The following is a 72,089-nucleotide window of genomic DNA, read 5'->3' as shown; positions in this document are numbered from 1 at the left end:
AAGGGGTTAAAAAAAAACTATGAGGGGGCGGAGCTAGCGCTCAAAGAAGATGGCCGCATAAGCCGATAGCTCTGCTCACCGTCCGATTTATAAGCTTATTTCCTCTGCCTGACCCAGCCGATGGGGAAAACTAATCGTGCGGGGACTACCCCCAGATCCTCCGGGATGCGGGACAGAACGTCTAACCCTTCTGTCCGGTCGTTTTTCCACGGCCCAAACGACCAGGACTCCCGCGACTCAGAGCCCAAGATGGCGCCATCTCCAGCTAGTCAATCTAGCGAGTGCTCGGATGATGGCCTTCGCGACCAGGACTCGAGCTGCCCACCTTCGTTGGTTGCTGGCCCATCGTGGCAGGAGGCTTTAAAAGCACTCCCGACGAAGGCTGATTTGGTGGCCGTGATCGATGCATCGTTGGACCAGGCCCTCCAGGGGGTCCGGGCCGACCTTGTGGTCATCAAGCATGATCTCAGGCAGCTGGGAGACCGCGTGCTCACGCTCGAGGAAAACCACTCGGCCACCTGTGACCGCATTGATTCCCACTCATCCATTCTGCACACACACACAGAATCCATTCTTCAACTCCGACATCAGCTGGAGGACCTTGACAATCGGGGTAGGAGAAATAATCTTCGCATACGCGGCCTACCTGAGTCGGTTCCTCCTGAGATGCTTCGCCAGACGCTGCAGTCGGTGTTCAATGCGCTCCTTAAGCTGCCGGATGATGCGCCTATTCATTTCGACAGGGCTCACCGCGCTCTGCGACCGAGGGGCTCTCCATCTTCCCCTCCCAGGGATGTGGTGTGCTGCTTCCATGAATACACGGTCAAGGAGGCGGTGTTGAAGGCCTGTCGCACCACCGGCGCTGTGGAATATGAAGGGGACAAACTCTCCATCTATCAGGACCTCTCCCCGCTCACTCTTCAGAAGCGCAGGGCGCTGAGGCCCCTCACAGCAGCGCTCCGGGAAGCTGCCATCCCCTATCAGTGGGGGTTTCCATTTATGTTGATTGCCCGCCGGGACGGCAACACTTTCACCTTGCGGCACCCGGGCGAGTTGAAGCTCTTCTTGGAGGATCTCCACTTACCTGTTTTGGATGTCCCCGACTGGGAAGCTGCTCCTGCTATCCTTCCACCTCTGTCGGACCCGGCTGCCTCGTGGATCCAGCATTCCAACCGGAGGAAGAGGTCCCGTCGTGCCCCAGCAGCTCCAGTTGACACCGGCTGAGCGTCTTCTCCATCAGCGGTCTTTGGACGCTCTGTTCTTCACCATGAGACGTTCTCCGCTCTGACTTGTTTTGGACCTTTACCCGACTGAACTTCACCCGACTCCGGTCGTCGTTTATACTCACCTTTTCTGTTGCCCCGCTCGGGTTTTTCGTACTTTTTATTGTTTTCCGCCGGTTTTCGTTGCGTGTCGGCCTTTATGTTTCTTTTCAGTGTTTTCCCTTTTTTTTCCGCTAGTCGCCTATATTTTTTGTCTCCACTATTTGAGGCACCGCCATCTTGTCGGCCGTTTCTGCCCGATACTTACCTGCTCCTCGCTCGCACGACCTACGCGCATATGGGACGTTCGGCGGCCCTATGTGCCTTGTTCGGCTGTATTGGTCGAGCTCTCTGGTTAGCCCGGGTCCTTACTTTTGGGCTTTCTCTAATTATCCGTGCCCGGACATATCGCCCATTCCCCCTTCCTATCGCTCATTTTTCCTCTTGGCTCCCTGTCTTCTTCCCTTGTGTCTGGCTGGGGTTTTTTCTGTTTCTGCTCTCTCGGACGGTGTAGCAGCTGCCCTCTTCTCCTTTCTTGCTTTTCTTTTCTCTTTCCCTCCTCTTCGGTTAGCCTTTCTTTTCTACCGCTCTCGTGGGCCTTCCCCCCCCGAGCACCCCTGTCCTCCTTGGGACAGTGATTTGGGGACTCTTTGCAGTCCCTCGGCTCACCGTTATCGACACTCCGTGTCGCTACGATAGGTTATCTTGTGGCCTATCTACACCTCATGCACTACATTTCACATATGTGTTTATTTTCTTGTTGTATTTTTTTGTTTTCTGTTCTTGGTTTGTTTGACCTGTGGTGGCTTTTTCGCTTAATTTGGTACATTATCCGACCTCACTATGTCTTCTAATCACTTACAATTTGTGACACTTAATATAAGGGGCTTAAATAAACCGGAACAACGTTCCAAACTTTGCTCCTTTCTTCGCTCCTCTAAAGCTCACATAGCTTTTATTCAGGAGACTCACTTTAAGCAGGGCAATGAGCATAGGCTTTTGGATAGGAACTTTTCCCACTCCTTTTTCTCCAGCTCCGCTTCCTCGAGAACTAAGGGTGTGGCTCTCCTTATACACAAGGGGGTCCGTTTCCACCTCTTGGAGGACTGGAAGGATGACGAGGGGCGTTGTATATTTGTGAAAGGTTATATTGGCTCCCAGAAAGTTACTCTGGCTAATCTTTATGCCCCTAACAAGTCGCAGGGCCGTTATATAATTTCGATACTCAATAAATTGGCGGACTTCCAGGAGGGAGTTACTGTCCTGGGTGGGGACTTCAATATGGTGCTTGACCCCCTGGTGGATACTTCCTCTGGTCGGTCGCATCTTCCGTACTCTCTCATTCGTAGGGTCCTCAAGCACCTTAAATTCAACCAACTTATAGACGCTTGGAGGACCTTGCACCCTGGGGAGAGGGATTATACCCATTTTTCTGCCCCCCACGCTACGTACTCCAGGATCGATACCTTCTTCATTTCCCATTTCCACCTCTCCTTTCTGCGCTCTGCTGTGATTGGCCCTTCTACTATCAGCGATCATGCTCCGGTGTTTATGAGGCTCTCTCTGATTGCTCTCCCTAGACCTCGGTGGAGTTGGAGGCTTAATGAGTCGTTGTTGGATGACCCCCATAATGTGTCTGCTTTATCTTCTCACATAACTGATTATTTCTCCAAAAATTCCACTCCTGATGTTCCTGCGACGGTTGTTTGGGAGGCCCACAAAGCTGTTGTGAGGGGTTGCCTGATTGGTATGGGCGCTGCTGCTAAGCGCGCTCACTCAGATGCCATACTCTCTTTGATTAGACAAATAGCGCTCCTTGAATTGCGTCATAAAGCTACTCTTCTCCCGACCTTACAGCTTCAACTGACCACCCTTCGCGCTCGCCTGGCGTCTATGCTAGATACGCGCATCAAGCGTAATTTTCTGCTAACGCGACACTTATTCTATGAGTTTGGGGATAAGCCGGGCAAACTATTGGCGCGTGCCCTGCGGGCGAAAAGGGCTCAGACTTACCTGACTAGGATCCGGGATCGCCATGATAAGCTTCACTTTCATTCCCACGAAATTGCTGAATGTTTCCAACAATACTATTCGTCTCTTTATAACCTTCCTTCTGACCCGCACCCTGGTTTAGACGTTCACGCAGCCACCTCCGATTTTTTATCCGCGCACCTTAAAAGGACTCTCCAAGCGGAGGATAGGGCGGCCCTTGAGGACCCGATTACTTTGTCGGAAATTGAATTTGCGGTTAAAAACTCCCCCTCCGGTAAGAGCCCGGGACCAGACGGCTTCACTGCCATCTATTATAAAAAGTTTCTCCCACTCCTCGGCCCTCATTTGGTGACCCATTTTAACGCTATTGCCAGGGGTGAGCCCTTTGACCCCAGAGCGCTTGATGCCAGTATCGTAGTGATCCCTAAGCCTGACAAGAATTTAGACCTCTGTAGCAGCTACCGGCCGATTTCATTGATCAACGTCGATGTTAAGCTGTTTGCGAAGGTGCTCGCCAATCGTCTCCGGCCTCTTCTGCCTGGCCTGATTCACCCGGATCAGGTGGGGTTTGTGCCGGGGAGAGAGGCGCGGGACAATACGATTAAGGTTATTGATTTGTTGGCGCATGCCCACCACTCCGGAACCCCATTGGTATTGGCCTCGATGGACGCTGAAAAGGCGTTTGATCGGGTCTCTTGGCCTTTTTTATTCCGGGTCCTGGAGGGTCTTGGCCTGGGCTCTAGATTCCTGACGTGTGTGCGGGCCTTGTACTCCTCACCGGTTGCCCGGGTTACAGTTAATGGCATCCAGTCTGATCGGATTGCTCTCGCTAACGGCACGCGACAGGGGTGCCCTCTTTCCCCCATTCTCTTCCTCCTGGTGGTTGAGCCCCTTGCGGAGGCGGTCCGTGCTCACCCGGACGTCTCCGGTGTGGAGGTTGCTGGTCGCTCCCATGTGATCTCTCTGTTTGCTGATGATGTCCTGGTTACGCTGACTAATCCAGGTCGTTCCCTTCCTGCGCTGCTATCGGTCCTTGATCGCTTCCTTTTCATATCTAACTACAAGATTAATTTATCCAAGTCTGAGGTGATGGGGTTTCGCTTGACCCCGGAACTCTCCCACCATATCCGCACCACTTTGCCCTTTCGTTGGAAGGAAGACTTTATTAAATACTTGGGGGTCCTTATCCCAGCGGATTTGTCTCAGATTAAGGCTCTCAACTTTGATCCCCTCCTTGCTGACCTCCATAGGTGGGCTTTCCCTCATGTGTCCTGGTTTGGGAGGGTTAGTGTTTTGAAAATGAACATTCTCCCACGCTTCTTGCATCTTTTCCAAACGCTCCCTATCTTTCTTCCCCGTTCCTATTTCCGTAAATGTCATGGTGCCTTTCTCCGCTACATATGGAAGGGCAAACCGCCTCGACTTTCTTTCTCTTACTTGACGAGGCCCAAGACGCTGGGTGGGATGGGTCTCCCCAATTTGGAACTTTACTGGCGGGCGGCTCATCTCCGTCGCGTGGTTGAGTGGTCTGTTGGTGCGAGTCGCCTCTGGGTATCTGTGGAGGCAGCCGCTTTATCCTGCCCGATTGCGGTTCTTCCTTGGGTCCCCAACCCACAGCGTTGGGTCGCGCATGCTCCTCATCCCCTGATTGGCCCCACCTTGAAGGCCCTTGGCCATGTGGTGCGGGCGGGGGGTCTTACGTCGGTCCCTTCTCCCATGCTCCCCGTTTCGGGTAATCCCGACTTTGCCCCGGGACGTGTTGCCGCCCGCTTGGTGCCATTTTCGCCCGCGGACGTCTCCGTTCTTCGAGTCTGCCACGTGATGCGTGGCCCTGCTCTTAAACCCTTGGAGGAACTGACTGGGACTGCAACTAACTCTTTTCTGACTCTTTTCCTTTACCACCAACTGCAGCACTTTCTCTCCTCCACCGGGGTCTTAGCGGGCGGTGTCCGCCCTCCTACTGCCTTTGAGCAAATATGTCTCGAGCCAACGGAGCCTCCGCATTTGCTTTCTGCCATATACTCCCTCCTACTTGCGCCTGCGGTCATTACTAAGCCCTATTATTTCAGCCTATGGGAAAGTGATCTGGGGTTATCCTCCTCTTTGGAGGAGTGGGAACGGATGCTAATGATTGTTCATAAGGGAACGGTGTCCAGCAGAGTACAGGAAACTCTTTTCAAAATTGTTACCCGTTGGTATAAAGTTCCCCTTGATTTGCATAGATTCTTGCCCCAAGTTTCTCCGACTTGCTGGCGTTGTAACTCCCATCCTGGCTCCCTTTTCCACATCTGGTGGGAATGCCCTGCCATTAAGCCTTTTTGGCACAAGGTGGCTGCGGTTATTCGGGAGGTATCTGACCCTTCGTTCTCGGCCACCCCGGCTTCTATATTGTTACATTACACCACGGTCCCGTACCATGCTTATAGGGGTTCTATTACATTTCATTTGATTAATGCTGCGCTTACCACCCTTCCTAGATCCTGGAAGTCCGTCACCCCCCCCTCTATTTCTGCCTGGTTCAACAGGGTGGAATTCATTTACCAGATGGAGGTCCTTTCGGGTGCCTCTAGGGGGCAGGACCATACGGTGGAGCTTAAATGGTTCTACTGGCGCTCCTATGTTTCCTCCCTGGATGCTCGCCCAGATTCTCCTTTGATTTAAGTCTGTTTGTTGTTTCTTCCTTTCTCCTCAGGTCTATGCTCACGTACCATTTTGTTGTTTTCTTTTCTTATCCGTTTTGACTGCAGGCCACACAAGGTCTGGTTGGGTTTAATTCGTTCGGACCAGGTACCCCTTGTACCCGGGTCTCATGGCTGGGCTTTGTTACGGCCGGGTCTATGCCTTTTTTGTGATTTTCCGCTCTTTTTGGGTGCTATTCTTACTGTGGTCTCCGTTATTGGTTGCTTCATTCCTACAATGCGCTGTACTATGTACTTGACACATTTTTTAAGTGTTTTGGTCCGACCATTGTGATCCCGTGTCCTCTGGAACTCCGCTGTACCTATCTTCTGGGATTACATTTGTAAAGACGGCTGCTGTTCTTATAGTTGTGCCCTGTACCTATTTCCACTGTGCCTTCCATTATTGTGACATTGTGCAATGTTGTTTTACTTTCAATAAACGGAGAATTGAGAAAAAAAAAAAAAAAAAAATATGACATTTTTGCAATGTCAAGAAAACACAATTCAATCAAATTCAGATAACTTTACTTTTATAGTCAAACGGCGTACCAGATTTATAAGGCAGGTACATACCACACTAAGATGATGGGGTTTCTGTCTAAAGGATTTAGAAAGAATTTAGTATGCCATGGAACAGGGGGCAGGTAAAGCCAAGTGTCCCCATTGGCCCTTTGGCCCCCTAAGATACGAACTGGCACACATATTTACGCTAACACACTCATGTTAACACACACGTACTTACATGCATATTCACTAACACATACTCACACTAACACCCATACTTACACACTCATTGTAGCACACACATTTCCTCTAACACACACTTACACATTTATGCTAACACACATAAACATATACATACACATCCAACATACACACTACCTCCCTTACCTTCTCATTCAGACTCCTTCCCTTAGTGCCTTAAGCTGGAGTCATGTAACAATGCATTGTTACCTCACCTTGTTTTTGCCTCTGTGTTTGGGCAATTGCCTCCTTGTCCAGCCCACCCCTGGCATTGAAATACAGTTCAGCTAGGGTGCTAGATTAAGTATTTCATGTATTCTTGTGCTTTCGTAGCTTTTTCTATAATCAAGGGAGAGCTGGTACCTTCTGGCCCAGTAGGAAGGAAAGCTGTATCGTCCCAAGGCTCCTTGCCTCGTCATAATTAACGGCCTCTGCCTTTAATCTAAATTATATATTTAAGAATTACATTAATACAGCAATAATAGATCATTTTAATATGAATAAAAAGAGGGAAAACTCCCTGCACTCCCAAAAAGAGACTCTGGGTTTATATATAATAGTGGTGTTGTTACCATAGAAAGCAGTGGATTTTTTTCTTCTCGTTGGTCCATTCCATGAGTTTTCATAGTGCTAACTTTTGAAAGATCTCCATTGCGCACTGGAAGCATTATTGTATCATTTGTTAGGTATATGCCTAGGGTTCCTTAGGGATTTATTTGCTAAAAGGTCAGGCCAGTCCGAAAATAAATAACACACAAAGGAGTATCAGTACAAACGTGAACACCCACAAACATATATAAAAGGAGATACTTCTCAATAATATACAGCAGCAACACAAGAAAATAACCCTGAGATGATCTTCCTGTGACATTTCCTAACATGTTTTGAGGTCCCCCTTGTGCAGAGTGATTGGACATATCCTGGCTCTTCACAGAAGGTCGCTCAATGTTTTTGCCACCACACTTCATAGTGTAAATGAGCTGGTTACAATGGAGATCTCCCCAACTGGTCCACGAGACTCTGCCTTATCGAGGCATCTGATAATCTACCCCTTAGAGTCTGTCTAAAAACACTGCATAGGTTCCATAACATTGCATGACTAATTAAATGGGGTCCCCTACCCTAGGCTTCATAATGGCTTGTAGCCCCCCACATTGAAAAGGTAAGCACCATTTAATGCACTGCTGTCAATATACCTTTAAATTCATGCTTTTAACTCAGCCTTATTATTGTATCTGTTTGAACTTCATCTGACGACATATAAATGTGGTTTTCAGCATTTGTGTATTGTAAATAAAGACCTTAGATTAGAATAAAGTTACCGCCTCTCAGGTTATTTTGTGCTGTGTTTCAATCTATAAACAGAGGTGGCCGAGCGTGTTCTCTTGTGAGTAATACATTAGGAAGAGAATGATCAGGTTACACCTGTGGTTAGCTTCCCTTGGAGACGGCAGGGTTGCTTTGTTAACGCTCGCAGATCACGCTTATCATAGAAAGAAGGCAATAATATGAATTTTTCATGCTTCTAGCCCGTTGCTGCTATCATCTGCCGCATCTCTGGTATGTAATAACGTATTTTCTTATGCGTAATAAAATTATGTTAATTATGGTAGACATACAGGAATAAAGGCTCTGTGGTGTGTTTTAAGAGGGAAAAAAAGAGGTTCTAATCTGATATTTTTATATATTTTACATTTTAAGTACTGGATCTTGTTTATTATGTGACTGTAGGCTACTGCACATTAACAACGGGGTATATTTAACCATTTTTTATCAGCCCCAGACAAGGTATTACATTGTATTCTTTACCTACAAACACATTACCCAATATTGCATGAATCAAATGTTTGCAAATCAAACCAGTTGTTAACATAGATATATTTAATATAATGATTGTGTGTCTTCCACCCAAATGAAAGGTAAAGGGTTTGTGTAAATTTAAATTCATTATACATACATGGGGCTCTGGTATCCCTGGTAAAGTATATTAGGTATTTTTAATCATTCTTTTATTTATATGGTATATATGTTATATATGGTATATATGTTATATGATGTAATCATCACCTTAGTTACATTGGTTGCTTTTCATCAGTATTGGTATTGAAATGTTCCAGATGACATTAAAACGGACCTGTTGTCCATAACTCGGATGAGTAATCATGCATATCTATATCAAAGTGATTGCACCATATAAACTTTATACTTTAGCTAAACATAGGTTTTTAGGTTTACGTTTGCACTAGAAGCTGGGCTAATACAATCTGCAGGTCACTATTTGTTACTGTTGTGTTGTGTGCATTATAGTTTTGAAACTTAAATGTATTTTATAAAAAATATCACATCCACAGTATCATGTCTTCCTAAATAAACTTAAAAATAAAGGTAGTAGGAAAATAATTTTGATGCTGTCTGCAGCTTTTTGGATTTTTGCTTTTCTCACAGAAAATTAAACATGATTTTATAAACTGAATGTAATGAATATACTATCTTTAACCCCATGAGTGCCAGCAAACTATCAAATCATCACAGAATTATTCTGCATTTGCCTTGTGTTACTAGGGAGTTAATTGGATTGTTGTAAATAAATATAACACACGCAAAGCATACAGGTTTGAGAGAAGACCAGAGAATGGCCTGTACTACAGACTATAGGTAACTGATCACAAAGCAATTGGTTTGGGGAAGCACAACACCACACCCTGTGTGTCATGCGCCCGCACCATGCAAGTAACACCAATGTCCGTGCCCATATCTGGGGACTTTCTAAATGAGCTGGCTCTTGATAAATTAACCCTTTTACAGCCCATTGTGAAGATTCTATGTAGTGACTCACCTAACGTGTTAACCCAAAGGCTCTAATTCCAGTCCTCATGGAAACCTAGACGTGTCATTATTTAAAGATACACATAATTTAGTGACCTGTAATTGAAGCAGGGATATCACGCTAGTGTAGAATAGGAAGGAGTCAGATCCAGATTTCGTCCTGAGAGTTCCCAGGTATTCTCCATGCCAATTAAAGGGACAATCAATATTAGGACAGTATAACTACTGTGTGGCTGTTATATACCATAGTGCATTTAAGAGGGGGATCCTCAGCCACCCTAGGATCTACATTAAGCAAATGTCCCTTTTTGTGCACTGCATCTTCTGTGCTGGACACCAGAGAGCCCCATCAACCTATAGGGGGTTCCTTCCCTGGAAATGCAGCAAAAGGGGCTGCCAATCTAAGCCTACTCAGCGTAGGGCAGAATACATCACTGATAGCAAATATGTTGATTTATTCAACTTTCCATGATCAACTGAGTAGTTTGGTGAGATGAAACAGTTTACCTTACTGGCTTCACCATGCATTATGAAAAGGCAGCCTTTAATGTCTTTAGTGGACATGAAGGGCCAAGTTAACCCTGAATGCCGTACAGGTTATGTGGGTGCTACTTAAGTATGCATTTTACACCACCAGTTCAGCCCTCATCACACCAGTTGAAATGTTTTACTTCATACAAATTTAGTACAAACTCATAACTAGAGTAATAACATTCTATTGAGTTATATTGCTAACCCTGTTGAACCAAATAAATTAATATACATCCTTATTATCAGCCTGTATAGGATTGCTTCACATGGTCTCCAGTCTTCTGATGAATTACAGGTTACCCATAAAATTTTGTGTGAGGTTATGTTAATGATGTCATAGAGAGGGCTGAACTAAAAACTAATAAGCTTTATCTGATTAATACATTTTCAGTAAATTTCTATCTAAATTTTCTAGTGCCGTGCAGAATTCACTCATCATTCACAGCAACACGCATATTAGTAAACCCCAGAATACATTTGAATGGTGATGATTTAAAAAGATGTTTGTTTGCAATCATGCAAAGCCCATGTTTGCATACATTGATTGCGTATACAGAGAAGCAGGGCTACACATGCAAACACACATATCTATCACATTTGTGCACTCGGGTTAAAAAATACAAAAAATGTTGGGAATGCCTACTTGAAGAACTATCACCAAGGGGTCTATAGACTAAAAAGGAGTTTGTAAGCTAGTTAAACATTTCAACTCCTTGTTATGACTATGCACCACCAAGGGCAAGAACTGTGCTGAGCTAGCCCTTTATAATGCATAGTTAAATCCATGAGGGTTGCGTTATGTTGAGTAAACTCAAACCTTGCAGGAGAAGCTCACTAGAATTAGACCTTGATGAAATATACTGTATAGCCATATCAGGAAGCTAAACTGTTCAACTCTATTGCAACTCCCTCCTTAATGAGTTCTCATACAAGCCGTCCTATATGTATTTTATGAAAGATTAATTTAAGTGACTTTACAGGCAAAATGTTCACAGAAGCGTAAGATTAAGAAACAACTATGTGTACATATGTATCTAAAAGCTGTAGAACAGACACATAAATAAATAATAAACTTCAGATGTTATAATTTCTGGGGAGTGACATGATAGAGATCATGGCAAGAGACAAAGGAGACATTGTAGATGGCGTGCGGTGACCGACTTCAATGTGTGTTCAGAAGGGCCAGCCTCTGCAGATTTCTCCAATAAAAAAAACCCTTTGCTGCCACTGCGCATACGACAAAGAGTTGGTGAAATAAAATGTTTCAATGTGCCCACTGGATACATGTAGTCACGTTCTACATAGATGTGGTAGGTGGTTGCACACTAAAACACTGGGTGGCCATTCAGGGCCTGTGACTGACATTGAAAGTGGAGGGAGGCAGTATAGAATGGAGAGAGATCAACAGGAAAACATGGGCAGACTAGAATGGTTCTTCTCAAATTCTGTGTCGCTATGCTTCCCTATTAGAGATTTCGAAAAATGTTAACAGTTTTGATAAAAAGATATGTTTATAGCTTATTGTACAAGCAACATAGTATTTTGCATATAAATAACTCAGGTCACGTTTTAATCAGTGTGTACCTAAGATCTTCCACTTATTTATTGTTCAAAACAGTTACTGTGTTCAAAGAAAATAACAGAATTCTATATTTATAAATTATAAAGTTGTTTTTTTAGTGGCAGGAATGTGTTCTGCATTAACAACGCAGCAAACTGAAAAGGCACCTGTATTTACATATGGCTTCCCTAAACAGAAACCTACATAACTATCTCCAGAGGATAGGGCTTAAAGGGGCATTAAACCCTATGGCAATACAATTATTTTAAATGTAGTGCTGCCCTATATGTGCACTCAAACTGAAAATGTTCTGAAAATTAGCTCTGGACATTCCAGTATTCACCATTTTTATCACACCTGAACAATGTTCCTTTTACAAACAAAAGCTAAAAACTTTGTATAAAAAGTCAGTCTGATGCAATGTTTGAAAAGCATGCGCACACACACACACACACACACACGAGGGTCACTGAAAACATTTTTACGGACGAGCTGCTTATTCATGAGAACCTTTTTCAGTGACCGTTTGGCACCCCTCTACTCTCCCTCCGCCTCTCACCTCAAGTGTAAGAGTGTAGCATGCAAGCGGTATATCTGGCAGTGTCATGGCCGACTTTAATCACTTTATATGTGTCTATGCTGAATATAAATGCCCTAAAGAATTAATGTTTATTTTTGCAGACATTTTTCCCTCCAGTGAGATGAGTTGGTCATTTTTGCGAGACGTATTGAGTGGTGTCAATAAATACTCCACCGGCATTGGTAGGATATGGCTCTCGGTTGTATTCATCTTCCGTCTACTAGTATACGTGGTGGCAGCAGAAAACGTATGGAAAGATGAACAGAAAGAGTTTGAGTGCAACATCAGACAGCCAGGATGCGAGAATGTCTGCTTCGACCACTTCTTTCCGATATCACAAGTCAGGCTATGGGCCTTACAGCTAATTATGGTGTCCACCCCCTCGTTGCTTGTTGTGCTACATGTGGCATATCGAGAGAGCAGGGAGAAGAGGCATAACAAGAAACTGTATGAAAATCCTGGAAAAATGGACGGAGGACTGTGGTGCACATATGTCATTAGCCTGATCTTTAAAACAGTGTTTGAATTTGGCTTTCTTATGCTCTTTTACAAGTTATACGATGGTTTCAATGTTCCACGACTGGTGAAGTGTGATATGGACCCTTGCCCTAATCTAGTAGATTGCTATATCTCCAAGCCCACAGAGAAGAGGATCTTCCTATATTTTGTGGTGATCACTTCAGCACTTTGCATTCTGCTCAACCTCAGTGAGTTTATATATCTTATTTCCAAATATTTCTCCAGGTGCTGTCTTAAAAGGTATGTAAAAAGACTGAAGCCTGCAAAATGCGAATGCCAGAACAATCATCATATCAAACGCGAAACAGAGATTTCAACTCCCCTACAACAAGCTCCCAGCGACACTCCAGAATAAGAACCAGTGAACACTTATGCTAGTAGCTTATGTTAACATCTTATTCAATAATGACTTATTTAAGTGCTGTGTGAAGGTCAAGTTTTCAAATTATACAGTATATTTAACCATTTATACTTTAAAAGTATGTTTTATTTTTTAAAATGCAAAAAAAAAAACTGGCAGTGAAATACTTATTGTCATGCAGAAATTAAAAGGATTTGCCTAGATGTGCTTCGGCTTGCTTGCACAGCCCTGAAATATGATGTTTTTGTGTGTTTTATAATGCTTTATTCTGTGCTCTTTCTTGTATAACAGGGGTTCTTGTCAGTTGTCATGTTAAGTAAGCACTTACTTGGTCCTCATTTTAATTTTGATGACCAGAGTCAGGTTTTAAATGCCTATGTTCATGCATCTTTATATATGTAGTTACAGGCCGCTACGACCCCTGCAAACTCTTCTTCCTTCCTCCTCGTACTGGTTCAAAATTGTTTCTAAACTATTTTGAACCAGCACGAGAAACAGGAGAGTATCGGGGGCGTGGCAGAGGGTGTTCACACACGGAGCGCAAGCAGCCAGAGGGAAAGCTTCAGGAGCGGTGAGAGGTAAGCGAGGGCGGGAGGGAGGTAGGATGTATGGTGTGTGTATGTATTTTATATATATATATATATATATATATATATATATATATATATATATATATATATATATATATATGTAAGCATGAATGTGTATTTGTGTGTGAGAATGGATGTGTCATTTTGTTAGTGTGTGAGCATGGATGTGTAAGTAGCATTAGATAAAGTGTGTGTTAGTGAGTATGTGTAAGTGTATGTAATTTGTGTGTTTAAATATGTTTTATGTTGGAAGGAGGGGGGCAAGGGGCGAAGAAGGCACAGATTAGCTGTTTAAGTTCAGGGGCCCAGGGGGGAATTATCGCATCAGGGTCCTGGGGTTTCTAGTTACTCCCCTGCCCAGGGGTACTCAAACCCTAACTCAAGAAAATTATTAAACAAAACTAAAGGAACCCTATCGCTAAAACATACTTTTAATATACAAAAAAACCCCAAAACAGTAGAGTACAATTCAAAAGAAATCAAAATTCAGCATGTATTAAATGAAATAAGCAGTAAATGGGTCTCTGATTCCCTACATTCAGTATGAAAAAAGGCAGAGCTGTTGTTCATGCCTCCACCATGGACTCTGAGGGAGAGCAAACTAAATATTAATTCCCTGCCTAACCACCCTATTGTAAGTAGCTGAACCACTCCACACAAACTAATAAAATAATCTGCCCATCTGCATGGCCAAATATTTTCAAGGTTAAGGCAAGAACCTTTGGTTGGTGCTGAACTAAGACTCTCTATGGGGCCCCTAGGAGCAATTCAGCTATTCTTATATGGCCAGTGGTGACGTGGTGGCCATATTATCCATTATCCACCCCGCTTACCTGCAAACTCACAGTTTAGTAAATGCACCTCTCTGGTATAATGCTGTGCTATGTCCTTTTTTCAACAGTAACTCTTGTATAGTATGTATGCAATACTGCCAATATTTGTAATTTCCATATTTTCAGAAACTCCTAATGTGTCAGATTTTCACACATTTTAGAGGCAAACTTATGCTTGCTAGTAATTGTAGATGTATTCATGTCAATGAACATGTGAATACTATACTTTTGTGAATAAATGATTGTTCATTTAACCTTAGGAGTTGTAATTGCATATTTATTCTACGGGACTAGTAAGGTTTAAGAAAAAGCAGGATTTTGTGTAAAAAATCCATCTTTTATAAAATTTCAAATCTGTGGCTGTAAGGGTTTAAAGAACATTAACTTACCAAGCTGGCACTTCAGGACATTATAAGAATTCCCTAAGATGGAAAAACTAACATTTTCATGATACTGCCATCAGCAATACAGCCATGTAAAATTAGATAGGGCTCCCCAAAATTGGGGTACTTTGACGTAGTGGTGGGCTAAGCAATGTATAGTGTGAGAGAATCCCCAATATTTATGCTTTCCATAGTTGCTTTTTTGTTGTGTGTACATGTTGGTGATTTCAACACCCCAAAACCTGAATTTATATGCTTTTAGGGTGTGGATTCCTTTTGCTATGTTTTGCGTACATTCACAGAATCTGACTAAACATTAGGATTAAACACTCCACCTACCAGACTGGTGCCCTGTTAACTGTGTCCAGAGAGGGCTTTAAATTGCAGGAGCGTATCAGTGGGTTAAGAGACAGTGCAGGTCCACAGATTCAGCTCCATGACAAGCAATGGGCTGCATAAACATGGATTTCAAATATCAAAAATATGTAGTTTTTAGATAATGTAATTTACCTAATCTAACAATACGATACCATCATATTAACTTGACCAGTTCTACCAATGTGGCCATATTAGTACTTCAACAAGTTTGAGCATTTACTGGACAGTCTAACACTATGTCAGCATATAAACAAAATTTATCGGAGGGAGCGCAAAAAGCCCATTCCTACAACCTCCAAGAGAATGCGAAAGAACAGAATCCATTACGACAACAAAGGCCTTATCAGCAATGTTCTGCTGCCACCATGCTACCAACAGGAAAATTACACTAATTAGCCGAAAAAAATGGTGGCATAAACCCCCATCTAATTGATTTCAGAAAATGGAGGTGATAACACTGTGTACAGAAATAAGGCATATGATTCAAATCTGTAAAAAAACATGTCTATTTTAATCCCTCAGGATGAAGGCATTTTATACACTTGTGGACAACAGCATGTTCAACCTTTCAACTATGTCCTTGTTCAACCGTAGTTTCCCTTTTTATCATTTAGCGTATGCACACATTATATATATTTTTTTCTTGAGGATAAATAGAGCATTATTTTTGCGCTAAACTATTAATTTATATAACCCATCATTTAGTATGGAAAAACCCCTCATATAACTTGCATTCAACTAGTGGATACGCCTAACCTACCTAGGATTTTCATTTATTTTCGCACGTTTTCTTCCAAATTATAATATCAAGCTTGGCATTCTGAGGCTCTAATTTCAATAGCGCTCACCTGCAAACCGATACATAAAACTATATGTTTCCTGTAGGTGTCATACAAAATGCCCATATTTAAGGGTTAACAAGGCATCTTGCATGAGAGAAAATATAGTTTTTTCTTAGCCCACATCCTGCCATAAAGGTTATCTGGAATCATGGCCAGCCCCTACCATAAAATCAGTGGGACAAGAAAAGCAGCCAAGCAGGGTATCCTCAAGGTATACCAGGTGTCCTGTGCTGGGTGCCATAAAATTCTACAGGGCACCAGGCACTGGAGTCACACAAATGGGTCATCCAGCTATCAGGTCGTGATCACCCCAGCGCTATCACCATACAACCTACCATAACAACAAAATAAGATGTATTAAAATTTCCAACAGGTAGGAGTGTCATAAAGTGCCTGGGCTACAATCATCGCTCCCCACTTACAACAAATGGACTTCTCCCAGAGACAAACAAGAGAGATTCCTATAAGAATTCCAATAGATTACCGTATTTGCTCGATTATAAGATGACCCCCCAAATTTTTTAAATTTAGTAAAAAAAAAAAAGCCTGAATATAAGACTACCCTATAAGAAACAGTTTTACTAGTAAATATTAACTCGCATGTAAACAATTGTTTCATATTTAATAAAAACTATGACTGAGAAAAAAGCATTTTTTTTATTTCCTTTTAACCCCCTATATGCTACTCTGCCACCCTGATATTCATTTTAACACCCTCTACACCACTCTGCCTACAGAAAGCCCTTATAACAGCCCTATATGCCACTCTTACACTCCCCCGACTTACCAGTGCTTCCCTAGACTTCTCCCGTGCTTCAGATTCCTTGGTGTGTAGTGGTAGCAGCCAGTGAAGGTCTGCGTGATGCACGCAGACAACCTCCACTGCTGCCAGCACTTCTATGAATAAGCACCAGAAGCTCCTCCATAGATGCCCCTGCAGTGGAGGTTGTCTGTGCGCATTGCACAGGCCTCCACTGTCTGTCGGTGAGGAGGATCCAGGCCCCCTGCAGTGCTGCGGGGGATCTGGATCTTAGTCTTGTAGTCAGACCTCTGTTTGAGGTCTGATTAGAAGACGACCTCGAATATAAGACAATGGTTATTTTTCAGAGCATTTGCTCTGAATAAAACCTTGTCTTATAATGGAGCAAATAAGTTTTTTTTGCTTTTCTTAGAAGCATACATTTTCTGTGTTTTACTTGCTGAGTATGTATATGTTCTCTTTTACGATTATTTTTCTGAAGTACTGTGACTAATTTTGTCAAATTAAATATCAATTGATCAGTTCTGTCTATGTGCTCTAAATTTGAACTTTTGAAGATAGAGTTACCACGTCACCATTTTTCTAATTTGGGAAGTTATACTTTTTTATTTTACTAACTTGGACTTTTACAGAGGTTTACTGAAGCCTCCTTAGGTATCTTTTAACACCTTAAACAGAACTTGGTGGCGGCAGCGAACAAAGTTTAGGGGTTAGGGTGCAGTTGCTTTGGGCCCTGCGGCCCTTTCACACGAGTGTCCACCCTTAATGTCACTGAGAGCCAGCAAGGCAGCGGGTAGTGGTTGCTGAACCTGTGTTTAAAAAGCTTCTGTAACACCAGGATGTTGCTCTATAGTTAGTTTAACATAATTTGCACATTCATTTCCACACCAATCTCATCCAAAGTTAGTGTGAGGGGGTCTACTTTTAAAATGAAATGCCGCTTTGGGTTTCTTGCCCAAGCCATGTCAATCTAGAGATAAAAATGCTAATTTCTGTTCTGCAACATACCCACGTGTACAGCATCGAACTACATGCATAGGTTTGGCAAGTTTTGGTGGCCATGGGGGGATTGTAGTTTATTATTTTTGATTTCTTTAAAATTTTCCTTTTTACATACTCTAGAAGAGGACAGTACACCAACAACTGGAGATCCCATATGGACCGCTTCTGAAACAGGGGAAACCCCTTGTGATATCATTACTGCATTACTAGTAGGGTCTCCCTTTACTAGTAAAGCACACAGTGCATTTCTGTTTCTCTCTCACATTGTACTGCTGCAACAGCCTGTCTCAGCACTTGCAGGGATCTCACTGTGATCAGAAGGCAGGACTGTGCAGCTCTGCTTTCCTGTCCACACTAAAGCAGCAGGGAAACCTCCTAGATTAGAGCAAGGTCTCTGTAGACTCCTCCAGGTCTACATGAAAGAGCAGCATCATATGCAGCCAATCAAGCGCTTCTTGGAACAGGATCACTGGGGTTGAATCTTCATAATGTATAGTGAATGAACTACAAATCCCCTGCAAACTCTCCCTTTGACTTTATTACATATTATAAAAGGATCAATCACAATAAATTTTTGTTGCAGAAAGAATGACTAATATAAGATTTCTTTAGTCTCCTCATTCATTAAGCTATGCATTCGTCAATTGCATGTATTTATTCCTGGCATTCATTGGCTGCTTTTCAAACCTTTAGAAAGCCCATGCTACTTTAAGAATCATTGTCCGTTACTTAGCAATGTTGTAACCTACATCACATTACACAAAACGTTTTATGTAATTTTATATAAAACCATAGCCTTGTTAAAAGGTAAAGTGGCAAAAAAAACTCTTGTGAAAAAATGCATTCAGAAAGTGTCCTTTATGCTAATATTTTTTTAAATTTTACTAATATCAAAAATATTGCTTTTAATAAAATACACTGATTGTATGTATATACCATGGTATAATGTACCATATTTCTGCCTGTTAGGCTATTAACTATTAAGTTGCTGATTGTTGTTCGGGCATCCTTTGCAAGGTGGGGGGGGGGGGAAAAGAAATTTAGGACAGGAAATTGATTTCATATCGCCGGTATACTCTACCATAGAGTATCCCACCGTTATAAAATCATGGAATTCCACCAGACCTTTGAAATTCAATATTTCATTTATAATGAAATGAACGTTAAAGTGCGGCATGTCTAGCAGTTATAGCTGCTCGAGTCGCTTTGAATCACATGTTAAAAGCAATAATGCATTAATATACTATGTCAGGTCTGTATTTCTAAAAAAATAAAAATAAATAAATAAGAGTTACAAAGTAAGTCTCTAGTCTTAGATCAATAGATCTGAAGAGCCCTGGCTGAAGGGAACTTGCTCACTGAAAATGATTTGCCAAATTATCAGACAGAAATAAAAACAGGATAGGTTTAGTGTCCACAAGTCTGGGAAAAAAAGAAACAAAACTATATGAAAAAATATTTGTAAAAAAAAAGGAAATAAAATGTGATTTTATTTAAGGCAATACTGGGCTACGTCACAAGTCACCAACTCAAAAAATATACACTTTCACACAACTATAATTTCTCAAGGACATTTACAATGGTTTAGTGTAAAAACAAAAAAACAAACAAAAAAAGGCCAAAAAATTCACACATGAAAAGATGTAAGAATGCGATGTATTAAATACCCACTTTACAAAATATATCGGGGAGTAAATGAAACTCGAACAGCATTAACTTAAGTCGGCATCCTCATGGCTAATGTCCGTGACACTGGAGGCTCTCAGCACTGTAGGGTGAATCCACATACACGTATTTATTTAAAAACTGCAGATTTTCTTTTAATTCTGGAAATTTTATGTTTCAGAATCGGATTCAAGTATTTAGCAAAAACTTGCAACCCGAGAAAGTTACAATTTTAAAAAGGCGCACATAATTACAAATTAAAATTCAGAATATAAATGTGTAATTTAATTAGACGTAGGCAGCAAATGTGTCAACAGTGTCATTTACAAAAAAAATGTTTTATACAAGTTTAAAGGATCCTTTTATACATGAAGCAGTGGACTGGTGAATATACGAAACCACAGACATTACACAAATTGTTATTTGTGGAAAGGACATTTTATCAATAGAAATATTGAGGTTCTGAAATATTTACATAACTGAACAAATTTCATTCCACAGGTCCCATGGGGATAAATCGGAATGAGAAATTAGCATGACTTGTGTCATGATATATATATATATATATTTATAAATATATTTTCTTCAGCCAGGTTAAGTCACTCTCACAACAACAAATACTAAAAATGCATTTATTTGCATGCTTGTTGTTTTCTATTACACAATAAAAATGTACAGACTTTGAATATACTAGGACCTCTCTACAAGTCAACTTCCTCATCTGGATAAAAAGTTTGCTCCGTTGTGATGCTAACCAATTCGTTCTGGGGCATTTTGTGTCTCTTAAGAACCACAACAGGTTTCAGTTCGTTCAGCTGTTTTACTACAAGGTCAATATAGTCATTGAATTTGTATTCTAAAACTATTTTTACATTATCGAAGTCTGGGAGGTGGGAAGGATTAGCAAAAATTAAGTAAGTGTCTGTGTCTGTATTTTCCCATGAAAACTCGTCATCAACTGGCAATTGTGTTTTTTTCTCAGCTGGCTGTAGATCTTTCTGTGTTATAGTTTTTACATGATCTCTCGGTGTGTGTTTCTTTTCCTTGGCAGCAGATTCCTCAAGGAATTTAAGGAATGAAACTTCAAATCCCATAGGTTTAAATGAACTTAAGTCAAAAACTGGTGGTTCCTCTGAGGCAACAACAGGAGCAATTGCCTCCTCACCACTTAATGTGCTACTTGTTTCAGCAGACAGCGTTTCATCAGAAGTGTCATTTTTCCGTTTCTTACTCGGGGTGGCATGCTTTTGCCTGCCTGGTCTTTTCAGGTGGCTGGAATGCCTTTGGGGCTCAGACTGGCAAGAACTTGTCTCCTGATAGTCGCTGCCTTCAAAGGATGAAGTCCTTGATTGACTCTCTGAACCTGTACTGTCTTCATTACTTAACTTTGCAATAAACAGCTCAGCAAGTTCATCCATCTCATCCTTTTCTGTTTCGCTCTGCTGAGAAGTTAAGATACTGGATTCATCACTGCTTTCAGCCGCATTCATAGGAGGTTTTATTTGTGGTTGGACAGCCTCCTCCTGGACTTCATCTTTCGTACTTTCTCCTAACGACTGGAGGTCCGGAGGTCCAGTTTGAGGTACGTGGCGTCCTCGCCTTTTGCACACAATCAGAGCTTTTCTATGCCGCAAAATGAACGCTCTTGTTACTTTGTGGGATTTATAGTGTCTTATAATATTGTTTTCACTACCTACAACAGACTTGCATCCACGGACCATACAAGGATACTGTTTTGGTTGGTTACCAGTGCATTCTGCCAGTGCAATTTCCTTAGACTTTAATGAATAAGTATGCCGCCCATATTTCAGTGACAATGGACCTACTTTTGATTGCCCTTTTCCAGCTTTAGCATCTTTTACTATGCCGCTTCCTTTGATCCTCTTTGCTTTTGGAACCTGAATCCCTTCAACGTCACCCTTTGGTTTAGGCACTCTGGGTTTCTCTCTTGAATTTTTTTCCTCTAGACACTCTTGGTCACTAAGACTAATTTTTCTCGGCCTAAGAAGATGCTCCTTATGCTTGTCGTTGTGCTTGTGAAATATGTGCCTTAGCAAATTAGACCTTGTTGCATAAACTCGGTCACAGCCTTCACAGTCACATTTATAGGTCTCATCACCATCCAATTTGATTGGTTTCCTTTTTATCTCATGAGTTTCCTCAAGATGCTCAATGTAACCCGAGCAAGTTGTAAAAACACAGGAGCACTGTTGTTGGTCACACTTAAACTGTCCAAAATGTATGAAAGAAATGGCATTCTCTATTTCCTCAGCATTCATCTCATGATGATTCACATAGTGCAGTATGAGACTGGCAACCTCTTGAAATATTCTAGAACAGTCAGTTTCCATGCATCTGAACTCTCTCAGTACGAGACCATTTTCACAACCTTCACGCTCATTCACAACATCCTCTTCTAGTGAGAACTTTGACATGTCTGACTTGTGGACGGCTTGGTAATGAAGAATTAAGTTTTGCTGTATGGTAAATGCTGCAGTACAGCCTTGATGAACACACTGGTAGGGTCTAAATGAATTTACCCCATGGTGCAGATTACCAGTGTTCTGAATGTTATTTGTACAATTTAGCTCAGCTTCTTTTCGTTTCTTCTTTATCTTCTTTATTTTTAAACTACTTGTTATTGATAACTCTGGAGCAGGCAACACGATTGGTGTTATTTGTTCTTGTGTTTTAGGAGCTTCAACAATTTCTTGGGTAACTTTGATTTGGTATGGTTCTGGGTTTGTATCGATTACCACAGGTGGAGTCACATTCAATTCTGGGTGTTTTTCAATTTCAGTCATTTTGGGGGACATTTCCTGAACTGGGACCGTCATGCTTTCATTAACAGGCTTCTTACCATAGGGTCTTTTTATTTTTAGCTTTACCAATTGTTCTGATGTGAAATGATGCATTGTTTGACAGTGAGCTCTTAAATTAGAATTTCTGGTAAATGTTTTTGTACATGAAGGCACCACACATCTGAAAGGTGCAAACTTCAGCTGATGCTTCTTAATTTCCATTAACCTCTCTTGTGTATAGTCATGCACCTTAGCATAATGTTTAAATAAAGCATCCTTTGTCATTGCACAGTAAGTACAACCATTCTCTTGGCAAATGAAAGGCTTTGCAGTACATTTATCTATCAGTGGTTTTAAACCACCGTCTGCTTCTTCCTGGGAAACACATAGACTTGGATTTGGTACAATTACACTGGAGGTCTGAAGCAATGTATCAACAGGACTTCCGGCGTCTGGATCGCCTCCTGCACCTTCAGGGAGGTAATTATCCACCAACTGAAGTTTCTGTACTAAATCCATTATTTCTAACACTTGTGTATCATGCTTTGCATTAGTTTCTTGTGTTGGAGAATTAGAACAAACTGGAATATTACATGGACTATTGGCCAAGATCATGTTTTGTGAGCCATCTGGTATGTCCTCAACATCGTCATCGAGAGTATTTTGACAGGGTGGAAAAGTGGTGCGCATATCTCGGATGCTGCCATTAACAGACAATGATTGAAACCCAGCTGGCACGTTGTCAAATCTTTTTTCCAGAAGGTCTAATTGTTCTTCTCCTTTGCTCTCAGTAGTACAGTGTGGCAGGACTACCGTCTCGCTTTTCTCTGGCTCTGCATTAAATTGAGATAATGTTTGGACATCAGAAGTGGCCCTCAGGCTTTCATTAACGTAAGACATGAACAATTGTTTATCTGCATTGTTTAAGTGTTTTGCAATATTTTCCAGAAGTTCAGATCCATAAGCCAATAAATTTGGTTGTGCTGCATTAGGCCCCTGCTCATTTCCTCCAATTATTGGTGGCAGGTTCGATATTGCTGCCAAGATATTTTTTACCATCTCATGTGAAGCACTTTCTGTAGGAGAGTCTGTATTTTTCTTTTTTTTCTTGGATGAATTGCCTTTTTTCTTGGGGGAGGTCAAACATGAACTCTGAGGGCCACTTATGACAGACACTCTAGAACTGCTTACAGGAGTAGATATGCAATGGTTCTCCTCTTCAGACTTTATTACTGAATTTGAACATAAACCGTTTTCCTCTTTCTTCAGGCAACGTTCTTGAGTACCAGCAGTTAAATTACCACTATTAACATTAGAGTTCAATACTTTGCTGTTAGCGTCTTCATTGCTTAAGGTTTGTGAAATATGAGGTGTGACCATAGCTGACAAGTTAGGGACAGAAGCTGCGTCACTGCCAGTCCTGAAGCTCTCTGAAGACACATTAATACGAGCTGGAATGGTGTCCACAGCTTTTAGAGTTGCTAACTCTTGCAATGTAGATGCATCCTTACTTCCATATGGAATGAAATCATGGGGATTGGGTTGTACAAGTCCACTTTGTAAAAACGGAGGAGCCTCATTACCAAGCGTGACTGATTGAAGGAAAGGCTCAGTTTTAAGAGTCATTTCAGGGTTGAAAGTCTGTGGGGGTGGTGGTAAAGACTGTTTGGGACTAGAGGTAAGAATCATGTTAGCCAAAACAGAGGGCTGACCATCTACCAGGGGGGCATGTGAAACATCATATTCATTATGGGGTTTGCAAACACTTCTTTTAGACAAATGGCCACCAAGTGATCTTGGGTTTGTGAAGACTCTAAAACATCTGCTACATATAAATTTACCATCTCTGATAATTGCAGGACATTTTGCTCTAGCACTGTGCTTTGGCTTTCTCTCTCTGTTTCTTGTAGTCCTTGTAGTGCTGTTTTCTGCAGAATTTGAAAGCATGCTAGATGACTTCTCCAAATTAAAGCTCGTGTCTATGTCTGTACTGCTCTCAACCTGTTTAGCAAATGATGTTTCTGCATCAGCTTCTTCTTTAAGGAATACTGAATTGGCAGCATCAGCCCCTGCCAGAACGGTGTCATGATCAGCATGATTTCCCAATTGAGAAAAGACTGTGCTACCACTCAGAGAAGACAAGACTGGCAAAGGATCGTTTTCAGTTGGAATTGGCAGAAATGGGTCTGAACCGTTTTCAAATTTTAAAGGTAAAACAACCTTTGCCAAGTCCTCCAGTTGTGATGTCAAGGCTGCATTAGTCAAGGTACCAACCTCAGAGCTTAGTAGACTATCTGCAACATTTTTGGACAGGCCCTGAGTTATGATACTATCTACTGCCGAGCTAAGCACTGGATTCACCAAGTTTTCAAGGTGTGTTGGAAAAACCGTATTTGGGCTGTGCTGTAACGGATTACAAAAGTTAGGATTTGTGGCATTTTGTACTGGTGATTGGAAACCACCATTACCAGAAGTATCGTCATCAGACAATATTTGATACGTCCTTTCCTCATACAGTGTCTGTGCTGAGTTTCCAGCCTTTAGTTTTTTCCTGTTTTTTCTCTCCATTTTAAAGTCTGCATAGTGATCTGGATGGGCTGTTTTCATGTGTTTGCCAATGCTTTGGACAGAGTTGTAGACCCGAGTACACGCTTCCACATTGCACTTGAATCTCTGGCAGGGTACTGGACATGCCACCAGAGGAGTTACAGCTGCATTATTGGCAACAGGAGGTAACACATTAGAAAGCAGACTGCTGGTTTCAAGAGACAATGATAATGTAGTTTCAGTTTTGCTACTCTCCTCGTACCCAGGCATTACCAAGTTATTTTCACACAATGGAGGAGTCTGGTTGTCTGCACCAAAGGAGATAATGTTGTTTATGCGTCCTTCATCCACTGTTTTGTTTTCACATGAATTTGTAGAGGTAGCCTGATCTTGGATTGAATCATCTGGACAGCTATTGTTGCATTCTTGAAAAATGGGAAGACTTTTATCCTGAAAATTAGGTTGTTGCATCTCATTTAGATCTTTTCTATTACATGCTGCAATCGGTTTGTCGCTATTGGAAAAGATGATAGGCGACGGTGATGAAACACTGCTAGAGGATGCTGGAAAATCAGTTGGAGCCAACATACCATTTTTGGCCACCAGCCTCTGACTCAACGTAATCGTGGATACCGATGGGATTAAACTTGGCAGGTTTGTGTTGGGAACTTCAGTAGGAGTGGAAAGATGGTGGTCTAACAAACACATGGCCTGTTCCACCTCAACAGAAGAAATAGAGTCAGCTTTCAGAGTCCTTTCTGTTGGGGATAGGTTGGAATTGTTGGCCAAAGTAGGCTCTGCAACTACACCTAAAGGTTGCAATGTTGAATTATCTTCATTGTTAAAAGAACTCTCTGGTAAAGAATTCTCTTCTGTGCCATGTTCACTATCCGCAGCTTTTGGTATCTCGATTAGTCCTGCATTTGTGTTACACTTGCTCTCTTGCAATGGGGGATCTGCTGCATGTTCAGATAAGTGCTTTTCTAACTGGAGCTGAGAATGATAAATCTTCCCACAACCGTTGTTTTTACAAGTAAATGTGTTATAGTGTTGTGCTTCATGGTCAAACAGCATGTAAGCTGCAGAGAATATTCTGCCACACTTGGGAAACATGCACCGTGCTCTGAAAACTCTGTGCTCCTTTCGGTGTGCCAGAAGGTCTGCGTAGGAGTTAAAACTTGCTTTGCACTTCATTTGTATGCATATATACGGTTGGCTCCCACAGTGCATTTGCAAATGGTCATTTAAATGAGTCAGACTGACAAACTGTCTTCTGCAATATTGGCAGATTACCTTTTTGCTCTGCATCTCAAGAAAGCGCCGTGCTTCCTCGCTGTCTTTGTGACCTTTTACATGTGCAATTAAATTTTTGAAGTATTTAAAACCCTTTTTACAAAACTGTACAGGACAGGGAAATTCATCAACAATTTGCTGTTCCGTTGGTAAACTCTCCGGCTTGTTATCCTTGTCGTCATTGTCATCTGAATTGTCATTATCATTAAACACTATAAAGTCCTCTGAATACAGGCTGTTCTTCTTTATCGGTCGTTCTTGCTTGGAAACGATCACTGGTTTTTTACTCTTACAAGGTGGTGGTTTTTTAGGTAACCTCTGAAGTCTTCTGGCAGATGCCATTGTTGCCAGTCTTTCTTTACAGGATTGCTTGACGTGTAGCGTCACATGCGGAACAAAACTTTCTTTTGTATTATACTCCTTTGCACATATAGGGCAGCTATAAACGCCATCTTTGCAATGCTTTTGCGCATGACGCACTATTCTGTGACCCAAGAATTCTTTGTCACACAGCACGCAGTACTGCATGTAAGCTTGCCAGTTCCTAAATCTTTCAGATATGTATCCACGCTCTCTCAGCTTTTTAATGTTTTTCTTTTTTTGGCTCTCCTCACTTGCACCTTTGGAATTTGAAGTTCCATCAAAGCCTTCAAGTCCGTTAATCGGTGGGACTTTGGTAGTTTCGTGGTAGTCATTTGTCTGATCGTATGCTTCATTGTCATTTAGCTCGTCTATCGATGATACAATAGATGCCTCCTCCCCCATTAATGCCAGACAGTGGCGCTTCAATGTTTTCCAGTCCCAAAATTCCGGATCAAAAGGCCAACGGGTTTTCAGAACAAGCAAGAGCTCGCAGCGCAGAGAGTTTGGTACCGGAAGACTCTCCTCATCGTATTTTTGGTCAGGCTGATTGTACAGCATTTCAACAGCATAATAGGCATCCACGGTAGGCTCTAGAAGGAACTCGGTAAGCTGGCAAGCTCTCTTCACCTCCAAGTCATCAGGCAATAAGCAGGAAATGGTCTTGCATATTGAGATTTTCACAACAGAGTTTTCACTTGATTCAAGGCGTAGCGCTCGCACACATAACTCAATGCAAGTAGGAAGTCCTGCACCCTCCGCCTAAAATAGAAAGCAAAAATAGCAATAAAAACATCAATTTTCATGTACAGTATTAATTCATAAATTATGCTGCAAATGAGTGTTGAATTAACATAATATACATAATTACTTATGTAGGATAAGAGAGAATAGAAAAAAGTAATTCACTGCACCCTATTCAAGACCGACATACCAAGCGCCTGAACACAAATACTCAACTTTATGGCATTAACTTTAAAAAACACATATATATATATATATATATATATATATATATATATATATATATATATATATATATATAAAAAAAAAAAAAAACAGGAAAGCTACCACATTTTTATGCTGAACCCTCACATATGGGGCTGAAATGATATACTTATGTTTGAATTTGTTTTATATTTCTATGGTGCATCAGAACTGAAAAAAATCCATTCATATTAGATCTTTCTGAAGTCATACACAAGCTAGTTGCATATGACCCAATAAGAAACTCTATGTAACTAAAATAATGAATCTGCAGACCAACTCTTATTTCATTACATTGAAACACATTGTAAGCTACCAGTACCTTAATCTGTCATCACTTTATACATATCGGTAATGAAATATTACTCACTCCCTGCGTTTCCTTTTCTAAGTTTTGCTTAATTGCTTGGCATAATAACAGAACATGATATGCATGTTCAATACATACAACTGCATATGATGGACTTTCAAGGTGAACTTTGTTTCTGCATTTACAAACTTTAACAGAGTATCAACTACAATAATGCTTACCTCGGACTGAATGACTTTGATGAGAAAGAAAATGTGGTATACGGTCTTTGTTAACAAAGATAATTGCCGGCATCTTTCTAGGTAGACCTGAATAGAGGGATCCACTCGTCTCTGCAGCTTGCTCCAAAACAGCGTCAATTCCCTATGAAAATCAAAAAGGGAATTGTGTAAAAGGAATATATAAGCCAAAATTGTAGTCTACACCCACAAAGTTTATAATTTTCTTATAAAAAAAACAAAACTCTGCTGGCTTAAAATTAGAATGACACACATTTTAGTTTAATACATCTAACTAAATATTTAGTACGACAAGTGGCGATTTTATATTAATCTCAAGTCTCTACATGAAGGCCATCTGAACATATTAACACTCCTCACTACCTTTGTTATCAACATCAAGGAAGAGTGAAATTAATACTCTTGCCTAATGTTGTCAATTCCGGTCTGAAAACAGACACACTCATGTGAAATGACAATGTTGCGTTTGCCTTGATAAAAATATTTTTGCCAGAGGACTATGAAAATAAGAGTCAAACGAACAAAAAAATTACCATGCACAGTACAGCTCCCCATATTGTAGCTGACGGGATAGAAAGGCAGCACATAATATCAGGGAGGTCTTCTCATCACCATCAGACTCCAGATTGCAAATCATGTCCAATGCATCCTTACAGTCTACTTTGGCAATCTGCAATAAAAAAAATACAAAGGGCAATAAATATCCAGTTCTCCATCATCACCAAGTTCTACCCACCATTCCCCTTATCGCTCACTTTTACATATCCAGTCAAGCTTTGTAGAAATTCAGAATATGGCTACAGGGAGCCTTACTCCCTGAATCAACTTACTTCCTCTATAAGCTTTATATTTGGTGAGGCAGCACAGAGGCAGGTCAGGTAGATTTGTTTAAAGTTGCCTTTCTTGCACATTTCTGGATGGTCTGAACATAATTTTGCCAGGGATGTTGCAGGCGCCACTTTGCTGAGTTTGAGGAGCCTCTTAATTCGCATCTCCAGTAAGAGTGGACCCTCAGACATAAGAAATCTGTCAACTGTTTGGATAGGGAGGGGAAACAAACACAAAAGACATGAAGAAGAATGTAAGGGAGACATTACAAGCTATGCTGTACTTTCACGAAATGCATTTTGCTCCATCTTATAATTTCAGAAAAACAACCACAGGCAACAAGCTCCGATTTCCTAGAATCCTTTCTTCCCAGAGTGAGCTACACGAAGAGCTGTGATTTCAACTAAACAACCTCATTGTTTTTACATTGTGGGTCCTGCCCCAACGAGCTTCTGCTGCAAGACAAAATCTTGACTTACCCTGTATAATATATCAGTAAGATGTCTTCAAAGTCTCACATTGAATTATGCATCTCGCAGGGCCAACTCAGCCCACTCTTGCAAGAGAAACTTGCCACAGTTTGCTCTTCATCAAAAAGTTACTTTACAGATTAAACCATGTACTGCTTGCAAACTCTCCAATCTGAAAATGTGGCTAAACCCCACCGCATTAACACCTTGAACAATGCATTCCAAAATGAGGGAAACCATCCCCACCACAAAGACCCCACTTCCTATGGGTTTAGTGAGAAGTTTGGGTGTGAGTGACCACTGTAGCGGTCTATCAGAGTTAATATTAGTATAATCAAATTGTAAAGCAATAATTAGCAGGGTACATAACCGATGAAAGGGTACAGGCTAAAGATGAACGATACTCATTAGACCAGGGCTTGACAAATTTGTTGTGAATCTAGGCGCCAGCTAAAAAAGTTAGGAGCCAGGATTTTTTCTTAAACTAACAGTTGGTTAGGAGTGATCTGATCATCATCAGCCCGCTTACTAAACTCACAGCATTTGACCTGGAAGCACCCTGGACTTTCAGGTCAGTGCTGGTTTTTGTTGTAGTTTATTTTTTTTTTTAAACGCTTTCAATGCTGATGTTCCATTGGAGCGCAGCATTGACTGATATTTAGTCCCCACAAGCTTGTGGGGACAAATGTTAACCCCTGCAATGCCACAAATGTGTTATACACAATTGTGGCATTGAAGGTGTTAACGCTGCACTGTCGCTCTCAGGGAGCGATCAGGCAGCAGTGGAGGGTTGTGGCTGCCCTCCACACATGTGGAGACCAAAGAACTCTCTCCCCCTGTCCCTGAAGCTGCCTCTGGCAGCTGGGACACAATTGCTGGTCTATAGACCAGCCATTGCAGGGGGGAGTCTCTGATGACTGCTGTAGGCTTCCATGCCTACAGAAGTTATCAAAGGGCTTGTGGGGGGGCTCGTTTTTGCTGTTGCTGTAGCAGAGCCCCTTACAAAACGGGAATTAACACCTAAATGCCGCGATTGCGGCATTGAAGGGGTTAACACTGCACTGTCGCTCTCATGGAGCGATCAGGCAGCAGGGGGGTGTTGGGTCAGGTCCCCACACTTGTGTGGGGACCCAATCAACACTCAACCCCCTTTCCTGAAGCTGCCTGTGGCAGCTGAAAACGCGATTTCAGGTTTTCCTGCAATCGCGGTTTCAGCCTACAGAATCACTCCGTGGGAGGGATCTCAGGCTCGGGGGGCAGGCTCGGAGTGGCTGTGCTGTCTGCCCAGACTCCTGGGCAGACAGCAGCAGCAGCGCCCCCCGCCATCACAGGCTGACAAACACCTAGGCGCCAGGACAAAATTCTGAGTCGCCATGGCGACCTGGATTTGTCGAGCCCTGCATTAGACATAGTGCAATGTATTGATACAGAGGAAAATGTTACTCATCAGGGTCTAGATTTCATTTTTTTCATTTTCTGGGTCCTAGCAAAGCAAGTAATCCTGTAAGCTTCAAAAGTTTAGCGCAGGAACACACGTTATCTAGCATGGTAACATAAGACTTCCGTGAATACGGAAAGCCTGGGTTTTGGCTGTGAGCCTCACATGAAACATAATACTCTATGACCATATAAAAGGAAAACCTTGGCATTCTGCTTATTTATCAAGCAATTATTTTAATGGGGGGAAAAAATGCTATTAACATATCATAAAGGTGAAGTAGTTGGGAATATTGCCAAAACAAGATATTAAAAGACTGAATGGACATGAATGCCCAAAAGAGATCAAGCACACGGCCTGGACTTGTAAAAGCACATAGGTACAGCTAACAATGCCCTTTACACTGAAATAATGCATTTACTAATACACTACGGAAAGAAAGTTTTAATGCAGAATGCACAGTGCTCACCTAAGAGAGGATTCTGCACGTCATGGTTGAGTATTCTTTGTAGGTCTGTATCTTTCCAAACACCAGCTTCTCGAGAAATGTTGTGCAAGAGAGAGAGCTCATAGCTGCCGTTTTCAGCCAACTTGGTATGGGCAGCCTTAATGAAGAACACCAAAAGGAGGCGAATTACCGTTAGTGTCACATAATAAAATGCTCACCTAATCAAAGATAAGCAATACATATAATGCATTTTGCAGAATACTGCAATCTCAGTTTCTCTATACCAAGTAACTTTTCCCAAAGCAAGAATAAGAACCCATGTATACGTATTTACATGAAAAACGCTTGTTAAATAAAAGGGACCATTTGGTGTCCCATAAAGCCCCATCAACAAAGAATGCATTATGCTTTGTACATTTTCATTTATTTTGTGCCACTCTGGCTGCTTCAAGTAGCCTATTGCTTGCAGGAAAGTGTTCCCACTGAAATCATTGGGAGCACTTTCTAAGTTTGTCTTTTTTTTTTTTTTTTTTTTAACTATTTCTGGATGGTCTGAAAATAATTTTGCCAAGGATGTTGCAGGTGCCACAATGCAGTGAAGTACAAGCAGATACTTATCCATCATGCAATACCACGGGGGACGCATCTGATTGGCCCCAAATGTATTCTGCAGCATGACAACCACTTCAAGTAATCTACTGTGTAAAGAACAAGGAGTCCTGGAAGCACAGGTTTGGCCTCCACAAAGTCCTTATCTCAACACCTCCACGTCTGTCTGAGATTACATGAAGAGAAAGACGCAACCGAGGGTGCCTAAATCCTCAGATTAACTGGTTAGTTCTCCAAGATGTTTGGAACAACCTAGCTGCTGAGTTCCTTAAAGTGTACATAGAATTGGTGCTGCTTTAATGGCAAAGGGTGGTCACAACAGATATTAATTTGATTTAGATTTTTCATCTGTTCACTCATTTTGCATTTTGTTCAGTAAAATTTTAACATTTATATTTTTGAAAGCATTCTTGTGTTACACCATTTTTTCACACCTGCCTAAAACATTTGCACAGTACTGTATACACACACATACACTATATGACCAAAAGCGTGTGGAGATCTGACCATCACACCTATACGAGCTTCATTTAAGTCATTTAAGGGCCTCAGTCTGACAAAGATCTAATTTATGTTCGGCAATAGCAATACGCCACATACTTATCAGTACTACTCGCTTAAGGGGTTTGGAGTTAGCGATTTTTTTTTTATAAATATATTATATATATATATATATATATTTATTTATTTTTACATTGGAAGCTTAAATAAAATCAAAATCCCCCCCCCCCCCAATGTTCCCAGAACAGTATGGATTGAGATCCCTTTGGGATTTTTGGATGCCAGTGAAGTCAGTGATATCACCGGGCTCAGAATAAATCTTAATTTGCATTTTTGGCACAGCTTTTAAGCATGTATGGGTATGTCCTAAGGGGTGTGAATGGGTTAATATGGAGTTGTCTGTCCCTTTGCAGCTATAATTTGTGACCATTACCAGAAAACACATTTCCACTGCCCCAGATTCACTCAAGCCAACACTTGGACTAACGCATAGTGATCTTTGGCTTGTGTGCAGCTGCTCCGCAACAGAAATGCATTTCATGAAGCTTCATGAAGTGCTTGTGCTGATGTTTCGAGAGGCAGTTTGGAACTCAGTAGTGAGTGATGCTACAGGACAGGCGAGTTTTACAACCTAAATGTAAACAGTCCAAGAAAAAGATTTTTACGAGTTTCAGCACTTGGCGGCCCTGCTCTGCGAGTGCACGTGGTCCAACGCTTTGCGGCTGAGCTGTTACTCCTAGAGGTTTCCGCTTCAAACTAATAGTACAGGGGCGTCCAAGTTTTTTCTGCAGTGGGCCACTTCATCAGAATTGTATACGTGCGCAGGCCGCAATCACTCTTTAATAAGATATGCGGATTAAAATAAATTAAATGACACAAAACCTTTACTTTTCCTCTCACTGATTTCTGGGCCTACAAATTCAGGATTCTGGATAAGTAAAAATAAAATAGTTCTATTTATTTTAGCGATGCACTAAAATGAAAATTCTGGACCAAAACCGAAAATTCAGGGTTCACTTAGCCGAAACTGAAAATGACCCCCCCACACTCTTAATAAAAGTAAGTTACACACCAAAATTGTACAAAAAATTATATATTATGATTAGGGCTGCAACAACTAATCGATAAAATCGATAATAATCGATAATGAAAATCGTTGCCAACGAATTTCATTATCGATTAGTTGAATCGATTTTTATCGATTATTAAATGAGGGTTTTTTCAGAGCAAACGCTCTGAAAAATACCCCTCATTATATAATCCGTTTAGTCTGACTCACAGCAGCAGCTCCTACTTACCAGTCCCTCCCTGTAATCACTGACAACTGGCCCCGCCCCTTCCTTCTCCCAGAAGGCCAGAACCACATGGCTGTGACACTCATCTAACTGTAAGTATAAAATTAATACTTGGGCTACTGAAAGTTAGGGGAGGTGGGAGTTAATTTAGGGGCAGTTATGGTTAATGGGGTGTTTAGGGTTAATTTAGGGGCAGTTATGGTTAATGGGGTGTTTAGGGTTAATTTAGGGACAGTTATGGTTAATAGGGTGTTTAGGGTTAATTTAGGGGCAGCTATGGTTAATAGGGTGTTTAGCGTTAATTTAGGGGCAGCTATGGTTAATGGTGTGTTTAGGGTTACCGTATTTGCTCGATTATAAGACGACCCTGATTATAAGACGACCCCCCAAATCTTAATATTAATTTAGGAAAAAAAGAAAAAGCCTGAATATAAGACGACCCTATAGGAAAAAAGTTTTACCAGTAAATTTTAATTCATTTAAACACTTTTTTTAATAAAAGCTATGCTTGAGAAAAATATTTTGGTTTTATTTCCTTCTATTTTCCAACCTGCCTCCTAGTTATGCACATCTGCCCCAGAAGTGCCTTATACCCCCTATATGCCACTGTGCCCCATGATATGCCTTTTAACCCTCTAAATGCCACAGTGCCCCATAATATGCCTTTTAACCCTATATGCCACTGTGCCCCATGATATGCCTTTTAACCCTATATGCCACTCTGGCACTTAGAGGATTAAAAGGCATATTATGGCATATAGGGAGGTTTAAGGCATTTCAGGAGGCAGAGTGGCATTAAAGGGGTTAAAAAGCATTTCACAGAGCACTCTGCCTCCAGAAATGCCTTACACCCCCCATTTAACACTCCCCCTCCCTCTTCCAAACTTACCGGTGCTTCTGAGTTGGGGGGGCGCATAACACAGGAGGATCCAGGTCCCCTGCATCTGAGCCCCCGGTGCTTAGTCCGGGCAGCATGTAGAGCTCCACGCGATATAATCGCGTAGAGCTCTACACGATACAATCGCGTAGAGCTCTACACGCTGCCCGGACTAAGCACCGGGGACTCAGAAGCACCGGTAAGTTGGAGGGGGCATAACACAGGAGGATGCAGGTCCCCTGCATCCTCCTGTGTTATGCCCCCCCCCCCCCTCCAACTTACCGGTGCTTCTGAGTCCCCAGTGCTTAGTCCGGGCAGCGTGTAGAGCTCTACGCGATTGTATCGTGTAGAGCTCTACGCGATTATATCGCGTAGAGCTCTACATGCAGCCCGGACTAAGCACCGGGGACTCAGATGCACCGGTAAGTTGGGTCGGGGGTTAACACAGGAGGATCCAGGTCCCCTGCATCTGGGTCCCCAGTGCTTAGTCCGGGAAGCGTGTAGAGCTCTACGCGATTGTATCGTGTAGAGCTCTACACGCAGCCCGGACTAAGCACCGGGGACTCAGAAGCACCGGTAAGTTGGGGGGGGGGGGGGTAACACAGGAGGATCCAGGTCCTCTGCATCGCTGCGGGGGATCTGGATCGTAGTCTCATAATCAGACCTATTTGAGGTCTGATTATAAGACGACCCTGATTATAAGACGAGGGGTATTTTTCAGAGCATTTGCTCTGGAAAAAAACTCGTCTTATAATCGAGCAAATACGGTAATTTAGGAGCAGCTGTGGTTAATGGGGTGTTTGGAGTTAATTTGAGGCAGTTTTGGTTAATGGTATGTTTAGGGTTAATTTAGGGGCTGTTGTGGTTCATGGGGTCTTTAGGGTTAATTTAGGGGATGCTGTGGTTGATGGGGTCTTTAGGGTTAATTTAGGGGCAGTTATGGTTAATGGGGTGTTTAGGGTTAATTTAATGATGAGGACTGAGGGTTAATTTTATTAATTTATTAAAGTTAACTTAAGGTGCAGTTAGAGATAAAGGGGGGGCAAACTAAGGGGAATCTAAATCCTGGGGGCAGTGAAGATTAACCCAGTACTTATTTATAAAAGTATGGTCTGTGACTCTGAGGGGACTATGAGATATCTGGGGGGTATAAGGCATATCTGGGGAGGACGGAGTGACATATCTGGGGTTATAAGGCATATAGGGTATATAAGGCATATGTGGGGAGGGCAGTGTGGCATGTCTGGGGAGGACAGAGTGGTGTATCAGGGTGTATAAGGCAAATCTGGGGCCCAGAGTGGTATATGTGGGAGGCAGAGTGGAGTGGCATATGTGGGAGGCAGAGTGGAGTGGCATATGTGAGAGGCAGCGTGGAGTGGTATATTTGGGAGGCAGAGTGGAGTGGCAGGCAGAGTGACATATGTGGGAGGCAGCGTGGAGTGGCATATGTGGGAGGCAGAGTGGCATATGTGGGAGGCAGAGTGGCATATGTGGGAGGCAGAGTGGCATGTGGGAGGCAGAGTGGAGTGGCATACGTGGGAGGCAGCGTGGAGTGGCATACGTGGGAGGCAGCGTGGAGTGGCATATGTGGGAGGCAGAGTGGAGTGGCATATGTGGGGGGCAGCGTGGCATGTCTGGGAGGCAGCGTGGCAAGCCTGGGCTCAAACGTGCATAAATTGGGGGGGGGGGGCTGGTTGCGAAATAAAGGCAAGAAATGCATTTTATCAAAGTTTTTTTATTATGCTGTTTGTATTTAATATAATTTGTTTATTAAATTATTTTAAATAAATGAAAAATTTACATTCATTTTTTTTATCCGATTAATCGATAAAATAATCGGCCAACTAATCGATTATGAAAATAATCGTTAGTTGCAGCCCTAATTATGATTGTTAACAGCAATCTCAGGCATACCCAGATTCCAGCATGTACTGGTTGGCTGGGCATTGTATTTTTTGTCCAATTTTAGTGTGTAACCACACTTTTATTTAAAGTAACACACCACAATTGGACAAAAAAAATCAACAATATGACTTGGCATGATAGGAGTGTGATTGCTAACAGCAAACACACTCTTTTTATACCCAGGCAACCAGTAAATGCTGGAACCTAGGCATGATGGGACTGTGATTGCTGTTAGCTATCACACTCCTATCATCCCAAGTCAGCCAGTACATGCTGGTACAGGGTGGCTGTAAGAGCAGACCCCATACTGCTGGCAGCATCAATACACAAGGGGGCAGCTAGCCAGGTTTCAGCATATACTGGCTGACTTGGCATGATAGGAGTGGGATTGTTAACAGCAATCACAGTCCCATCATGCCTAGGTTCCAGCACTTACACATCCATGCTATCACACACAAATTCATTCATTCACAGATTCATTCCCTCAATCAGGCATACTCATTCAAACACCCTCCCCCCACCCCCTTACCTGCACTACAGCCCTCTCAATGCCGATCACAGACTTCAGCAGGGGGCAGAAAATAGACCCTCCCACAAGTAAGCAGCAGGGCTCTTGTGATCCTGGCTGCCGATCTCACCCGGGCCGCACCTCGAAGTCCCGCGGGCCGCATTTGGCCCGCGGCCCCTGTAATAGTACCTAGTGACCTGGGGCAGATCTAACAGGGCAGACATTTTAAAAATGTTTAAAGTCACTGTGCTCTTCAGTACAACCCATTCTACTCCCAAAGTTTGTCTATGGAGATGGCATGCCTATACTTTATTTTATACACCTATTAGCAATGGGTGAAGCCAAACATCTAAACTCCATAATTAGGAGGGATGTCCACATCCTTTTGGCCCTATAGTGTACACAAAAACTAAGGCATCACGGATCCTCAAAAACTTAAAATTTTAAACAAGAACCACCAAGGCAGCTTACCTGAATAGTATACTGAAATTTCTCCCAACGATCAACAGGTAGCTCATGTGGTAAACATAACAAAAGTTCAACACAGCTTCTGCAAGATGAAAAAGAGGAAAAGGTCAAATCTTTTCTAGGAAGAATTGAAAAATAAAGTTATGTTAGATCAACTGGAAGTTTTATATGAAGGAATAGGTTAAAAGCCTGGTCATCCATATATAAACTTAAATCTGGTCCAGACTACTATGCCGCATATACAACATCAGCGGCAAGAATCATCGAAACGGCAGTGCCACTTCCACATTACACAAGAAAGCCTACAAAATGTCACTAAAATTATAATAAGAGTAACAATTTAAACCAAACAAAAACGCTAGGCTTATTTTTCAAAAGTAAAAAAATAAAAATGAAAACAACATTGCAAACTGTTCACCATGGTAGCAAAGAGAAGGTGGTCAACGTAAGTAAAGTAGACATTAAGCTTTGATTTCATTTCCATACTCTCATATATTGCACTGACATATAGTGAAGAGCAGCTAACCATGCGTATCTGAACATTTCCAATGCCATTTCTTTGTTTGTCCAAACAAAAGGTATTCTAAAGAGGCCCGTGCAATTTAAATTGTCTCCATAGAAACCATATTTTTGTGGCCTTCTCATCAGTGGGAGCTGCAGACATAACAGTGTTTGAATACACTGGCTTAAGTCACACTAGCTATGATCACCGTTTCATGTGACATTCTATGTTGAAACAATCCCTAAGGACTGTTTATATGAAAGCATGGAAGCCCGTTTTGTGTCATCAGGTAAAATAAACCTTTTCTGGAATGCCGTCACCTACTTGATACACTTAACTTAGTGTATAACATTATAAAACCTCTTTTTTTGCGTGGAGTTACCGCAGCCAATCACACACCTTCTACATGAACGTGATTTTGCTGGTGTCAATGCGATTGGCTGTTTAACTAGAGAACGCCTGTTCCAGTTTCCACACAGTAAAACTGACAGCAACACGCAAAAAATTAATTTTGGGGACTAGACTGTTTTGAAGATATACCGTATAGGCTAAGTTATAGGCCGCAACCTAAAAGTTAGGTGCTTTTTTAAAGAATTTTAGATTTTTAAAAGAAAATACACATTAGTGGAATAGTAAAACAGTATTCTACCAGACATACTGTATTTTAACATTTTTGGTATCTATTATGCAGTTAGTCAACATATGTTACACACAAACAGAAAACCAATAGCCATTTTAATGCACCTTACTTTTAGATATGCCCCTCTGCCCCCAGATATGCCACTGCCCCCCCCCCCAACATATGCTACCACCCCGCTGCCCCTCCAGATAAGCAGCCCCCCTAGACTTACCAATGCAGACTCCGGGGTGTCTAGGGGGGCCAGCAGAGGACATCTGCGCGATACGTGGGAGATAGTCAAAGCACATCGAGCAGACTTGTCGGCAGCAGGTGTTGGTTACGCGCATCGCTGCAGCCAGTGAACGTCTGCGCGATGTCCTTAGACAACCTCCCGTGCCGGCACTCAAGTCCCGGAAAGTGCTGGCAGGGGAGGCTGTCTTAGCACATCGCGTAGACGTGCACAGCTATATAGTGGGGCCTATGAATCAGTAGCTAAGCGGTATATAAACAGTAATATCAACAGGCTATACAAACTCAGAAACGGGAAGAATATTTGAAGTGGGTCATACTTACAGAGCTAGTCTCTCTAGCACCAGGGCTACGTTCTCACACTCAGAGGTAAGATACGACCTTGCTTTAGCATAGCTTTGGATTGCCACAGTATACACCTCCAGTAAAGGCAGAGAGTATTCCGATGCCTTCCACTTCTCTGCATATTCAAGGAGAGTCTGTAAAAACAAAGAATATAAAATCACTTTATGTAGTTATATATTGTAGTAATATATAGCTATAAACAGAGGAAATAGTCTAATGCTAGGCTGATATTGGTCTTTTTCAATAAGCCTAGGATGACTTTAGGTGCTGTCAATTAAATGTTGGAAATGTTGTATCTACCAATGGTAATACAGTAACAATGAACAAATACATAATACTGCAGAAGCCAAAATAAAGGGTACTCACTGTCACCGTAACAATCCATATTTCCGATTAGCCTAAACATTGCTTGATTATCAACAGGATATGCTTGCTAATTGGTGACATATACGAAAATATGCATACGTGTCCCATTATCAGCATGTTAAAGAAAGGACCACGGCACAGACACATTCATTGACATGTAAAGGTAACCAGTGGAGCGCCAAAGTTACATTCAAACTATATTAGATATCCCAAATACTGACTAAGGTAGAATAAGAAGTACAGCGGGACTGTCACAAGAGTTACTACTAAAGAAAACACAGCTTTTGATACACACTTTACAGCCATAAACATTAGGCTACTCTTGCTCGGGTGTCATAAACATCACATGATCTTGATGGCAAGCAGATTCAAGGTGTATGTGGAACACTACTGTACTACATCTAGATTAGGTGAGCTACAATGTAGGAGTACATCTGAGAATTTACGCTTAAAGTATAAAGAATGCATATATAAGTACTTTGTAGTGCTAACCATTAAGGTCTCGTTGGATCCCTTGGAAATCCCGTGAGCCAGTGCTGAATCTAACTGAAAGTATACTGTTGGCAAACACTGACAAGCAGGAGGTTCTTTCAGCTGAATGGATCTCCTGCGAGCCAAGTACCAGGGGAAGGAGTGAAACGCATTGGGGGAGGGGGGAGATTCTCATAAATGCCTCCATGCATTTGTAGGAAGGAAAAGATTAAAGAAGACACTTAGCTCTCATACTTCTTGGGCGTCTCTGTAACCCGGAATGTTTCTTTCATGTGTGCATATGAACCAGAAGGCTCTGGATGATTAAGACTTGCTCACCAAAAGTTAGTATGACAAGGAGTCAGAGGGGTATATTCACTTAAAAGAGAATTAACAGGAAAGTTGCGCTATGTATTGTAACGACTATGTATAATGCATAGCTAAATTAGCAAGATTATCTTTACATGTTATATTATGTATTAAACAGGGCCAGTTCAGGTCTCCAAACAGAAGAAGCCTGTCAGTGTTGGCTCTTCATAACGACTAGCGAAGTGACAGTGAAAACTCTCCCGTCAACCGTCTTTTTAGTGAATATACCTCTACCAGAGCATTTATGGTAGATTATACACATGACAAACTGAAAATCCCTGCGCAATTGGTGCAGGCAGCATGTGGTTGTATGGTTAGGATCGGGTTAACTAAATTAGCTTTAGCGCCATAACCGTTAGAAAATTCTGGTCGCGCTCGCTCTGCCCATTTTTTGCCCGTGCCCAAGGCAAACTGTTGCCTGACTGCACTGACTTTTGAGTCTGGTGAGCAGTGGAAAGCAGGAGAGCCACGGGTGGCTGTTGCTTTTATTGGGGTGAAAGTTACCCTCCTAATAAAAAGGGGTGGACTGGCTGAATAGGTAGTTGGTCTTCTGGCTTACAAGGCGGTTGGCTGGGCATTATTTAAGTTTTGGTGATCTGGGTGTGGACCAGATGCCTTTGAAATGTTGAGGGTTTGTAAATTTGGTTGTCCTGGCTATTGTGCTAATGTGAAAAGACCATGGACTGTTTTCATCACGTTTTTGTATTTTTATGTAACTTAGAACCACATGACAGTTGTCTATAAACACTATCGTGTGGAAACCAGAATCTGGAAGATCTCCAAAAACCACATTGTGTTCAACATATCCATGTAGGAAAGGACTATAGAGATTGGACTAAGCCTTCCGTGGTCGCATGAAGCTCGGTACAATATGATTAACATGCCGTACACACTAAGGTTGCTATGGCTTTTGGACTTCAGTAAATATAGGAAATGTCAAAGACTGATATCTCAACACCAGAAAAACAAAGTAATCTCCCCAAAAATTGTGACAGCAATAGGCAATTCAGAAAGCACTGCAGCAGACATGCTATTATCTGACGGGCAATGCCAGCTGACTTCCTATTATTGAATGTTTCAATTCTGGCTTTTGCACTTATCCTCCTTTGCAGAGCTAAGAAGAACAGATAACAAGACCTGTCGAGACTATTAATTCTAACAAGAAAGGGAAAAACACAAGCAAATTCTGTTGACCAGAACACGTTTCATTTAATTTGTGTCAAAACTCAACCTGCCCAATTTATTGTCATGTAAAGATGCGCAAACTTTCAGTTTCCGAGTAGCTTGGAGACATCCTAGGGTGCGAGACGAGCAATTTTCGGTTGTAACAGACTGTTATTTCACTTGCCAATTACCAGGACCGGAAGTGAAATCTGGCACCTGGCCGGGGTTAACACAAGGCATGCATGGAGCAATAATCTTATTGCATTCTGCGTAAAATTTAAACAAAATCCCAACTCTCTGAAACTTCCTTTATGGCCGCCATATTGCCTGTGATAAAATGACAGAGGGCATGAAACAAACACGACTGTCATGGTTAAGCTGTCTTCTATCTTAACAGTTGCACTTTTTTCTTAAACATACACACATTATTTTTCTCGTGACTGACAGGTTACCTCTGTCATGGTCGCGGGTCAGGGTAAGTTCAAACTAGATTTCTGAATAATACACATTCTCTTTTATTCTATTGTTCCAAAGAAAGCGGGGGCTATTAGACACACAGCCACTTTTAAAGACAGTATAGATGTACGTTTCCTATGTCACCTTGGAGGGTTAACAATAACCATGGTGCTTACGAATGCCTGTCAGGCTTTCAAGATTATTTAACCTGCCTAATAATAATGTTTACATTAACCCCTTAACGTCCATTGCCGGGTCAGGCACGTCATGCAAAACGGTCACTTAACGACCTATGACGTGCCTGACACGTCATGAGACTTAAACAAGCTTAGAAAGTGATCAACGATCACTTTCTAAGCTTAACCCCTTAAGGACCGGGCTCATTTTTCGTTTTGTACCCTGTGGGACCGAGGCTGTTTTGACACTTTTGTGGTGCTTGTGTTCAGCTGTAATTTTCTCCTCACCCATTTAGTGTACCCACATAAGTTATATATTGTTTTTTTCAGGACAAGATGGGCTTTCTTCAGATACCATTATTTTGATCGTATCATCTTATTTACTATAAAAAAAATAAAAAAAACATGGTGAAAAATTGAAAAAAAAACACATTTTATGACTTTTATTTGAAAAATCTTTTACTCACCTAAAAAAGCAAGTAAAAAAACTAGCTAAATAGATTCTACTACTTGTCCTGAGTTTAGAAATACCCAATGTTTTTATGTTTTTTTGCTGTTTTTTGTAAGTTATAGGGCAATAAGTACAAGCAGCGTTTTATGATTTCCAAATCTTTTTTAACAAATCTGGTCAGTCTGCCTCCATCTCCTCTTTGGAACATCTTTGAAGCCGGTTAACTCAATTTAACCCATTCAAACCATATATTTTTGAAAACTAGACACCCCAGGGTATTCCAAATGCTGTTATTTTAACCCTTTCCATGCACCAATTATAGAACTACACTTTGTCAAACTTTGTAATAGTAATTTTTTTTATTTTTTCACACAAATTGTACTTTAGTTATAGATATACAGGTCCTGGTATATGCCACTGTCAAACAACACGCCAATGTGTGTTCAGGAACATCTCCTGAGTGCAGTGATACCCGACATGCATGGGTTTGTCGGGTTGTTTCAGATTTAAAATGCCACATTTGGGAAGTGCGCTTTTTTTCTCCATTTTGGTCAGTCTGTACCTATGCCCTATATTTGAGCTAGGCCACTCCAATTTACCCCATCAGCCATTTTTTTTATATATTAGACACCCCTTGGGTATTTGAAGTGCTTTTATTTTAACTCTTTGTTGAGATTTTTGAGAATTTTTAGCACTTGCTCAAAATAATAAACTTTATTTTTTAATTTTATTTTATTTTTTTAATACTTTTTTTATATTTTTTTTTACACATTTTGCTGGTACTGGATGGTTCATCTAGTGACATCACTGCATAATTATTTTTAAATGTTAGCACATTTTTTTTTAATTTTTTTTTCCATTTTTTATTTATTTTTATTTTTTTTTAATATTTTACTAATCACATAGTGATTAGAAAGCTGGGCTCCATTGACTTGCATGGTTGAATGCAGTACCTGTATTCAACCAGCAAGTGGAGCCAGTTCTCTAGAGGGTCTGGAGACCCTCTAGCGAACTTTTTCGTCTTTATTGTTTTATTTCCCGGGCCGCCGCCATCTTGCTTGATGGCGAAGATCACCGGCAGCGGCGGCTGTGACCGCTCTCCGGAGCGGTCACAGCCCACCCAGAGGTAAGTGTTTGGTGTCGCTGGATGCCTCCTGATCGAGGCATTCCAGCGACACCATTTAAGTTTAGGAGGCGATCGTTGATCGCCTCCTAAACGCTTTTAAAACGGGCGTCCGCCGCCATACAATGTATGGCGGCTGTTGACGCCCCGGGGAGGGGCCAGACATGGCCCCCGATGCCGATCTCGGCCTTGCTGAATGCCTCGACATCGAGGCATTGCAGCAAGGCCGTTTAAGCGAAGAAAGTGATCCTTGATCACTTTCTAAGCTTATTTAATTTTTTGACGGTTCAGGACCGTCAAAGGTCATTTAGTGACCTTCTTGTTATGACGGTCCTGAACCGGCAAAGGTCGCGAAGGGGTTAAACGGTGTTGCTGTAATGCCTCGATGTCGAGGCATTCAGCAACACCGAGATCGGCATGATGGGCCATGTCTGGCCCCTCCCCTGGACGTCAACATCCGCCATACATTGTATGGCGGCGGACGCCTGTTTTAAAAGCGTTTAGGAGGCGATCAACGATCACCTCCTAAACTTCAATGGTGTCACTGGAATGCCTCGATCAGGAGACATCCAGCGACACCAAATACTTACCCCAGGGCGGAGCGGTCACAGCCGCAGCTGCACGCAGTCTTTGCCATCCGCAAGATGGCGGCGGCCCGGGAAAAAAAAAAAATAAAGTTGAAAAAGTTCGCTAGACGGTCTCCAGACCCTCTAGAGAACTCTGGCTCCACTTGCAGGTTGAATACAGGTACTGCATTCAACCATACGAGTCAATGGAGCCCAGCTTTCTAATCACTATGTGATTAGTAAAATATTTAAAAAAATAACATAAAAAAGGAAAAAAAGAAAAAGCTAAAAAAAACCATGGTAACATTTAAAAAAGTCCAAAAAGAGTAAAATAAATAAAATTAAAAAATAAAGTTTATTATGAGCAAGTGCTAAAATTAGCGCTGTATCTTCCCAAAAATCCTGACGTGGAAAAATTTAAATAAAAGCATTTCAAATACCCAAGGGGTGTCTAATTTAAAAAAATGAATGGTTTGATGGGGTAAATTGGAGTGGCTGGGCTCAAAGATAGGGCATAGGCACAGACTGACCGAAATGGGGGGGGGGTGGGGGAAGCGCACTTCTCCTATAGAAAACTATAATTTTAACAATGCAAAAGCCACAAGAACATATATCTACGACAAGCCTTCAAGTCACGTCCCATTGATACTACTTTTATCTAGTTCTCACAAGAATCTCTCTACATATGCATTATTCAAAAGGATAACAGCTACTCGTTTCCTTTAGAGGAGAAAAGGCCCGTAACTAATTATGGAGAAATACAAAATTGTGATCAAAAGACATTCCCAAGGCAAAAAAAATCACATTTTAGCCCAAGGATTTAGAATGTAGTCTTATCGCGGCATGCACATAACAAGACCAATTACTGTGAGTGTGCCCCATGTTTTATTTAACTAGCGAAAAAACATCTTGGACACTTATCCAATTGGACAGTGTTGTGGTAGTATTTGTAACCTCTGGCAAGACATACAAAGCCAATTAAAAAGCAATTGTAAATAAAGTAAATTGGAATCACTATTTAGGCATTGAGCCTAAAGACGCTACACAATAAGCCTTCCAACGTTCATGAGAGAGACCTGAACAACTGTCTGAAGGACAGGATGGCCACATCTCCAGGGTATGAAGAATAGACAAGGAAACATCTTTACATTTATTGCGTAGACAGAATAAGTGCCTCTTCACCATAGAACTTTTTGTTTTGAACAGACCTTTTAACTTGATTTCAAACAAAAGAACACTAAAGAGGTGATGGTCCCATGCTCCTATATTTATATGTGGAGGGGCAGCCATATTGTTTGTTAAGAAATATTTTGTCCTAAGCATTTCGTAGTCAACTGGCACCATGAAGTGAGCTGTAATTTAGGAGAAAGAAGCACAAGAGACCAATACAATAGAGAGCAGTTATTTTAAATTAAAATTGCTAATTTGTGCTTCTCGCAGTAAGACACCCCCTGTGCCTGTCTATTATCCATCATATAATACACCACCTGCTTTGGTTTGGTTGCTGCAATAAAAACCCACAGGAGCATAAGTAAAACGCCTATGCAGGGTGCCATAATTGGAGATAATCGCTCTAGCGCATTACCAAGTCAAATGTACAATTAATTATCTACAGTGCATTTTCAGTTCAAATAATGTACACATGACAAAATTAATTTTCAAGACGGCAGGCTGATAAGTAGTTACATCTTTTATTGGTCTAGTATTTATCTGAATGACCAATGTTTCACCCCCCTGATTTAGTTGGACTTCTATATAGCATTGCACAGTACCTGGTAAATTGTGCTAGTAGGTAATACACTTGGGGAACAACTAAGGAGAAGATGGCTTGTATTAATTATTTTACTCATTGCTATGAAAAACTGTAGACATCACAAAATGTTTATCATAGTTAAATTCATTTATTAAAAACTGCCTACAGCATTATCTAAACCAGGACTACACAAATCTCCTGCATGTGCAGAGGCTACTGTGCTACTAACTGCGGGTCACACAATGTCACCCACCACCCAGTTACTCATAGGAAGGGAAAGCCAGCTGCTGGAAAGGAACCAGCTCTGCATAGAGCGATTTTGTCTGTAAACCCCGGATGCCAGGAAGAAATTCCAACTACCATGCTAACATGGTTCCTGGGATTTGTTGAGTCATGATCAGTTTTGGGAAATATTTTCTGTCCTGAAGTTCTCTGCCTTCTCCTCACTCAACCACTCCTGAGATGACAATATATACAACTAGTGCCAGGGACATCCTGCAGCTTCATCTGTAGAGGCATCATTACATCTAGGTGATCACGGAGGTCTATATGAGAGAGAGAGAGAGCGAGAGAGAGAGAGATGGCAGGAGATCATTGGTTCCAACACCGGCTTGTTTCTGATGCATGAAGAGTTGGACTGGCCCTACCTAATGCATAATTCAATGGTTGAGGAGACTTTAGTTAAATCGGTGAGATTTTGTCATACATTATACAGGGAAAGTCAAGCTCTTCCTGCAGCAGAAGCTAACTGGGGTTGGCCAGAGTTGTGGCTTCAGCTCCTTGACTTCACTATATGTTACAAATTCTCCACTCAACACTTCCTTTAGTGAATAGACCCAAACATCAATCTCCTGCTTGTACTGTGGATGTAATAAGTCAGCTGTCACTACATGCATAACAGACACACTTAGACACAGTTGTTCCAATTGTATATATACATATAGGACGAGGCCCAAATAAATATGGTTTCTTTGCACTTGTTAACACCTTTACATGGGGCTGCGGACAGAACTGCAAAACGTAAAATTTGTGAAAATGACAGATTTGCTTAAAATGGCAATTACAAACACGAGCACATGGCTTTTCAAATTTTCTCCTGCTCTATGCCACATCTATTCTCTTTCAAGGTTTGTTTAGCGGTTCACATTAAATTCCTTTCACGAGTGGAGAACAGTGAAGACAAATGTTATTAAGCGTGTGAGCAGGTGCGTCTCTACCTAATGTATTGGTTTGTCAGTTCTAGTGTTGTCAGACCCTTTGAACGAAAGATTATTATTATTAATAGTGATAATGTATACATTATACTCCACTTCTGTAAGTCTCTGGACCCCAAGTGCAAAGGTCTTGATGCTTAACACATTACCTATGGATATTAAAAAGAGAATTTGCTGGGTTTGTTTACAGGGACATAAAAACTATGGTGCACACAATAACCGAAGGTGTTAAATATATTTCACACTACAAAATGCTTGAACGGAAGAAATAAGCAGATTTAATACCACATTCTTGCACCATGTTCTAAACAAATGGTAAAAACGTGCTTTTGTGATCTAGTTCCTACCCCTGCGGGAAAAGGTGGCAATTCTTCAAATTTCTAACCTATTCCAGTTGTGATCGAGGGCCAGCAAATTTTGCATAACATTTCCGCACACAAGGAAGAAGGCCCAATATTATGAATTCACTTTGTTAAAAGTCACCAGTTGACAAGTGCTGTGTGAATTCTCTAAAGAAAAAGGACAAAGAACAGAACACACTAAGCTGAAACAGAGTGCCCAAGGGAGGAAAAAGGCTTCTAGGTGCAGCGCAGGACCGTGGGCCGAGACACAAATGCTTATGGGGGATTCCCTTACGCATTTGCAAGAGGCACAACATGAACACTTACAAGAACTCTGCTATCATATGCATTAAAGTACATAGGATAACTAGAGAAGATGGCTCAAAGATGTTTACAATACCATCTAGTATGCCGCTCTACTTAAAAGGCATCACAAATGTCTCTGGACTATAGCTAACATAGGTGGTGGAACTGTAGAGAATGACAGGATGCCCGCTAGATAGCCTCAGTGCATACAGGACTCTAAGAGTATCAACAAACAGGTATGGACATTATAAGCCATTAAACATGGGAAACCACAGGACACCAGTGGATGCAAGACTCAGTCATCATTGCCGAGCTTTCGCAAAAGTCAAATGCACCTACAGCCACCAAGACTAAACCCTAGTCCACCCTAAAACCTGTAAGTGTGCCCAGAACACATTCCACCTATCTGGCATCAAACTGCAGCCACTGCTGAATATCCCATGATGTCTCCAACCACATTTTTGGAAACTGTGTAAAGTTTAATGTAAACAAGTGTATTATTTACAAAGTCTAAAGCGGTTACGTGCCACATTATAACATGTTTAGTTCCAAAAAAATAAAAATGTTATTAGCAAAGTATTATTGACATACTTAAATAAACACTCCGTTCACATTTTGCTTGTGACTTGTCAAAGGCACTGGGAATTCCCGGCCACGTACAAGCTATTAAGGCAGCAGATTGGGTGGCTTTTGGTTTTGGATATCGGCTGCAGGTGCAGACAACAGCTGGAAAGAACTAAGCCTGGCATAACCATCCCATGATCAGCGAAATAAGAACTAAAATGCTTTGCCAGCTTTAGCCAGTCAACACATAAAAACGTAACATATGGTCTATACAGTCGTCTACTCCCTTCCAATAAGGGGAGGGGGCAGAGAAAACAACCGAGAGGATCACAGTGATAAATAAATTCGGTGTTTGCGAAAAGAAGACCTGGAAGAAATTTAGATAATCTGTACATTTTACAGAGTGAGTGTGTGTGTACACAGCAGGGTCACATTTGGTTCTGACAACCTAAGCAGCTACTTCATCCAAATATCCATAAGAATTTCAAATCAATTATTCCAGACATCTTGGGCCTACTTCAGCGGCTCTATACCTGAAGGGAAGAAACAGATTTTGGAATAACCATTGGTTAATTAAGTATTACTTGTAAATCAAGCATGATCATTGAACACTTACTGGACCGGGGCTTTTTCATAAACCAACGACCAGAGGTGTTTTTTTGTTGTTGTCATTTCTACCTTGTTTGTTAGACGACAATTCCCCCTTTCCATATCTGATAAACCCGCACAAATCATACATTGCTTTGTTCAGGAGAAATAGGAGCTCTATTTATTATTAAAAATTATAATGAAAATAGATTTTTTTTAAAAAATCTACACTAAAATGTGGGTTTTTTTCCACCCAATTTCGCTTGAAATGTCTTCTATATGGTGAACACATTCAGGGCCACATCCATCCTTTACATATTACCCTATACTATTGGCTTAAGAGGTATGGGGGTAGTGATTTTTTTATATATTTGTAGTGTTAGAGCGAAGAGGTACTTAAAAATAAAATAAAAAAAATAGTGTGTGTGCTCAAGTGTGTGTGTGTATATATATATATATATATATATATATATATATATATTGCACTGTTCCCATTGAAGTATGGCTCAAGATCCCTTTGGGGACCCCTTACACATTTTTCATGCTGGTGATGTCATGGTGACATCACTGGGCTCCCATTAAATTTTATTTATATTATATTTTTCCCCTTTCTTTGACCCCGCTAAGTATATCCTGTCCTCCAGTGACCTTCCGGTGGATGTCAGCACCGACACCTACCGGAAGGGAATGTCCAATTGTGTGATCGGGTATTCCTTGTTTGACAGTGTACTGGTGCTCTTCCGCTGTTACACATGATCAACGGGGAGAGTCCAGGTCACTGCAAAAACATCAGGACGTCATTAGACACCAAAACAAACTTAACGCTACTTGATATGCCGCACTGGCTGCAATGAGCTTCTGCAGTGGTAAAAGCTTGCAGTACAATTAGAAGAATGATCTTAGTAGATGTACAGCAGTTAAGAAGTGAAATAAAGCACACACTAGGCTGTACACCCTAAAACTGAGTATGCATTTGAGCAGTTAGGATTAAATGTGTGTCCTGGGAGTTGAATTGTTTCCTTATGAGTATAATTTCAGTGTGCAATTTTGCATTTTCTGCAAATGTCTAGATTTTAGATGGATGCAATTTGGTGCTAATCAGATTGCCAAATACTATATCCTGCACACCTACCTACCACAAAAGTCTTTTGGCTGGACTTCTTTATTGCAGAGTACTAGCGAACAACTTCCAGGAAAGCAGTTTAGTTTGCTGTATATAGGAGACAAATGACATGCAATCTAAAGGTTAAAGGTGGCAGAGCGGGCAAAATGATCGCCCTTCTCCTCTCTCCAACCTTAGGGAGGCTGCCTGAACCAATTTACCGATGAGCAACTTAACAGGGGAGACAGGAATAACCAAAACAGCGACATGAAGATGCCAAGATAGCTGCTCCCACTGAACCCACACAACGTGTACTTCCATACATGCAATCGCTTGCATATACCATAAGTGTATTTACTGTATTGCAGACGTCCGACGTGGTAAATGACATTAAGAACACTGGAAGTTTGATGGGGTTACAGATGCTTGTTTATTTGGTTGGGCCTGGCAACAAACAATAAAAGTTGGAGGGTCAGATCGGGCAACAAAGGGAATCTTCTGTGTGAATGGGAGACTAGCCCAGCCAACAAAGAAAGCGGCAATCACTGCAGGGTACAGTAGAGAAGGCTGTGTTGTACGCTCATTAAAGATGAAAGCTAATTGATCAAGCCGTCTGCTTACTGGAGACCCTGAAAAACAATGCAAAGCGACATCCTATGTGATAGAGGGGGTTAAGAAATAAGCCCCTTAGTGGCTATGATGCAGCAGCAACTGGATCTAACTTGAATGGAGGAGGAGGAGGCGTGATCAACCCTTCTCACCCTCACAATACTAACCCTCTCCGGAATCAGCACCCACAGACTGCGATCTAATCGCGTGGGAGATCCCACCAGCGACCCCTCTACCGATAACAGAGCGGAAAGCTGCTTCCCACTCAGTAATGTACGGTAACATACATACATAGAAAACAACATGCCAGTCTCGTTTCAGACGGGAGGCGGGCAGCTGCAGATTAGAGCGACAGGGGCGTGGAAAGCTATGGTGGATGGTTGCATGACTATTAAAAGCCAAAGAGGAAGAATGGGGCCAGGGAAGGTCATCGCCGTTGCCCTGCCGAGCGCCAAGCGGGCACGCAACAAAAACGCGCATTTTGCGAAACAAGATCCGTGTAAGGTCACGGACTCCCCACCCCACGCTGATGTCACTCATACTGTCCGCGGTTACTTTAGATCGGAGAGAGGAGGGGAGGGGGGTTATCTTTCCGAACTAGGACGCATCAGGTGTAAGGAACGCGATCTGCGACGCACGGGGATCCCCAGCACTGACTCACCGTGATTAGGACGTGCACGGGGCTGACAGGCCTGCACATGCATGTACCATGTAAATACACAAAGGAGCTGCCATTGATCCCGCCCAGCGCACACACACACCATCATAACAGCAGCTGGCCTCCACCTCGGCTCTTAGCCATTCCCGAATCCACAGCAAGTACCAATGCGCCCTCACGAGCGGCTCCCCCCTCTCTCGGTACCCAACAGCGGCCATATCCATTACACCGACCTGACAGAAGCGCTGGCAGTAGTCGGTCGCAGCCTGCACGGCCTCCTCCCCCTGCTCCTCTTTGCTCTTCCGCAGGCGGCTTTCCAGCTCCTGCAACCTCTCCTCTAAGAGCGGGATCTCGGCGCTAAGGTCCGGGCCAGGGCTGCACTCTTGCTCGCCCTCTCCGTCCGCCATGTTCACATCCTGCTCCGTCTCGTACACACAAACTCTCAGTCACCGCCACTGAGCGTCAGGCAACCACAATGCCACGTTCGGACGTTGTGGCGCGCACGTCACAATGGGGAGGGTCACGTTACACCCGAGCTGCACGCTCTGATCCCGCAACCGCCAAACCCGGCGATACTCCTACGTGGGAAGCGCTCCGCCGGTATTCGGGATCCCGAGAGCCGCGGCCACGTTGTTAACGGCCGGAAGCTATACCGTACGCGCTCACGTCGGCTAAACACACAGCCGGGGAAACCATTATTTGTATCGCGCCTGGCACCGACACAAAGCTCTAAACGTTACATAATATGACGTTCGCTGTAATGTGTTTTGGTAAAGATATGCTTTATTTATTTACATTGTGATAAGCAAAATAAATACACTCTAAATACAAATACAAGTTTTATTGGCATTTAACATTATACAAACGTAAAAAGTACAATGTAGAGAGAATTAAACTGTAATTACTTTTAAATGAAGAAAAATATCTGTCACATTCAAATTATGTCTGGGTGTATAAATATATATATAGTGAATGCATTAATGGAGAATAAGGCATGTAAGCTACAAATGCATGCGTAAATAGATTGTAAGCTCACAAGACCAGGGCCCTCTTCTCCATCCGTTAATTGTATTTAAATTGGCTTCTTTTACTTTAGCTGAAGCCTATTGTAATAGCGCTACGGAATCTGCTGGCGCTATGTAAATGAATGTAATGTGTATGGAGAAAGAGTGAGCTGTCCCCGTGTTCCAAGGACCTCAGAGGGTTCTCTGAGTTTTATAGTATTTGCTACTTAGAACGGTATGTTCTGGGGCATCACCTCTAAGACGTCCAAGACCTGGTGGTTCTTCCATAGTGCGGTAGACATCCCCTATGGATGGAAACGTTTCTACTGAGCTTATGGGTTCGTAAACATTTTGCTGTGACAAAAAGTCATGTAAAAAAAAAAATATAATGTTTTTAAAAAGGGTATTCAGTGGCAGCATCCCGAGATGGCAGTTTTTGGAGCTGGTGAAGCTTCCACCCATACCATTGTCCTTTTAGTCTGTGTGTGTAGAAGTACACTAGGCTCAGCGCCTCATAATACGTCACTAACGAACACAGCTTACTTACAACTTACTTTTTAGTGAATCAGTCCCTAGGGTTTCTCCACTAACAGTTGCAGCAGGAGAGATATAGTTTCAACTCCCTCACTCTACCATTCATTACGAAAGTCCCAACAGTAGCAGGTTTCTGAAGCTGGAAGAGCAGAGCTGCCCTGTACAATGCATAACTCAACGAGGAATCTCCCGCCTTCATAATGTGTAGTGAAGTCAAGGTGCTAAAATACAACTCTCCTAAAAATCCTTCAACTCACTTTTAGCGAATAGACCCCTCTGTTTTTTATGTAAGCGTATATTAAATATTACACTGAAAATATATACACCTAGCTCTCCTCAGCATCTGAAAACACCAGCAAGTTACAATGCAAATTCCCTATCTTTTTCTGTTTTTGTACCACTCTCATTTCTTGTTTTTTCAAACTCTGATTTCTTATAGAACAGCCGTGTTTCACAAGTTTTACACATCCCAGTGTGCCATCTTCTATAAAAACTAGTATGTCTCAATAGGTATTATTGACCCTTAAAAATAGCCCAGCTGATTTGCTTGTAAGAGCATTTTGGGATCCATGCCTAATGCGCTGCTTATGCACTCCTGGTTTTTGCATCCGTTATAAATCAAGTGGCATGATTATAGTAAAATAGCCGCCAGTCATGCTGACGGATAATGCTTGTATCGTTAATCACAAGGTACAGCTTATATAATAGGAAATCACATAATTGAAAACCACACTATATCACAGTAGTGTCACTTTTTGATGTTTGGTAGTGGGTTAGGAGTTAATCTTGGAATTGCTCAGAGTAATAAAGTATTTTGGCATTGGATGTAAAGCTGTATTACACATTGGTAGTGGAGTGGTTAGGTGGCATGGGTAGAGAAATTTACAGTGCTTGGTATCACTGTGAGGGAGTCACAGCATTTTTTTAGGGTAGACGTCAGCCTATTCTGTGTAGCAGATTAGATGGTGCTTCACAAGGTGAAGCGTGTGAAGAGGCGAGTATGTGTGAGCAGTTTCATGTATTCATGCCTGTTAGTAGGATTAATTTCCCGTGGATGATGGGAGAGAAAAGCAGACAATGGAAAAAATAGGAATGAAACAAATAAGTGTAATATTTTTTTTGGGGGGGGATTTTTTTTAATGATGTAGAAATATTCTAGTCAAGTTATAAAGAGTTGTTGAGGGGTTACATCTGATCAATGGCGCAACAATAGGTTTAAAAACAGGGCCCTAATTTACAGGGGGACAGCTGTGCTCCATCCCATTTCTAGAAAACGAATATCTGTGAACTCATACTCCCAGGGTGTGTGCATGCAGACAAGGTCAACAAATACCCGATGGTGCTGACTGACATGTCAGAAAGAAAACTCCAGACAAATAAACAAGCACTGCTTAGTGGTGAGACAGATGGATAAACAAACTATAGTAATCACGTTGTTCATTCAACAAAGACAGAGCAAATTCAAAGCACACCAACTTATGGGACAAACCAGATGGGAGTTATGCTGTACCACCATCAGTGTCTGGCTCAGTATATAGTTATAGTAGTTATGCTGCACCCTATCGGTTCAGTACATTTTATTTATTCACACTTATTTAATTTATTTATAAGTTAATATTCTTGCCAACATTAATTTTCTTGTGGGTGTTTTTACATTTTAAAATGAGGGGGTGCCAAATACTCTAGGTATGCCCCTGATTGAATAGACAAAAAAGCTGCTTTTATGGATAATTATTATGTCAGAACACCAAGAAATTTTTTTGTCCTTTTTTCTAGCCTTATAATTTAAGGACCATAAACAGGATTCTTTGTGAGTTGGTCCTGTATACATTATATGGTTTGATAGTATCAGTGATGGTTCATTACTTTGCATTACAGCTCAACAACAAGATATAATGGAAGGTGAATTATGATTGGGACTTTTCTTACACTGAACTTGTAATGTTGAACGAAAATTAACTTGGTGTTGTTTCTGGGCTACTGGTACTACTAGACTTGTGCATTCGGATTCAAACTTTTTTTAACAAAAAGAGGGCGATTCTGACTGAACTAACAAAACGAAATTCAAAATAAAATAAATTTCATTACATTTGTTCGTTGGTTTGCCTGCGATAGAGTTATCTCTCCCTCTTACACATTTTCTGGGAAGGTTGCCAGTAATTACAAAATGTTGATTCATCTGGGGTGATATAGGCTTAAACAAGCTATGATTAGCATTTTTGGAAGCATTCCCAGAAAATGTGGTTATGGTTCAAGGTGGGTCCATGTGTCAAGCATTCAGAGCCCAATCAATCTAACAGGTGCTGCTTATTAAGTATTAGCATATGCAAACTCCATAGAAAACAATCAAGGACAGGGTGCACAAAGCTGCCTACAGCAAAAGAAATTAGGCTAACCATTGCTATGCCAGAAAAACTCCATCTCAGATCACTCTAAAAATAAGCTTAATAACACTTTTAAAGATTTCAACCAAAGCACCAGCATAGTAGAGATGTGCTTGCTTGGAAATGTAGCTGCTGTGGCCTTACCCCAAATGGACTCTTCATAAGTGGGCAGTTAAGAGTTACACTGGAGTTAAACTGGAAGGAAACGACATACCAAGTACCACCACAGAAGGCAGGATTTCACCTGTGCCACACGCCTCCTGTGGAAATCCCTTCCCCGTTCCGTTCGGACTTTCTGCCTCATATGCAACTTTCAAACCTCTCTGAAAACCCACCTGTTCAGGGAAGTGTACAACATTCCTTCCCAGTACTCCCAACCATCATCATAGTCAAGCCATCTGAACAACCAACAGCTTCAACACATCATTGGAACCAGATCAACTCATCCCCATCCAAGCTGTCCTCTCCTATTATGTCACTTCTCCCTCAACCACGACTAGATTGTAAGCTTGCAAGAGCAGGGCCCTCCTCTCCTTTGCACCACTTTGTTATTGTATGTTTTTTGTATGTGAAATTGTTCTACTGACTGTAACAGCGCTGCGGAATCTGCCGGCGCTTTATAAATAAATGTAATGATGTAGAGGTGCAACGCTGAGGAAAAGAAAAATAAAGATCTCAGGGGTTCTGTGGACCTCGTATTACTTCCACATATTTACCACTCCCTCAGTAAAGTACATTTTCCATACATTGTTAGACTTTATTACACTAAGTACAGGGTCCTGTGGACCTCAAAGTTCTTCTATTGGGAGGTTGTTCCACATATCCACCACCCTCTCATTAATGTAAGCCTTCAATTTATTAAGTAAAATGTTATTACATTAAATAAAAGTAAAAATCTCAAAATGAGCATAATTTATATGCAAATGACAATTAACCATTTTAGTGTCTGTAAGGAACACTGTGCATTTTTTACCTCTATAGACAAGTAAGGATTATATTACAATTTAGTGAAGCTTTTATTGCAGGCGTGTGTGTACTACATGTTTTTTTTTATATGGCAAGAAGACAATGTCTCACATACTGACTCCCCTCAGTGGAGATAAGAAAATAGAGGGAGAAAGTGAGCAGGTGGGAGGGGGGCAGATAGAAGGCAGGGACACAGACATGACTGAGAGATGTGTTTTTGGCCCTTAAGTTTAGTTTCCAAATTTAAAAAAGCCTCCAAATTTCTTCTAAAACGAAAGGGCAGGAAACGTAATTCGTTGCCCAAAAGCGAATTAGTAAAAAAACAAAATGAAAAATTGTCTGAAATTACTTTTGACATTGTGCACAGGTCTAAAAACCACTATAGCAGCCAAATGATTTTTTAACATTTTACATTTAGAAACAAAATCCTACCAGTCTCCTGGGGCCCTGTAGAGTTTTTTGGTATATCATGCCATTTATCTCTAGCCTATATTATCCCCAATTTTCCTTGTTACCAATTTCCAGTCGAAATGGAGAATTTGGCTGGTGTGTAGTTGTAACCAGGACCTATCTAGGGTTCAACTCATGAAGAAAGTAGGAGTGGGAAGCCAGAGCCGGGCCAGCTCGAATTCCTCCTCTAAATTAGGATTTATGTCCTCATGAACATCCATATGGATGCTCATGATGACTTTTCTTTTGTTGCAGATCGGAATGGTTTGGAAAATTCTATTGAACATTGTTACACAACGTGAGTTGGGGAAAGTTAAAAATGTGATTTACAGTCAAGTTCATGGAAATATCAACTCAAGTTTAACTTTAGCTGAAGAGTAGTTTCTTCAAAAGTATTCAATATTATGAAGGCCAGAGTTTCCCTATTGACGATCTGGAGGATTGCTAATGATTTTTTTCATACTCTTCCCACACAACCAACAAAAAACATCTTCTGTCAGTTAACACATAATTTAAAATAATTTTTATTTATTCATTTCCCAGGGGAGGCTACCTGGAACTCTTCTGAATCAGTGGCTTAGCAAGGGGTGGGACTAGCTTCATAGGAGGCCAGATGTAGATGAGTTTGGGTTGGAGAGAGATCAGACACGTCTAAATGCCACTCCCTTGCCCCAGAGAAAGTAGTGGGAGACCCGGAGACCCAGTGAAGTAGTATTTCACCCAGAGACACCGTGTTACACTTGGGCAGTTCTCTGGTATGTTAGTGATGCAAGGGCCTCACCTCCAAGCTTCTGAGAGATCATGTTTTCAGATTGTTTTAGAACAATTCAAGGATTGCTAAAGAAGCCAGCCATTCAAAGCAATACCCATTCATAGAAAAAAAATATTATTGATATATCCCTTGTTTTTATGGTCTCTCTGCCTGTCTCCTTATCTGGTAGAATATTTGTATAATCTCGGACTATAAACATTAGTTGACTCCATTATATAAGGTGTTGCTTACTGGAATTGTCATTGTACTGGGAAAGGTCTTAGAAATACCTGGTCCTTGCCAAGTTCTTCTAGTGACATAGGCCACGTTTTGCAAGAATGCTGAACGCACACAAGATTGTTGAGTTGTGAACAGTAAATTAAATTACATATTTTCTCTGCTTTGAACATTTTAAATCTATCAGTATAATGTCAAAATGTAACCATACCTGTCTCTTGATGAAATGTCAAACAGATCACAGGATGTAAGTAATACATACACACATTAACGTGACTGTCTCACTGAAGTTTATGGAGGTCTTCCAATAGCCTGGCTTCTTAAAGCAGGATTTTCTTTGTCCTGAAGATGTCTTGACAGCAGCGAGTAAAAAAAAATCTTTCCAAATACCACCTTGTGACATCATCCATTTTCATATTTGTGATATCAAGCAAACATTGCTTAAACAAGCTACCTAACCTCAGTGATGTCGCTGCCAAGGTCACTACAATCCATAGTGAATATTGGACAGGTTCACGTTTTGCGGTTCATTGTATTAAAAAATGAATACATTTATACTCCAGTCCAGGTTTACGGTGACATATACATTTTCCCTCTCATGCGATTACGTCACCACGTGTGGTTTCAGAAGCAGGCACAAGAACAAGCTGGTCTGGCCTCTGCTGTTTCCTGATCTCTTGTATCAGCTGGAGGAGGGACCTCAAACTGCTCGTGTTGCCTGTAATTATCCCACTTCAGCTGCTTCCACTTCAACTGGGGCACAGAATGGATGATTTGCATGGAGGAAGCAGATGGTTGTTTGGGGGATCCTGTTCAGAAAGGGGGTCCACATGACACTTAAAATAATTGACACAAAGGAGAAAGAAAAGGTTTAAGTGCATATAATGCAGTGTAAAAGAGGGAGAGGAAGAGCTGCACATGAGTGAGGGAGGACTGGAGAAATGCAGAGCTGTGAAGAAGCAAATGCTCAAGACAGAAGGAAGAAAGGAGTGGTATGGCTGTCCAGGAAGGAGAGATCTAGATACACAGGAGAACGAAAAGGAACCCAAGGGAGGGACTTCACAGATGGGGTGGACCAGAAGGAGGAGCTGCATAGGAGGAAATATTTACCTGCAGATTTAAATATATGCCCCAGTTAACCACCTTAAAATAGTGATAGTGCCAAAAAAAGGAATAAAAACAAATGAGGGGCACTGAAAGTTTCGAATGCAGGTGCTCAATAAGCGAGCAATACTAAACCGCACATTTGACTATAGATCAGCCACAAAGAAGAGAAACATGGGTGCATATCTTATTATCGTAACACTTAGAAAATACTAAGACAATAAAGACCCTGAAATCGACCATAGCTCTTTGCTGCAAGCCATGACCCGGTAAATACTCATGGATGTACCTTTGGAACACTAGCTCACATTGCATTTAAATCGTAAACCCCCTTGCCTTCTCAACAGCAAAATGTCACATTTCTCATACTAAGATCAACGAATTTTAAAGCATTTTGAGACAGCAAGTGATGTTTTACAGGGGAAGCCGTGGCACCAGACTCCAGCCAATGTCACATATGGAATTTGGCAGACCGTATCTGGGTTTTATACTCTTCAGTAAGACATAGAATATCTCTTAAAAAGCTCATTTACGAAGAAAGCAAAGCCCTGCAGACAAATAGTATGAGAAGGGTATGCAATTGAATAATTTAACAAATCTCCTATTTCCTACTCGATACAGTATGTAGGTGCTTGTCTAATTTATAAGCTTCCTATATGTTACTTACACCATAATCTATCACATATATAAAAGTATATATCACAGTAGCAAAACACTGAATTGAAATAGAATTTATTACAGCAATCCGCCTTTTGGGTAGGAGTCTATTAGCATGGCACATCTTGACGTGGCAATATTTGCCCACTCTTTGAAAAAGTGCTCCAAATCTGTCAGATTGCGAGGACATCTCCTGTGCACAGCCCTCTTCAGATCACCCCACATATAGTAACATAGTAACATAGTTCATAAGGTTGAAAAAAGACCAAAGTCCATCAAGTTCAACCTATATACATATTGCGTCCCTACTGTATTGATCCAGAGGAAGGCAAAAAACCCTTATGAAGCAGATGCCAATTGCCCCATACCAGGGGGAAAATTCCTTCCCGACTCCAAATATGGCAATCAGAATAAATACCGGGATCAACGTTCTAAGGGATTCAGGTCTGGGCTCTGGCTGGGCCATTCCAAAATGTTAATCTTCTTCTGGTGAAGCCATGCTTTTGTGGATTTGGATGTGTGATTTGGGTCATTGTCATGCTGAAAGGTGAACTTAGTCTTCAGCTTCCTCACGGACACCTGAAGGTTCCAGCTGAAGAAAAACAGCCCCAAAGCATGATGCTGCCACCACCATGCTTCACTGTGGGTATGGTGTTCTTTGGGTGATGTGCAGTGTTGTTTTTGCACCAAACATAAATTTTGGAGTTACGGCCAAAAAGTTTAACCTTGGTTTCATCAGACCATAACACATTTTCCCACATGCTGTTGGGGGACTTGATGTTTGTTTTTGCAAACTTCAGCCGGGCTTTGATGTTTTTCTTTGTAAGAAAAGGGCTCCGCCTTGCCAACCTACCCCATAGCCCATTCATATGAAGAATACTGGAGATTGTTGTGACATGTAGCACCAGGGGCGGACTGGGCCGGGGGGCAGGGGGGCAATTGCCCCCCAGGCCGCCCTAAATCCGGGCCGGTGGGCCGGACGGACGAGCATTCAATGCGGCTGCGGCCGCAAAGTTAAAAACTAAGCGGCCGCGAGCAGGATTGAATGCGGCCGTCATGCGTACCTGGCGTGGGGGGGAGGGGGGCGGTCCGCCCCGGCTGCCGCTCATCTGAGGGGTGCCACCATGCCGGCACGCCTTCAGAAACGATGCGCGCGGCACAACATTGAAGCCACGCCCACCGTCTTCCGCGCTCAGTGCACCGGAAGGACAGGAAGAAGAAGAGGAGGAGGAGGAAAAGTGAGAGTGAAAGAAGAAAAGGTAGGAAAGAGTGGATTAGTAAGTGTGTGAGAGTGATGGGTGTTATGCTGAATGTAAGTGTGTGAGAGTGATGGGTGTTATGCTGAATGTAAGTGTGTGAGAGTTATGGGTGTTATGCTGAATGTAAGTGTGTGAGAGTGATGGGTGTTATGCTGAATGTAAGTGTGTGAGAGTGATGGGTGTTATGCTGAATGTTTGTGAATGAGGGTTTCAGATAGCATGGATGTGTAAGTGTTGGGGGATAGCTTGGCATAGGGAGTCCGTAATCACATTCCTTTCATGCCCAGATTCCAGCATGTGGTGGCTGCCTAGGCATGATAGGAGTGTGATTGCTGTTATAAATTATTTTTTGGTCCAACTTCGGTGTGTTAACACTTTTATTGGACAGAATAATTCAATGACAGTATTAATATATATATATATAATTGCAAACAGCAATCACACTCCTATCATGCTAAGTCAGCCAGCACATGCTAGAACCTGGGCATGATAGGATTGTGATTGTTGTTATATATATGTGTGTTTGTGTGTATATATATGTTAATATTGTTGTTGATTTTTTTGTCTAATTTTGGTGTTACTTTTAATAAAGTATTTTAAAGTTTTTTTTTGTTTTTTTTTTCAGTTTTGGCCAAGTGAATGCTGAATTTTTAGTTTCAGTCCAGAATTTTCATTTCGGTGCATCCCTACTATATACTATGCCAGTCACTAAAGTGGTAAGCCTACACCACATCAATGTTTGGCTTAGTATATAGTGATAGGGGTTGTCAGTGTCTGGCTCAATGTATAGGCACACATTGACGGTGGTACCGCATAATCCCTAAGCATATAATGATAACAAATATGCTGTACCCCTGTCAATGTTTGCCTAACCATAGAAACTATGCAGTTTTAAAGTGTGTGTGTGTGGGGGGGGTGCCACATACAGGGTCTGCCACAGGTGCCAAATACTCTCGGTACCCCCCTGCATCATGCGGCTGTCAGACCCAATGGCCATGCCTCAGCTCCTCTTCCCACGTCTTAAAAGTGGTGGGATGAAGAGCCGAGGCATGCGGTGCGTGCACGCCGGCCACTTTAATTTCATTAGGCGCTGGTGGAGTGACTGCCGCACGACGGCCGCTTTCAATGTCGCTCGCAGCCGCTTTGATGGTGCAACGGGCCAGTTGACTAGACTTGCCCCCCAGGCCTTAGGCTGCCAGCCCTCCCCTGTGTAGCACACAGCTAGTACTTGCCAGAAATCCCTGCAGTTCCTTTAATGTTGCAGTAGGCCTCTTGTAAACCTCCCTGACCAGTTTTCTTCTTTTCATCATTTTTGGAGGGACGTCCAGTTTTTGGTAATGTCTCTGTTTGTGCCATATTGTCTCCACTTGATGATGACTGTCTTCACTGTGTTCCATGGTATATATATATATATATATATAATGTGTAATGGTATGGTGAGGTAGGACCCCAGATGGCGGAGTGGGGCAGGCCAAACTGGAACCAGAAAGTCAGAGAACCAACCGGGTCAGACAGGTAATCAGGATAAGCCAAATCAGAATCCAGAGATGAGGTCAACAAGCCGAATCAATACCAGACGAGCAGGAATCAGGAGCCGAATCAGGAGACAGGAACGAGGTCAACAAGCCAAGTCAAACCGGAGCAGTCAGTAACAATCTAATGCGCAATTAAATAGCAGAAATACACCAACCAAGGGTGACCCAGAAGAGGAAGTCCAGGTTTAAATAGGGACAGGTGGAGGTGTGTCCTGCATTAAGGAGGTCACCCGAGGTTATAAGAACATCTGCAACGTGTAATATTATGTTTTGACCACACGGTGGGGCTGTGCTACCTGTGAAGACGCCGACCGGGTAGCGGTGGTACTCGCTGCCCGGGAAGCCGGCCGAGGAGGAAGCGTCGCGGGACCGGCCACGGCGCGGGACCGGAGAGGTAGGTAAGTCCTTACATAATGCTTTGGAAATTCATTTGTACCCTTCCCCTGATATATTTCAACAATGAGATCCCTTTGGAAGCACTCTGCAGACCATGGCTTTTACTCTGAGATGCAACTAAGCAAATGTCAGGTAAATCCTACTAGAACAGCTGAACTTTTTTTGTGATTAATCAGAGTCATATTAAATGATGGCAGGTGTGTAATGACTTCTATTTAACATGAGTTTGAATGTGATTGGTTAACATCCCCAGTTATAAGAGGGCGTGCACACTTATGCAACCAGGTTATTGTGAGGTTTTTTTTTTTTCCCCCTCAAAGAATTCAGCTTGTTTTGCAATTGAATTGTACACATTATTGGTCACATTAAAGGTGGAAACATATTTATCTTATCTCATTCTTTAACATCACAAGAACATGTATATATATATTGTGACAGAAAGCAGGGGATGATAATGGAAGGAGTGTATATATCCCCTTATATTTTGCAGGGTGGTTACCCACAATAGGTTTTCTAGCCCCAGGGAAATGTACTGTTAATATTGGACTTATTAACGTCTGTTGTTATTTGTGTGTTTTGGGTCCCTGGGGTGGAGCATTTGGAGAGTAGGGCGGGCCAGTGCTCCACTCCACAGTTTATGAGCAGCCGAAGACCAGCAGGTGGGAATCCAGTCCGGAGATTATCGGATACTCTCCTAGTACTCACCTGGTTCCACTAATTAATGGGAGAGGCAGTTAAGTAGCCTCCTGGTCTCAGTGCAGAGGAGAGATCATTTGGCTCCCTGAGAGAGAGGGAGAGAGCTACCAAAAACACTAACTGCTGCTATTATTGCATATACTCTGTTGTTTTGTTTGTTGGGAACGGATAAGCCGTCCAACTGTAGTTAGGTTGGAGAACCGTGTATTAGTTAGTGCTCACAAGAGCAAGGTTTTTGTTTTGATTTGTTTATTTTTCCTGTTATGCCTGTGACGAAAAATAAAAACAGGCCCAGCCTTTTATTTTACCCTCCTCGTGTCTGAGCCGTCTCTGCAGCCTTGAAGACTGTGTGTAAGTAAAGATTCCCGGACAGAGTACCAAAGTGAAGGGGTATTCTGTCACAATATATATATATACACATATACACACATACATGCTCAAGTGCTCTAAATCTTCTGGGGGAGCGGCTTTGTGAAGGGCAAGGCTAGCCACACATAGGGGCAGGGCTTGCTCCTAACATTACCGTTCCTCTCTCATTTCTCCTTATGGCTTCCACACTATTGGAACATTTAACCTATAATCACCTAACCTACTTTCTTTCCTCCAACTTAACACTTGACCCTTGCGTAAGAAATTATGACCCTCGTACAAGGTTTTTTCTTAGGGAATGTGTGACAAAATAAAACACACACAGACACAAGTGTATATAAATAAGTATATTTAGAAATAATTTAGCCCACTAACAGTCTAAATAGTTAAAATAGTCAACATTTAAATAAAATAACTACAACACAACCTTATAACATTATAACTACAACACAACCTTATAACATTATAACTACAACACAACCTTATAACATCCAGGTCAAGAACCGCATCTTCCGGGTCACGGGAGCGGGGTCTTGACACCCTGTTCCCTGCCCATTTTCCCTTTAAATGTGGGTGTTTCCCGCTGAAACGCCCCGATGTCAGAGGGAATTCCCACTGATGTCAGCGGGACCGCCTACTGATGTCACAGGACCGCCCACCAATGATAGTGGGCAGTCCTGGCCGCGTCCTGCAAGGGAAGGCTCCGGGTAGCTGGAGCGAAGAAGTTCCCAGGTATGGTAATTTTTGGATATAAAGTTTATCTGGGCTCTCTCTGTAGAAGTTCTCCACAGGCCTTGGTAGAATTCTCTGTCTCCCAGGATTCTCCTATTCCGAATAGGCACACTCTCAGCATTAATCTTTTCCAGAAAGTATGCTCCCAGTTAGATCGTTCACCAGAATGTCTGTTCCAAACACTTGCTATCCCAAAGATTGTCTTTCATGTCAAGATATACTTGGGGTCTGGCCACCCACTCCTTTTTCCCCTAATTCTGGTTCCAGCATAAAGGTTTGTGTGGGGGACTTCGCCAGTCCTCTCAGGTGCTCTTCATTCAGCATATCCTAGATTCAGGTACCCTAAACAAAGAAGGTTGATCATATCTACTGAAAGCTTTGGTGTGAAGCTTCTTTTGTTGTACATTGGATGTTCTAAAAAGCATATGACCTTTAAATGCACACCCATATAAATATGCATACACACACAAACCTTTAATAATTGTTTATAATGTAGAAATCATCCAATTACTATTTTTTACACTTTCCAATATGATCTATGGCAACCAAACTCTACTTATAGCAATAACCTGTTTTTTCCTCCGACTCCTCCTATCCCTAATTCTCAATATCGCCATCATTTGAAATCCTCAATCAACCCTGTTGCCCATGTTTGCTGCCTGGGCGGGAAACCTGAGTCTGCTCTTTCCTTGGCAACTTCAACAAGAGACTACTAAGATATATTCTTTGTGATATCCTGTCAGGATTGTTGGGGCTTCCCACTAACTTCCTCTCCCATCTTTTACCACAACAATCCATTCTGAACACCTCTGCCAGACTTATTTTCCTAAGCCATTACTGTCCCTTCACTGGCTCCCAATACCCTCCAGAATTAAATTTAAAAACTTGTGACTTTTTATTATTATTTATTGTTTATTGTTTTAAATAGAGCCAGTGTCTCTCTTCAACCACTATAATTTCTTCCCACTTGCTATACCGATTGTCAAGAATTCTCCACCTCATTCTGTCAGACTCCCCCTTCCTGGTTGTAACTTTGAGTGCCTACTAAAAACTCACCAGTTCAATAAAGCATACAATGTATCCTCCTAATATATATCCTTCTCCCCGCCTTCAAGATCACCACACAACTGATTTCTCCTCGTGACCCTCGCTACAATCAAATCATCCTCTGCCCAGCAACCTATAAGGTTCTGTATCATTCCCTCTCAATGCTAGGTTGTTGCCATGGAAACTGAAAATGCTTCTATAAGTTTCTAGGGTGGTTTTATGTGATTAAACTTTTGGAGGAAAGAATACGATTACACATCTGATAAGGTTTATATAACATACTAGATGGCCCAATTTGCATAGTTAAAACATCTGCAGGGCATCTCCATGCGGTTTACATAGACAAAAACACATTAATATAATGTGGTGTAAGCTGATCTGTCACTTTACATTATTGTTTGTTTTTAAATAAAACAATTGCAATCAGGGCCGGACTGGGAATGAAAAGCAGCCCTGGAAACATTTGGAGACCAGCCCCATATAGTTTATCTTACGGTCGAGCTCTTATACCCACACGTACCCCTAATACATACCCGAGTCACACTATTTGCCATACAAATAACTATAAAACATTTTATCACATTATTTGTATTAAAATGCCAGAAAGCAAAAGTGTTAAAAGGCCCTAATAAATGAAATACATTAGACATAATGGAATCAAAACATTTGCTACTAAAAACAGTGATCACATTATTCTTCACGATATTCTTGTAAGAAACTTTTATTTCTTTATTAATTCATGTAAACTATTTTTTCATATTTAAGAAAAGCTGTGATTGAGAAAATGTTGTTTTTTTTGTTTTTATCTCCTTTTATTTGTCAACCTGCCCCCCCCCAGTTATGCACATCTGCCCCCAGGCTTGCCACTCTGCCCCCAGAAATGCCTTATATGTCACTCTGCCTCCCTGGTATGCCTTATACCCTACTATATGCCACTCTGCCCTGTGATATGCCTTTTAACCCCCTATATGCCACTCTGCCTCCAAAAATGCCTTTTGACCCCCTATATGACACTCTGCCTCCAAAAATGCCTTATACCCCTATATGCCACTCTGGCATGTAGGGGTTAAAAGGCATATCATGGGATACTCTGCCTCCAGAAAAGCGGGTGGAGGCCGGCATTCATGAAGTTAAAGGGGCTGGTGTTTATGCACCGCGCCGCCCAATGGTCTTGCCTCAGCTCTTTGTCCCACCCCTTTTAAGACTTCATTAGGCGCCGGCGGCGGGAGGAGGCGACCTGCGTGCCGTTTTCAATACCACTCGCAGCCGCTCAGTGGTTGGTCTGCCGCCGACCGGCCCACGGAGCGACCGGCCTACAGGGAAATTTTCCGGTATCCCGGGGGGCCATTCCTGCCCTGATTGCAATGTCTGAAATAGATAAAAGCATACGCTTTAGATTGTTTTAATAAAAAATTTACTGACATTAAAACTGAGTTATTTAATGAAGAAATGATTATAATATGAACATTCTAGATATTTATGTGCTGTATGCTTAGCTGTATTCTATTTTTCTCCATACTTACATTGAAGAATATAGTGGTACTATATAAATCAAAATAATCATATTTTGTGGTATTTTAAACCCTACTCCATTAGCATCAGTAAAATGATGGTACCTCAGCCTCCTAATTGTCCATACTCATTACTGCACAGAGTGTGTCGCCATCTCCCTACTGCTGTCATTCCCTATGGGGCTTATTCACTAAAGTGGAAGTTTGCATTCCATCATATCCAGTGATATATCCAGGCCTAGGTTGACTACGTATTGGGGCAGAGATCACCCTGCTGCACAATGGGCCAGTTACAGGAAGACCTTGATCTCTCTAACTGCGCTACTCATGCTATGGAGGCTGTGCTGGCTCAGCACAGCCTCCATAGACTGCATTAAGACACCGCACGATGGAATATGATGTCATATTATGGTTATCAAAAAATCTGGGGGCAATAACTTGCCAATACAAATTTTAAATGGTCAAACTTAAGGTGCTTCTCCTGCAAGAACAGCTTGGTTGTTTTCTAGTCTGTGTCTAAAGAGAGCCATCTCTGCCTGCCACAGTTAGCAAATAACTGCAATACTTTTTACTCTTAACTGGAACACCCTCTAGTGGGAGCACTAGGGAACTTTCCTCTTTTTATATCAATCCCATCAATCTAGTGTGCAACTAAAAAATTATCTGAAACAGCTAATCAGTGGCAGGCAAGTGCTCCCATTGAAATCATTCAGTGTTTGTATCCCCAGGTGTGCCGGCGTGATAGACCACCCGCTGGAGCTTGGGGGTCTGTTCCGCCATCGGGGATGTCCTCGGTCTGCTGTCCCACACGGCGCGAGGGATCCTCCAGCAGCTGCCTCCGTCAGGGTCCTCTTTCATCACTTCATCCTATACACTGTTAAGAGTGATTAGTAAGGATAAGTCTGTCAGCAGCATTGATCTAGGATTGTAATGGGGCAAAGTGGGTATGGAGTTGTATTAATCAAGACAGAAGATGACAAGTATAAGATGATCAAACAGGGAAGAAGAGAAATAAGTGGAAGAAAAGAAGATCTCAGTGTCATCAGTATGCAAGTGGTACTGTAAGCTGAAGAATGGAATTCATTTGCAAAGGGAGGCAGTGCAAAGTGAGAACAGAAGGGGACTTTGAACAAAGCCCTTGGGGTACACCAAGTATATGTGTTCATGCTCCCATACAAGTCTAATAGCACCAGAGTATAACGCCTTCCAGGATCTCCTATTCCAAAGAAGCACGGTTCTTTGGTCCTGCAGTGTTCCTAAACAAATTTTGTTCAGCATTTTAAATAAGCATTTTCATCTAAGTTTTATCTTATTCAACAGGCATCCTGTGCAGTTTGGATCCATCAGTAATATTGATTAAGGTACAAAAAAAGTGTTTATAAATCCAGATTTTCAAAACAAGAAAACCACAAGGGAAAAATCATTCTCGTTGACTAGCGGACAACTCACACAGTTTTAATTAATTTCCACATACTCATTACATAGAAGAGGATTTAAGAACGGGAACATTTTAACATAACAGCTGAAGTTATGACTAAATCAGACAAAACGGAATTCTAAGTTAGTTCTTATTGATGTTAACCTGACACTCTCTGCCTTGGAAAAGGCAGAGTTATCTTGAATTTTAAAAGCTTGCTTGATTAAATGGATGGAAAAGTAATTACATGGAGTGGTGCTCTGTAACAACCAGACAGAATGTTGATCCCTGACTTATCTATAAAATCCTATGTTACCGGTACAACTCTTATATAAAGGAGAAAAGAGAAAGAGCCAAGAAGACCAGGAAGACATCAAGTGGTCATTTACTGCACATCACTCACACATTCTCTGTGATTATACAACAGGAAGGTAAGAATTTTAAGCTACTAGCCTTTACTTTCTTAAAGTTGGTAAACTTCATACAAACTTTTCTAAGCCTGCAAAGTTTATATATTCTAGTTTCATCTATGGTTGACAAACAGTTATCCCACAGGTCTTACAATCTACATTGTTAGTGACTAAAACATGTAAAATGATTGGTATTGGTTTAAGACGTGATTTCAATATTTTGCGTACATCTGTATATGGTTATATGAATATTAGTTGTACTATACCAAGGAAAAACAACACAACTATATTGTTATTTTAATATTCATTGTAAATACTGGTTATCATGATTTTGAACGAAACTAAAATGAACTTACTTACAACTGTGTTAGTTCAGTAGTTTGGGTGGAATGTTGTGATCTAAAAACTGTATGAAGGAAATAGAAATCCTACTCCGGTTTGGAAAGTAAACAAATCTTCACAGTTACAAAAAAAACTGAATAAACACCCGAAACATTTTTCTATACGGTACCCGATCTCTGGGCACAAGGCTCACAGAGCCCTCTCTGCCCCATTGTCAGGCACTCAAATTCATTCAGAACAGTCTTTTTACCTTGCAGGGGAAGGGACAATTACATTCACCACGAAAGGGCAGAATTTTCTTTTTTAACCCTTTCAGGCGGGGAACTGAACACGCTCCAGCATCTGTCTTTACGTAAAAAAAAAGCCTTCCTTATATTGCCAGGTATCCTACCAGCGCATGAAGTATGCAGCAGCCTTTGTGGGGAGGCTGTGCACTCAAGACAATATCACACTCATTACTGCACATAGTGTGTTTCCATCACCTACATAGTCATTCACTATGGGGCTTATTCAGTATTTCAATTCAATTTGTATTTCAATTCCATCATAGCCAGTGAGATATATATATATATATATATATATATATATATATATATATATATATCTCACTGGCTATGATGGAATTGAAATGATGGAACTGATACTATATATATATATATATATATATATATATATATATATATATATATATATATATAGTATCAGCATGTAGCAAACCTGCCCTGTGCCTTACAGAGAAACCTGAAAGGCTGTAAAGAAATAAACCAACATGTGAGCCTTGCATTATTGTCCTTAATATTATGCATCCCCTCTTAGAGGAGTATGGTCTTTTATAAAGTTGAAAAATGTACCCAGCAGATGCCATTTCAAGAGCTTAGTCACCCCTTTAATGGCCAAGCACTCTTTTTCTACTTTTTGGCAGTAACTTGGCAGATAGAGCACGGGGTGTTCATCCTCAATCAGAGAGCACAGCCCCAAGATCGGCATCTAAAGCATTCTTTGTAAAAATAAATACGTTTTCAGAATCAGGAGCTGCTGACACAATATAAATGCAGTCTGCAAGTCCACAAACAATTTTTTCTGCATCATTGTTCCACCCCACTATTATCTGGTGCAACCAGTAGTGCATTTTGCAGGATTGGCTATAAAACCAAGTTAAGCTGTCCAAGACTGTTACATTTTTCCAAATGAGAGCCTTGGCTATGGATGACTGCATCATCCAACTATGCTGATGCATAACTTGTGAGAGGTCTCAGAAGCTTATTTATCAACCTTTGAACTAGTGTTTGAATGGGGCTTGATCACTGGCTCCTCAATAACTCCCAATTCCAACATTTGTCAGCTCTCTTGTTGCTTCTGGGGGTTCTGTAGGCTTTTACTTTAACATTTATTCCTGGTTCAGTGATTATATCATAAAATATGTCACTGATTCTAGAAAATGCTTCTTTATTTCTTGTAACCATCTCTTTAACTTCTCTTTGCTGTTCAGGGGCTGGAACTGGGGATTGGTCAAAACACAACTTTATAGCTTTCCCTATCTTTCCATGACTTTATCAGGTTTATATGATAAACCTGTTCAACTTTCCTTAGATCAGGCATATTTTTAAGCTTAATGGCCCTACTAGAGTTTACTCTCAGTTGTGGGTACGAGAACCATCACTTGGTCCACTGGCTGGAAGAACCGTACTGGTGCTTGACTGTACCTACAAATAGGTATAGCCTCTGGGTAGCATGTGGCATAATTCCGTATCACCGAAATATATTAATTACATTTTGCCGATCTTTCCAAGGGACCCACCAAGTCCATGCTGATATGCTCAAAAGGTCTTTTAATATATGTCCAAAATGGGATTAGGGGTGCCCTTAGATGAGGCTTTCGGGCTACTAACTGGCAGTGTGAAGATGAGGCACAAAACTTCTTTACTTCTTTATATACCCCTGTCCAGAAGAACTTCCCTAAGATTCACTCTTAAGTCTTCTCTGCTCCCAAGTTACCCTCAAGTAAATGAGCATATGCTAACACTTTTATTTTGTGTGAGTGAGGTACCAAGAGTTAGTTTGTTTAGAAGATTTTAATGTTTGAAACATATTAAATAAAAAAAACTTGACTAAAACTGGATAAATATATGTTGATTATTTTAGATGCCCATACATATCTTGATCTTTTGGCAAGTATCCTTTTTTAAAAAAAAAAATCTATCAAAGATTGATCCTGGTCAGACCCGCAGCCAGCCACTCCCCATAATTAAAGTTAGAAAATAAATTTGTTGTACCTTGGCAACGGCAAAAATTTTGGACTATGCTCGTTTTTTTAATACTTTTTATGCACCTACAGTAGTGCTTTTTATCTTTACTTGCATTTTGGAATGTATACTTATTTCTGCTGTGCTTTCTGAGCAAATATGCTCTTGTTAGACCCCCCCCATGCTAAAGGCATTCCAATTCTTAGCTAAATGTGCTGGCAATAGTCGGTATCATAGAAATAGCAGCTTTTACCTATATATATATATATACCAAACTAGTTTGAGCAGAATTGATACGTTTTTGTCTTTAGTGCACCATTCTTTTAGTACCGAACAAGGAAATCAAATGTATCTTTAACTCTTAGCAATTCAAGTGCCACTGTCTAGGTGTATAAGAACATATAATCTCGTACAGACTTTTGAACAAGTGATATGGCAAAAAGGTGTTGTTTTGAACCAACTCACACACTATCGGTGAGTTGTGCTACTTACTTCCACAAGGTGGCGCTGGGTATCTTTTATGCCAATTAATAGGGGAAACAGCATAATTACAGTGTGAAACCTTAATTCTTAGTCTATTACAAAGCAAAATGTTGTTCTTATGTATCTAAATCCTACTTAGGGACCTAAATTAATTAATTACTGATTATTTTAAAACC

General features: G+C 41.5%; 2 protein-coding genes across 2 annotated transcripts; one reads left to right on the top strand and one right to left on the bottom strand.

The window, feature by feature from the left end:
- Positions 1 to 12,298: 12,298 nt before the first annotated feature.
- LOC149302489 (gap junction beta-7 protein-like) lies at positions 12,299 to 13,051 on the top strand. The gene has a single exon (XM_089482566.1). The coding sequence runs from the start codon at positions 12,299 to 12,301 to the stop codon at positions 13,049 to 13,051; it is 753 nt and encodes a 250-aa protein (XP_089338692.1).
- Positions 13,052 to 20,211: 7,160 nt separating this feature from the next.
- LOC149302488 (zinc finger protein 292-like) lies at positions 20,212 to 51,793 on the bottom strand. Its single transcript, XM_089482565.1, has 8 exons — positions 51,620 to 51,793; positions 39,089 to 39,243; positions 37,398 to 37,476; positions 31,253 to 31,388; positions 28,878 to 29,080; positions 28,581 to 28,717; positions 28,030 to 28,171; positions 20,212 to 27,273 (listed from the first exon to the last, which is right to left on the bottom strand). The coding sequence occupies exons 1-8, from the start codon at positions 51,791 to 51,793 to the stop codon at positions 20,212 to 20,214; spliced, it is 8,088 nt and encodes a 2,695-aa protein (XP_089338691.1).
- Positions 51,794 to 72,089: the final 20,296 nt, after the last annotated feature.

Source organism: Sceloporus occidentalis, unplaced genomic scaffold, assembly GCF_023333645.1.
Source record: "Sceloporus occidentalis isolate IW3139 unplaced genomic scaffold, rSceOcc1.0.p SCAF_19, whole genome shotgun sequence".
NCBI classification, from domain to species: domain Eukaryota; kingdom Metazoa; phylum Chordata; class Lepidosauria; order Squamata; family Phrynosomatidae; genus Sceloporus; species Sceloporus occidentalis.
The sequence above is the reverse complement of the archived record's forward strand: the minus strand, read 5'-3'. Positions and strand labels throughout refer to the sequence as shown.

Bases quoted from the DNA above. Each gene is read 5' to 3' on its own strand.
- LOC149302489 (XM_089482566.1), top strand. From the start codon at position 12,299: ATGAGTTGGTCATTTTTGCGAGACGTATTGAGTGGTGTCAATAAATAC.
- LOC149302488 (XM_089482565.1), bottom strand. From the start codon at position 51,793: ATGGCGGACGGAGAGGGCGAGCAAGAGTGCAGCCCTGGCCCGGACCTT. The intron at 29,081-31,252 runs GTGAGCACTGTG...CTATCCAAACAG, and splicing joins CGTGCAGAATCCTCTCTTAG to TTGACAGATTTCTTATGTCT. The intron at 28,718-28,877 runs GTAAGTTGATTC...TTTTTATTGCAG, and splicing joins ATATAAAGCTTATAGAGGAA to ATTGCCAAAGTAGACTGTAA.